General features: G+C 40.9%; 2 protein-coding genes and 3 non-coding genes across 8 annotated transcripts in view; 4 read left to right on the top strand and 1 right to left on the bottom strand.

Annotated features, from left to right (window-relative positions):
• Window positions 1-2962: 2962 nt before the first annotated feature.
• On the bottom strand, window positions 2963-15092 carry LOC131984067 (pyruvate dehydrogenase (acetyl-transferring) kinase isozyme 2, mitochondrial-like). Of its 3 annotated transcripts, XM_059348935.1 has the most exons (12): window positions 14836-15092; window positions 12634-12775; window positions 11005-11076; window positions 10644-10831; window positions 10432-10521; window positions 8471-8548; window positions 8298-8374; window positions 7131-7229; window positions 5266-5376; window positions 5048-5161; window positions 4125-4140; window positions 2963-4069 (listed from the first exon to the last, which is right to left on the bottom strand). In XM_059348935.1, exons 1-12 carry the CDS (start codon window positions 14963-14965, stop codon window positions 3696-3698), a joined length of 1491 nt encoding a protein of 496 aa, XP_059204918.1. In that variant the 5' UTR covers window positions 14966-15092; the 3' UTR covers window positions 2963-3695. The 3 variants fall into 3 exon arrangements, with proteins under 3 accessions (XP_059204918.1, XP_059204920.1, XP_059204919.1); XM_059348937.1 differs by lacking the exons at window positions 12634-12775; window positions 14836-15092 and adding an exon at window positions 11424-11802; XM_059348936.1 differs by having other exon boundaries at window positions 3857-4140.
• A 16625-nt stretch (window positions 15093-31717) lies between these two features.
• LOC131984210 (U2 spliceosomal RNA) lies at window positions 31718-31904 on the top strand. The gene has a single exon (XR_009395553.1). It is a non-coding gene; the product is annotated as a U2 spliceosomal RNA (small nuclear RNA).
• Window positions 31905-32820: 916 nt separating this feature from the next.
• LOC131984185 (U2 spliceosomal RNA) lies at window positions 32821-33009 on the top strand. The gene has a single exon (XR_009395532.1). It is a non-coding gene; the product is annotated as a U2 spliceosomal RNA (small nuclear RNA).
• A 25982-nt stretch (window positions 33010-58991) lies between these two features.
• Window positions 58992-59064, top strand: trnar-ucg (transfer RNA arginine (anticodon UCG)). Its single transcript has one exon. It is a non-coding gene; the product is annotated as a tRNA-Arg (tRNA).
• Window positions 59065-62099: 3035 nt separating this feature from the next.
• The window catches only part of zgc:112970 (uncharacterized protein LOC541543 homolog), a 4671-nt gene continuing 3122 nt past the window's right edge, over window positions 62100-63648 (top strand). The window contains exons 1-3 of one of the 2 annotated variants that reach the window (XM_059347177.1): window positions 62475-62521; window positions 62706-62738; window positions 63402-63627. In XM_059347177.1, the coding sequence (XP_059203160.1) occupies window positions 63580-63627 (48 nt within the window). In that variant the 5' untranslated portion in view covers window positions 62475-62521; window positions 62706-62738; window positions 63402-63579. Of the gene's footprint in view, window positions 62522-62705; window positions 62739-63401; window positions 63628-63648 lie in introns of both variants that reach the window. The other variant, XM_059347178.1, reaches the window with a different exon arrangement.

The following is a 63648-nucleotide window of genomic DNA, read 5'->3' as shown; positions in this document are numbered from 1 at the left end:
ATATCAGTAATCAGACAGTTATCGCGTACAGACAGTTCAGCAGCAGACCAGGGTGAGCTCGACCATGCTCTGCTCTGAAATGTAGCAGTCAGTCACTTATTATATAACTGGTCCAAGCTACTCTGCCAGGAAGCAGCCTTGGTTAAATACACTGACAAACATTTGTGTGTGTGTGTGTGCAGTCAATAATTGAATCAGTCTGACTGAGGTCATTGTCACTTTGCAGCAGACTTGTACGTTTGCTACATCATGTACATGCTTGTGTAGTTTGGGATTCTTCACTTAACCCCTTAAATAAAGCAGTTTGATTGAATTTTAAAAACCAAATCTATTATGCATGAAGAAACAAACTGTCATTCATCACAAACTTTGTGAATATCGAAGATTTCCTTCTTACAGTGCAGAAAAACTGGATTTAATCCATGGAAACAACTCATTTTTATTACATTTTTATTCATTTATTACTAAAGGTACTGCATAGGTGTCAACAGAATTGTTTAGCAAAAGTGCATGTGTACGTGCGTGCAGGCATGCATGGTTTTTATGTTTTTTGTGGGATGAAAATTATTTTATAGCTGTCTAAGACTAGATTTGTAACCCGTTGGTATACAGCTTTCATAGGAATATGAACAAAAGCAATGTTTTACTTTTTCTCATGTTGGGGTCTTTCTAGGAAAAGTTGAAAAAAGATAATTTAGTGGGTTTCCTCTGCTGTTAAACATAGTGGCGGGTCAATTCTGACCCCTAAGACAACACAAGGGTTAATATTGATATCTGGCTTTGTCTCATGAATAAATACATTTCACTAAAGTGCTTGTCTTTCATTCAAGTCCAGTTTTGAGTCTGATGGATGATTGGGATAAACTTCATTTAGAGTGAATGAATAAACTTTTTACACGGGGTACAATAAAGTTAGAAATTTGATTAGATGCTAATGTGACCTAGTGCTTTGTTTAATAAATATATTTCCAACACATTCAGAGGTGAATTCAGGCAAATTCTTACTCACTTTTTTTGGCAAACTCATTCACTTTGATGTGTCTCACAGAACCAGAGCACCAGCAGTTTGTTAATCTGCAGCTAAAAATATTATGCAACAAATGCACTCTTGACTCCTGTGTTTGAGTATGATTTGCCAAAACCTACAATTTCTAGGAAAGTACTGGTCTATTTGCCAGATGAAGTTTACAGCCAGATCTGTGAGGGTTTCCTAAGGTACAGTGGTGCATCTGACCTACGCTGAACAGAGATTTAAACACTATTGTTTTTGTTCCAGTTTTTCATGAGCTGAAATCAAAGGTCTAAGACTTTTAAAAAAGGCCTATTTATCTCAAATTTTGCTCACAAATTTGTTTAAATCTGTGTTAGTGAGCACTTCTCCTCTGCAGAGGTAATCTTCACAGGTACACCTGAAAGGTATTATGTTGACTTTTCTATGTAAGATGTTGTACTTGCCTTAAATTATATCCATATCTATATTATATCTATTTTAGTACTCGTGTTTGTTTCTTCTTATGCAAATTCCCATGTGAAAACCTACCTGGCAATAAAGAACTATTCTGATTCTGAAGAGAAGTGGACCAACATTTAAGATTGACCTTTTATTGTGACCAGACTACGGCACACCTGTGCAATAATCATGCAATCTAATCAGCATCATGATATGCCACATCTGTCAGGTGTCTGGATTATCTCTGCAAAGGAGAAGTGCTCACTCTCAAAGAATGTTTTGCAAAAATTGTGTATATCGAAAAAGTCTTAGATCTTCGATTTCAGCTCATGAAACACATACGCACTAAAGTACAGCTGAGGCTGATGGGAATGTGATGAGTTTTGCAGGTAATTGGTTACATTGTAAAAACATTTGTAGAAATGACAGTAAAACACTGTCAAATTGTATCAGAAATAGGGCGTAAAAAATTAAAAATTGAATATCACCGTAGTAGACGATTTTAATTACAGTAAATCAAGGAATAGTGCAAAACATTTTAACTGTAGAAATTAATACCATAATGTCACAAGGACACAGTTACCCTAATAATAAAGGGACTGCTCAGTCTAAATTACAGTTTTTTGCTGATATTTACACTTAAATTTACAGTAGAAAACCCACTCACTGTATTTTTTACAGTGAAGTTCTGGCAACCACAGCTGCCAGTATTTTATCGTAATAAAACTTTACAGTGTATAATACAAAGTATTGGAGATAAGATGTTGGGCTGATTATGGAGTTAGATGAAATATCAAAGGACTTTATACTATATTATAATTACAGTTCATCCTGAGGAGATAATGACTGTCAAATTTCAAGACAATACGTCCACTAGTCCAGAGATAGAGACATTTCAGTCCAACCAACACTGCTATCCTGAGAGCCATGGACAATTAAATTCAAATTCAAAATATTAGTTTATATCTGTGACCTGTTTGTGAAGATTTAGGTCTTCTGTAGAATTCAATATACAGTGAGGCTAACAAACACATTTTTGTGGCCCAAGGAATCAACCGACTTATCCTTACATTAACACTGCCAGGTTGGAAACTTTAGTTTATTATGATAGATACTACTGGTTTATGATTTCCCTTTGAGTTCTGCAAGGGCAGGTTGGTCTCCTATGTTCACATGCACCTACCTACCAACCCATACACACACACACACACAGACACACACACACAAAATGCATGATAACTGAAGTTCAAACAAATCCGCCCTGCATGGTGGCCAAAGTCTCTGCATGGAACCCTGGACTGTTGTGAGCTTTTCCAGGTCATCTACACAAAGAAACACAAACACACTGTGCATCTTGTGTTACATAACTTACATAACTCACTGTCTGATTGGTCCAGATTGTTCAGGTCTGGCCTGTTTGAGGACAGGAATTAAATTAATTTCAGGCCAATAGATTTCAAACTGTTTCTTTATTTAAATAAAATAGAAATTAACAGTTCACTTCAAATATACAATATTATAGAGACATTTCAAATGACATAATAACACACTGCCTGGGTCACAGACATTTGAAATACACACAGTGAGTCACAATATACAGTATATTTTATAATACACTCAATGCAGTTTCAGCAACAAACTGATTAAGGCACATTCGAAGCTTTTATCAAAGCTGATTAATGGATAACCATTACTGTCAACATACGTTTACATAACTCGCTGACAATGTTAAAGCACTGGCTAAACTCTAACCAAATGATCTTTAATCCTTGTGTACTATCAGTAACTGAGCAGTGATTCAACAGATTAACACGCACTTTTTGACCCTGTTTCCATTTAGCAGTAACATGTGGTCTGAGTGATCCCCGCCGGTTAAAAACAGCAACGCATTTGGTGTTTCACAAACGGAAATTATGTACGTGTTAATTTACATACAGACCGGGAAAGTGGAATCAGATCACAAGTGGTAACTAAAGACGCATGTGGAGACGCATGCTACTGCCAGGTGAGAACACACAGACTGAGAGCTGTCCACTTGTGTTTCGATCACTCTGACCACGTTACTGCTAAATGGAAACAGGGTCTTTGTCTCTAAGGAAAACATATTCCTGGCCTCTTCAAACCTTACTGGTTTAGAAGCACCATAAAAAAGGAATAAACTATGCAGATTGCTTATATCTGGGTAATATGTATTTGTAAATCCCAATCTCATTGGTCAGATATTGTCCACAATCAAGCCTGTCCATCAGTTCAATGCATCTCTCCATCTCGGTCTCTCGTTTTGGATTTCTACCACTGCATCTTTGAATATACGCCCATCATGTACAGACAGTGAAGGGAAAAACAGGGAGAAGATGCTCGCTCCAATCAAGGAAGTTCCCAGACAATCAGGATGCTGATGCTCTGCCTTCTCCGCTTTTTGGTCCCTGCAGCTTCCGTCTACCGCACGGCTAATACATCTGGTCCCACAATGCCCTGCCTTCAAGGGACATTTTATGGTCAGCTTGTAAGGGGTTTGTATCAGGTCATGTCCGGTCATGACTGAATCACTTGTTAGCACGGTACACAGCCAGGTCCAGGGGCTCCTTGGAGGGAACGCACCAATCGTCTGCCTCCAAACTCAGCTTGTAGTGACGCAAAGCAGTCTTGTTGAAAACTGGCAGCCTTTCCACTGAGTCTGTAGACAAAGCCTAGAACAGGCAGAGAATATAGTTTATACAGGTGATTTTGCATGCATGCACATACACTAGAGGTGGGGGAAAATCGATACAGCATAGTATCGCGATATTTGGCATGGCAATATTATATCGATTCATGTCCGCCAACTTTCGATATTTAGCATTCCGACTTGTAGGACTGTACTGGAGATACTGGTATCATATGAAACTAAAAGATCTAAAGAATCTTATAGGCACCTTGTGCGTCAGGATATCATACCTGGAAGTTGTTGAAATAACTGTAAAAAGTTAGGCTTGTTTCAAAAACATTCAGAGCAGTAAAGCTTAATGTTGAGGAAAGTTTGATAAAATGCTGCATTTATTGTCGTCCATACATGTTTGATATCAGTTCAGTTCAGTTTGACTGAATACTTTGTTGGTCAGTCTGTGGGTTTGTGTCATTGTGGAGAAATAAAAAGACTGAAGTGAGATGAATAGACTGAGAATTTTCTCTTATTTGACAAAACAATTTTTGATTGAATTTAATTTTGTGGACACAAAATCCAGTCAAACAGTTAAATCGCAACACATTGTATTGCAATACTCACCATATCGCAAAATGTTTAAAATCGCAATAATATCATATCATAACTCAAGTATCGGGATAAAATCATATCATGCTGATTCACACCTCTAATACATACATTTTTTCATGCTTTATTGAAAGTGATAGATAGAAAGGGGGAGACAGAGGGGAGGACATGCGGCAAAGGGCCCTCAGGCCGGATTTGAACGCCGGTCCGCCGCAGCAAGGACTCAGCCTTAATGGTACGCGCTCTACCAGTGTGAGCCACCGGGACGCCCCACATGCATGTATACTTCTATTACACTTTATATTAAGCAATATGTTGCAGGCATGTGTGTGTGACTCTTGTATTACCTTCAGGTGTATGACTGCGTCAGTGCCGTAACCCTCCATAGAGTAGAGCTGTAAGTCTCCCTGAAAGTAGCGAGTGTAGAGTCGAGAGATGGGCAGACCATAGCCAAACCCTGCCTGCATACACACACACACACACACACACACACACACACACACACATTAGCACATATTTATTGATATTATTTTTGAATGTGTGTGTGTTTGTGTGTGTTTCTTACCAGTGGGGCTCTGTGTTTGTCTCCTATGGAGGGTCTGGGAGCTGTGGAGTACATATAGCTGAAGAGTCTCTCTGTCTTCCTGAAGGGAACACCACCTCCTCTGTCACTCATCTGGAGAGGGACACATAGTGGGATTAACACAGCAGCCATGATGGAGGCAAAACAAACATGAAACAAACAACATGTTTTAACAACATGTTCTCCAACATAAACGGCAGAAGAGGTTGTGTGTCTGTACCACAAATTACGGCATGAACAGGTGCAGGTGCAATAAATTACAATATCATGAAAAATCAATTTCCAGTAGTTCAAGTCAAATAGCTCCAACCAAGTATTGAGTGCATGTAGATGGACATACTTTTCAGAGGCCAACAATTCCATATTAAAACAAACTTTTTAAAACTGGTCTTTTATAATATTCAAATTTTTTGAGACACTGAATTTTTGACATGAAAGGTTTCATTATGTGTGTAATGGATCTATATAATGTGTTGTTTCCACTTTTTGAATTGAATTACTGACATAAATAAACTTTCTATGACATTCTAATTTATTGAGATGAACCTGTAGGTATGTATCACAGCTTGCAGTACAACGGCGCGTTCTAAAAAATAGCACACGCGTACAGTTTGCGGTTATTAAAAGAAAAACCTCATGGTAAGGTGTTATAAAAGACAGTTTAAACAGTAAATAAATGTACATAAAAGCCTTTGCCGCATGTCCTCCACTCTGTCTCCCCCTTTCTATCTATCACTTTCAATAAAGCAAAAATGCCCAAAAAATAATCATAAAATAAAAAAAAAAATTTTTACTTTTGTTTTCACATGGGACACAAAGCCCGCTCTTATGGGTAAAAGTCCACCATTTGTTCGACCCGTCCACCACCACAACCTCCAAAATTTGCCTCGCCGTCAATCGCTACTACATCAGCAAGATGGTGGCGGATGCATTGCAGTGGACGCTGAAATAAGTCAAGATCGCTCGTTTTTCGCTGCCTGTACACACAACCTATATTGACGTTTTTTTAATAGAAGAATAGGCTGTTTTTTAGTCATTATGTAAACGGTGAGATCTCAGTTTTTAATTCTAGTCGTGTTAGCATAAAACAGATGTGTGTGTGTGTGTGTGTGTGTGTGTGAGTAACTCCTTCCTTAGAACAATAAGGACAGAGGTTGCAGGTATCAAAAACCTAATCTTGTCTAAATACGGATGCATGATGTGCCTGGAGCCAATGATGTCAATAAAAGGGCTTGGTCTCTGCAAGGATGATGAGTCTTTGGTGATAATGAGGGGTTTATGGGGTTTATGTAACCTAAATAAGCAGCTGAATAGAGATCAGTCGGGGTAACAAGAACAACGGGGCAAAGGGCGAAAATGAGTAATTTCAGAATGCACAGAGAGAGCATTCATTCTGCTTTTTCTCTCCACACAGCTTTTCTAACAAGCATAGCATAATCACCTTAGAGTACACAGACTCTGTGTTACACACTTTAGTACAGGGAGGATTACTGTGATATTTTTGGAGTAAAGAAGTAATTAGTTGAGCCAAAACCTTCTATTTTTAGTTGGAGAATTTGGGGCATTGTGTTGATGTTTGCTTATGCTGGGGTTTTATAGCCTCTCTGACATCATGAACGCTATTTCATACCTTGTACTCCTTTACAACATCCATACGACATCCTTTCTGGTATGTTAAATTTCACTGTGGTTTCCACTACAGTTGGACTAAACTCCATTCAATGCATCAGAAGTACAGAACATACATTTAACAACACTAAATTATACTTTACCAAATTCACCTTTTTAATGTCAACTACAGACATGAAAATATAAGAGGTGTTTCTGTATGCAGAGGAGTCACTAACCTTGATTGACAAGTCCTCTCCACCTAGGGAAACCATGACTTTGATGGGTGGGAGGGTCCTGCTGGCCTCGTGGTTCTCAATGGTTGCTCTCATGGCGTTCTACAGACAGGAAACAGGGAGGTTTATCAGCTGTTGGGACCAAAAACCCATACTGAACCAATTGCTTCTGTCAGTAAATGAATTAATGTAAGATTGATTCAGCAACTATGGTCTACCTATTGTATTTAAATTCATTTAACACTGAAATCTGTGTTAAAGCAAAAGTTGGTTGCTTGTATATATTGAAGAAATGGAGAAACAGCCAGGATAGCTCTACCTCTGTTGCTACAATTTGTTGTCTTTCTCTCCCAACTGCAATACTAAAAACCTGATGTTGGGATGTTGCTTAAACACAACCTAAACTACTTCAATTGGATTTTTTTATCTCACCTTTTTGAGTTTTAAGAGGGTAAATATTAGAGGTGGGGGAAAATAATCGATACAGAATAGTATCACGATATTTTGCATGGCAATATTATATCAATTCATGGCCGCCAAGATATTTTGCGTTCCGACAGACGGTAGTATTTTTGCCATTTTTTTACAGGCTCACTTGTATGGATATACTGGAGATACTGGTATCATATTAAACTAGAAGATCGAAGGAATCTATAGGCAGGTGTGTCAGGATATCGTGTCGGGAAGTTGTCGAAATAACGCTGCAAAGTTCTGCTTTTTTATGTTTCATTCAAAAGAATTCAGAGCAGTGAGGCTTAAAATTGAGGAAAGTTTGAGCAAATGCTACAGTTGTCGTCCATACATGTTTGATATCAGTTCAGTTCAGTTTGACTGAATACTTTGTTGGTCAGTCTGTGGGTTTGACTCTCATTGTGGAGAAATAAAAAGACTGAAGTGAGATCAACAGACTGAGAATTTTCTTTTTAGGACACAAAATGCAGTTAAACAGTTATATCGTAATATATCGTATCCCAATACTTCCCATATCGCAAAATGCTTAAAATCTCAATAATATCATATCGTGACTCAAGTATTGAGATAAAATCATATCGTGGGGGCTGATTGACACCTCTAGTAAATATATTGTCTTGTCACAACTTTTTTTGAATTGGGGTTGAAAATGATTGGAGTGGCCCTTTGTCTTCATGCAGGTGCAGTACTATATATTACCTTGAAGAGTTCGAACAGCATGTGGTACAGGTGAGATGGGATGTATGAGATGTAGATTGGCTCTTTATTGTTATTGGCTAAGGGAGAAAAAATGTGAAAACAGTCAATGCCTGATGCACACACACACACACACATGATATAAACAGCCAGAGTGCATTTTGTGTGTGTCTTACCATTCATCTGCCTTAGCTCCAGTTCTGGTGCTCCCAGGTAATACTGTTCACACAGCAACTTAGCACTCTCATAGGCATCTAGAGAGACAGAAAGCAAAAACAACTCTATTCTTTGCCCTGCACGAACATAATAAAACTTACAAAGATAAGTAGATGTGATAACTACAAGGTTATCATCACTATAAACATCACGGCTGATAAGTGTGTTACATCATAACCGGATGCTCTGACTCCTTCTATTCAAAAACTGTGCATCTGGTAAGTGCCCTATCACCTCCACATATCCACTAAGTGCACACTTCAGACTACACATAACAACATGTTTCTGTCTGTTAGTCAGCTGTGTACACAGGGTTTCAATGGGAAATTTGAGGCCACAGAGTACAAACAGAATTTGGCCAGAAATTATATTTGCGCATAACATTATGATGTCAAAGTAAAGTTGACCTTTGGCCTTTGTGTCATCACTTCATCCTATTAGAAATTAATGACCTGACCTTGACCCTTTGACAACTAGGATCTAATCAGTTCATCGAGTGTATAGCCCCTTTCTGACTGCTGTTTCAAGTTTTGCACCTCTGTAACCTTTCGCCTGCAATCTGATCGTGATGAGGGGATCAAGTGATCCCAGCTCTGTTTAGGAAGTAGTAATAGGGGCATAAAATTGGCGAGACTGTTCGAGTTATATTAAATATGTGACGTATCATCAGAACCCGCCTCTCACTTGAGTGCGACAGTAATCGAATCATGTTCAGCAAAATGCAACTGCAGTTAGGGCTGGGCGATATGGCCAAAAAATTATCCTAATATATTTTTTCATATCGTCTGATCTCGATTATTATCACTTTTTTTTATATTGTTTTTAAACTTTCAAGTTTTAAAAAAGTTTGTACTGGAAACTGAAGAAAGAGATTAGTTCCACTACTTGTGGCTGAACTGCCAATGCTACGTCTGCTGGCAGCAGTGGCAGGCTGTGCAGACTCTGCTCACATTTTAATGCTTTCCGCATAATCACTTGGGTGGTACTTCTTCAAATGACTAAACCAATTTGTTGTTGTTAGCTACCATAGCCGTTCCAACGCTATTGAATGCACCATACCTGTGTGTGAATTGCCGTGCTGTGAATGTTAGTTTTCTCTAAATACAGCAGCGGATAGATTGTAATTTCCTATGCTCCGCATTGAGCTCCACGTTCGGTCTTTCGGTTTACTTCTGCAGCGATTTACAGACAGCAGTGGAGCAGGAAAAGGTCGACTCTGATTGGCTGTTGTCAACATGTTTCAAGTAAATATGCTCACAGCTGATCACCGTAATCAAACTGATTTTTTTTGGCAATCATATAATCGCCTTGGCCTAACTGCAGTATATAAAATCTACAGTGAGAAACAGCACGACGGGCAGTTCTTCCACCATCACTGTTTTGAATTCACTGCTGCTACCGCCACTTCACATATATTGTCTACACTTATAGTAAACAAACTGACGTCGCTTACTGTACACATACTGCCGCAGCACATACATACTGTACTGTGCTACTGTGCAGCACTGCTGCTCTGTTACACCCCACTACTGTCTCCTCAGACTTCGTTCCGCAATGCTGGACTGCAATGTGATTGGACGCCAATATTACATTGTTACAGAATCAGCATGAATGTCCTAAGGCGAAAAGACAGCACAGCTCTTAACGGCAGTATAGCAGGACATTTGCAGTCTGAAAGACGCTTAAGTGGACATTTGCGCCATATTAGAAATTCCCTCCTGGCATTACTGATATATCGCACTCAAAAGAATTGGATGGATGGGCAAACAACTCAAAAACATAACGCCTCCAGTGATAGCTGTTAAGGCAAAGTTTTTGATTTAAGGTCTTTCTACAAGACGGTGAGAGTGGAGCATATTCCAACTTTGGAAAAAAGGTAAGCAATTAATTAAATAATAAACAAACTTGTCCCTCTTCTCACCTCTTGCAACCTCTGTCACGTCACACATGGAGTCGATACAGCCAATGGTGTCTGGGTGGGCGGGGTTTGTGTTGCCGTTGAAGACAAGAGCTGAAAGATTGTAAGATGTCAGAGGACATAGTTGTTAAAACAACTGCCACGAGTAGTGACAGTTATGTGTGTGTGTGTGTGTGTGTGTGTGTGTGTGTGTGTGTGTGTGTGTGGCTGCTCACTGTGCTGGTTGATGAGCATGCGGATGGAGATGCGACTGGTGTAGAAGCGGTCCAGGAAGTACTGGATGTTATGGTCAGTAACAGAGTCCTGCTGGCCCAAACTGTCTTTGTACTCAATAATTCCCTGAGCCATGGTGGGGACCACCTCGTTGTGCCGGTTCCTGATGGACTCCAAGACCTCCACAAACCTGGGATTAGTGGACGGAGGAGAGGGAAAGGACAGGGAGAAGTGCAGAGGAAGGAAAGAACAGGAAGATAGGTAAAAAGGCAAAATATTAGGTTGGTGAAAAAGATGAGAGTGAAAGCAATGCTGTTCTGTCCTGATCTGCTTCTGTTTTTCAGATAAATGTGCTATACTCACATCGCAAGGACTCTGTGGTCATCCGGGTTCTTGTCCAGAAACTCAAGGATCTCCATCAGGCTCTGGATGTACCTGAGAGAACACAAACACTTGAGGGTCACTGACTGCAGTTACAGGAGATAGTGGTAGTGAGAGCATTGTTGATACACAAGCAAAAGCTTTGTGTATCAAGGCTCGACGTAAGCCTGGTAGTATTAGCAGTACATTCCACTGTTTAGGGAGGGGAGGAGGATGTAAACAGCCCCATCCTTTGCAAAACTTGTCACGTGACTGGATTCACAGAAACATAACTCTGAGGCGACCCAGCTCCTACCAGATCAAGAGAGAGATAAGAGTTACAGCCAGTTAGTTGGTTAAAGGAGTATATGAGGTTTCTGGTAATAACTCACAAACAGTCAGTGGTAAGTGCTATTAACCACCTTTTTGAGTCTTTCCAATAGAACTTCTGAGAGATCAGAGGTCACATGTCCTTGAGAGTTTGCATCAGAAACACTACTTTCAAGTTGGTCCACCTTTTTAATCTCAAAGATTCACTCTGTCAAAGTGTCTCATGTTAGAGAACAATCTTTCAATATCTTCCACAGCTGTCGTTTTCTTATGAATGATGCTGAAAGTGTGAAGTGTTCTATTTTGTTCTAACAGTACGCATGCGGACTGAACGTGCTGTTCCCCTCAGCTGCAACAACAAGCAGGCAAGGCAAGGAAAAAGAAGAAGAAAACAGGAGGGGTTACAGGAGGAACTGGGACAAAGTTCACCCTCCCTCCTCCTCCTCCTCCGTTCCCTTCTCTGTAATGTAATATTATTATCTGGGGCCCACATGGCAGTGTCACACTTCTATTCATAGCAATCGGATCAACAACCATACAACTCTTAGAAATGAGGACCTGCTTTGCAAGCGTTTTGAAAGTGTTGCACAATTCTGAAGGGTCAGACAACTGAAAAACTAAATCTTCCGAGAGTGGACATGTGTTCTTTTTAATTATGCATTTTAAAATCATAATTTCCAGTGTTTGAGGATGTATTATACTAAGACTCTTTTGGACAAGCAAAAAGAAACACAAGGTTATGGTATTTTTTTCATGTGAGTAGGATGTTTTTTGACTTAGGTCTGAATTCTTCACAGGACAGCAGTGACCAACAAGTTCTCCAACTTATACGGCAGAAGACATCGTGTGTCAGTACCACAATTTACAACATGTAGGTACGTATCCCGGCTCGTGGTACAGTGGCGTGTTCTAAAAATAGCACACACGTAAAAGGCTGCAGTTTCATAAACAACATTTTCAATAGTAAATAAATGTTAGTTAATGCAAGTGAAGTAGTTACAAGGGTCACGTGACTACTGCAAGTTACATAAAAAATGTAAGTTACGCGTAACTCACCGTTAAACATGGTTTACTTTTGTTTTCATACGGGACCCTAGCCCTGCTCTCCTGGGTGAAAGTCTGCCATTTAATACACATGACCTATACTGATGTTTTTGACGGGAGAACAGGCTCCAGTGACATGTAAGGTCAGCCAGTAAACAAGGCAGTAGATCATTCACCAGTCAATCAGATATACCAATCAGTCATAATAAATCAGTCAATCCTTCTGTGAGTCTTCAGTAGTACAGCTCTTTGCCTCACCAACTCTGGAGCAGCTGGACGGAGGGCGTGGCCAGCAGCCGGTCCGGCAGCAGGTTGATCTCCTTCATGATGTTGGACAAACGAACAGGAAGCTCCTGACGAAGGAAGACAAACGACGTGCGTTCACAGGCATTGATCGAACCTGGACAACAGAACACAACATGATTACATTTAAATCTGAAAGTGCACAAACAAGTCATTACTGGTTTGACTAAATAATCTTCTCTTGTGGCGATTTCAACCACATCTAACGGTCAAGAACGCAAGAGGCCCAAGCAAAATCCAGTTGATAATAAAGGTTGTGATTGTGGTTGAAAGGTCAAGATTGAATGAAATAACTGCAGATCAAATAATGGAGGGGGGGTTACAATGCTTTCACTTGTAAAAACAAAGCCCTGCCCAGGATGATTTTTGTTTTTCTCTTAACCTTCCTCTTGCAGCACCCTCACACATCAACATAATACAACTCAGTTTGGTACAACAACTCAAATCTTTCAAATTGTTTAATTGTGTACTCCAATTAAAAAACTTACAGAAAAGATAAGATAAAACTTTATTATTTCCGAAGGAAATTCTGGTTCCAGATTGCTCCAAAGCCTCCAAAACAATTACAAAAAACAGTCACAATATAAGATAAATATAGGAAAACCAATGAACAAAATAGGTTACAATAACAATATATAATATGATTATAACAATATTAAATAAATAAATAAAGTGTCTAAGGAGTAAAGTTCAAATGACATGGTAGGATGTCATATACAGATATACTGCACATGACAATGAACATAATATAGAATATAATATAGAAACTTCTAATCAGTGGCACTAATAACAGACATTAAAACAACCCTGATACAGAGACGGAGCTGTCTTGTGATTATGTTTTGATGTATTTATTAATTACTTATGTTGAACCAATAATCATAAAGCAAAGAACAGCTGAAATATAATGTAATTCTTTTTACAAAAAAAATTAAAGACACTCCCCTGCTCCTCTGAAATACTCACACTGCCCTAGCTTTAATCAAAGGAAAAATAACAGAAGCCCATTTCCAGACCCCTCTCCCAATAATAGTTTGTGTACAGTCCCTTTCACAAGACATCAGGTGCTGTAACTTCATCACCCGCATTAACAGCAGTTACACTGGCTGAGGTCAGAGCAGGCTGACAGCATGATTAACAGCTTGTTTTCCTCCAGTGATGAGGTGAGATGGTGAAATCAAGCCATGACACAAGTGAGAAAAAACATTCTTTCCTTGTCTCAGCGCTCTACCTGACAGCACAATGCAAAGATTTGAGCAAAAAACAACTTCACTTTTGATTTTATAGATGCAAGACTTATAAGTCTGCTTCAGTTTTATTCCTGTGAGAAAATGTAGACTACAGACATATAAACTATATATTTCAACTTAAATTCAAAATATATACAGTAAATAAAATAATCGCAAAATAGCTTAAAAATAAAAAATAATAAATCCAGATCAAACCTTGGTGCAGATGTCACACAAAAAACAAGGCACTTTGTAATACAAGACAATAATAATTTATAATTGTTATTAGTTGAGTATTTCCTTTTTATGTAACCTTATACTTCTACTTCACTACATTTTGAGGCAAATATTGTACTTTTTACTCCACTAAAGTTATCTGCCAGCTTTAGTTGCTTTTCAAGTTGAAATTTAACATAAAAACATGATAAATTAAATTCAAGTGATTACATACAGTATACATTTAAAGTGTTTCCACTTTTTTTTAATTAAACCTCGTAACAGTATATTAAGTAGATACAATAACTCCTATCTTTACAAAATTAAAACACTGCTTACATAAATGCATCAATACAAATAATATAACAATATATTTAGGATATATTTAACAATCTGAGTGGCTCCACTACATTTATCTGCCAGCTTTAGTTACTTTTCATATAGAAAATTGTTTCAATATATGAAACAATCTGAGTGGGCCCATTCTGCAAAACGAGTACTTTTACTTTTGATACTTCAAATACATTTTGATGCTGATACTTTTGTACTTTTTTTCAGTAAGTTTTGAATGCAGGACTTTTTCTTGTAGTGGAGTAATTTCACAGTTTGGTATTAATACTTTTACTGATGTAAGATATCTGAATACTTCTTCCACCACTGATTGTTATAAGACACAAAACACTATAACTGATAATAGATACGGCGCACTCACCGAAATCCAAGAACTGCTTCATAGACAGAGGAGAGGGGGAGAACTTTGAGAAATGATCGACGTGTTTTGGCACATTGGCCAGCGCTACAGTCTTCACCAGGGACCGAACAAACTTCATTTTACTCGTCATCTCAAAAAGACTATTTTGCGAAATTCACAACTAGGACGCAAACGTGTGATGTAAAATCCTCGGGCGTGAAAAATAAACGAGTGACAGTTAGTAGTTAATGTTAAGGCGAGTAGTCCAAGTGACGGTGGCAGTCAGTGTGATCTGCAGACCCTCACATGGCAGTCTTATTTAATAGACGAGCCCAGCCAATGGGAGAGCGAGGTGGGCGGCACCCAGCCAATGAGATTCCAGGAATCCAACCTACTTGGACTGTTGGAAGATAGTAAACAAGGAGGCGTGTGTGGATGTGGGTGCGTGACGGGGTCACAGCGTGTTTTACATAACGTTTTCTTAGTCTGATAAACAACATGAATGGAAAAGTGTCCAGTTCAACTTGTACACTTCTGGATACCAGTGGTGGAATGTAACTAAGTACATTTAACTCAAGTACTGTACTTAAGTATAATTTTAAGGTGCTTGTAATTGAGTATTTCCATTTTATGTAACTTTATACTTCTCCTCCACTAGATTTTGAGGCACTTATTGTACTTTTTACTCCAATACATTTAGCTGACAGCTTTAGTTACTTTTTTTCAATTAAACCTCATAACAGTGTATTAAGTAGTTAAAATGAGCCCTACCTTTACACAATTAAAAGGCTGCTTACATAAATGCATCAAAAAATAAAAATACAATAATATATTTTGAATATATAAAGTCTCAGTCTCAGTGGGTCTACTAACCTAATACTAAACTAACGCTCCTTCTTGATATAGGAAGGTAATATCAACGTAATGTGTTATACACCAAAAAAAAACAACTAAAAACACACCGTAAGCATTAAGACCAAGATAAGAAGAGAAACTTAAGGAAAGCTTTAGGAGAAGATTTAAAGACATTTTATTTTTAGGAAACCTTAATTCTGATTTAAAGGAAAATCTTAATTTAAGGTGCTTGTTGTAACAGTTCCAGAAGAACATTAAACCAGCTTCAGAGCCAAAAATCCAGACTGGATGTGAATTGTCAAAAAATGCAGGCTTTTTTTTTGACAGTTAGCCGGATCATGACCCAGATTGTTTACTGTGAAAATAAATGCTGAAGTTTTTTACAAAGTACAAATGACTCCTTCCTTGAGAGTCAGAATGAAATATTATTAATATATATTATCATAATATTAAGGATTTTTTTGTACTAAAATACTTCACCTTTAAAGCTCTAACTTACTCAGACTTCAAAGTCTTATATTAACTTTAGATTAACATCTGAATCATTTTTGCATCAAATAAGGATGAGAAGAAACAAAACGTTCATACTTGCCTACCACTCAGAAAAATCTGAATGAATCTTGGACCTCAAACATGGTAACGAGGCAGAGGGGAAAGTACAGCAGGATTGAATTCTGTATAAAACAATAGAAGTTGCTCTCAGTCTGAACTGTTTATGGATAGCAGTGATTTCTTGATTAGGGTAATATCTGAAATGATTCCAATATATTTGAAGTTGTTGACCTGTTCAAATACCTCTGTGCCTCTGTTTTGAGAGCCCCCAGTGTAACCGTAAGTTGATTAATAACCCAGTCAATATGGGTTATCGTATCACACATACACAGGACACTACACTGAGGTATGCAGTGACATAATCACTGTGGTGACTGTGTTGCTGTTTCTCTCTCCTACACTTGACCTTGTTATTGGTCAAAAGTATGTTCTCTCTTTCCCTGTTGTAACATCATGACTATAAATACAGTATGTGTTTGTGTGCATGCATGCATGCATGCGTCTTTGTATGTGATGTTATGCTCAGTGTTGCCTTAGATATGCTGGTACACTGGAAGTCATGATGAAACAAACACATCAACAATGTTGCATAGATGTCAACAGTTTTATCAAGTGGAAATAAAGAAATTGATTGGAATAATGAAATTGTTCAATAGTCTGAGCATTCTGCCCTTTTGCTATTCATAAACCATCAGTAAGTTTGAATGTAAAGTCCTTCTTAAGTACCATACTTAACGTATAGAAATATTTTAAGTTTAAACGGATCACAAAATTCCTGCCTATATTGGGCTTAATGGGCATTTTGATCACTGTTTTCATGAAATCGCAGCTTAAGTTTTATGATTTTTTCAAAGAGTTTCGGTTTATAATGTGTGTGTATAGCACGGAATGTTCAGACCTAGAGTGGATGATGTGGAGTGGAGATAGGCTGGGAAAATATCAGATTTTTTTTCAAACAACCTATCCTCCTTTCCACAACTTTCACTCTAAATACATACTTTCTAGGCCAGATTGTAGAGAAATTCCTGCTGGTTGCACACATCCTATTCTGAAATCAGTCGGACTGACTGACAGATTTGGTTAAGTGTGCCTCGATGTGACAGCAACACCGTCTAACTGTCCCATAGAGTCTAATGTTAACTGGGACCAGACATTTCTAGAAGAAACAGAAAAGGCCAGTTTTCTAACCTATGATGTTGCTCACATTTTTTTAACTACAGACATGAAACCTACTGTACATCAACGTGTTCGGGAGAGCCTTGTCTTTCTGATGATGATAATATTTTGTGACGTGCTCCATCGAAATGAGTCACATTGACCCCGAAACACATTTTGAGATTTTGATATGTCTGTAAAGAGGAGACTCTTAGCTTCATGTCAATACCAACATTATGTTTCTACGCCAAATATTCCATGAGATATGCTCATCCAAAGTTCAACTGTTATCAAACGTTAGTTTCGAGAAAAAAACTGCCCACCTCTGGCTGCTTTCACTGTGCCAGAAGATTCCACAGCTGTTAATTCTGTTGATTGCTCTGCTCTGATTGGTCGACCCCAACGCCTTTGATGCTTTGATGTGATTACAGTTACAGTTAAAGATACACGCATGCACACACACACACACACACACACACAGGTCATTTAGTGTAATAACAGTTAAAGATACACGCACGCACACACACACTGGTCATTTAATGTAATAACAGTTAAAGATACACGCACGCACACACACACACTGGTCATTTCATGTAATAACAGTTAAAGATACACGCACGCACACACACACTGGTCATTTAATGTAATAACAGTTAAAGATACACGCACGCACACACACACACGCACACACACATGCGCGCGTAAGCGCGCACACTCCTCCAGATACAAATGTTTCACACACACACACACATTAAGAGGTTAAAGGGCATAGGTTGCTGTATAAACAAATACTTGAAGAGGAATGCTTGTTGTAGGTGTGCTCCTTGTATATTATATAGTATCATAACATTACTAGTATTAACTGTTTGAAATTTCTGAAGAATCTCATCATAGTGTACACACACTGGCAGTAGCCCCCGTGGCCCTTTCAGAATTTCCCCAGAGGAAATTTTCTAGTTTAAATATAGTATTTTGAAGAATAGATAATATATACATAAATATTAAATTTTGCAAATAAAATTAAAATATTGCGCTATATGCTCACAGGTAAAAACTTTCAAGTCTATATCTATACAATAAAAACTATACAGAAAATGGGTAGAATCTGAACAAATATTAAGTATATATACAAAAGTACTCTATATTATTATAACAATAGAAAGATAGATATAATACAAAGACTATGCTGACAGTTGTATATATTTGTATACATATCGCCATTTGCACAAAATTTAGCCTAATTATGTTCATATCTAATAAAATCCTAAATATAGTGTAATTTATTGTAATAATACAGAATATATATAATATTAATGTATTGTTTTATATTTACACTCTGCAGCCTGCAGATCGGGGCGGAGCTCAACGGACGTTGAGGTGGGTGGAGTCAAACGTTGAGCTGGGTGGAGTCAAAAGCAGTGGAATTTCAGTCGTTTAGCTCCGGTGGATTAATGTGAGGAGAACATTGCAAAACTTTTCAATTTAATCAGAGATAGAGGTGCTACATGTGATGATAACTGGACAGAGTTAATTATGGACTATTTCACCGCACCGGTAGGTGAGGGGACGAGAGGAGAGAGAGACAGCGGGACCTCCGACTAGGATGCGGACGGTCCGGCTAACGTTAGCCAAGATAATGACGGAGAGAGTGAGTTGGGGGAAGATGAGGAGGAAGATATTGTGCTCATGGATGAGCCAATGGTAGCATACAATGTCTCTGACTGTAGTTATCTAAACGAGGACAATGTTAAAGAGACTGCGATAGCTCGGGAGTACAAGTGGAGCCGCAAACTTCACAACAGCGGCGCCTGCTAGCTGCTGTTTACCGGAGGAGACGTGAGAAGACGTGACCTAGTTAAAGAGATGACTGATGGTACGTGCTTATACTTTATCTACACGATCCTCTTTTTCTCTGTTAGTAAGGGCTAATAAAATCACTAGAGCAGGCTAAGAAAGCAGCTAATAATGCTGTGTGATAACTATAGTGTGTGTAACATTAGCCCAGGTGTGTGTACTCAGGTGTCTACTGTCTCCTATAAATTACAGTTTCATTCACTCAAAAAAGTGTTGTTTCTGAACATAATCCAGGCAGTGATGACCTTATCACCACACAACTGAGGCTAATTATTAAACAGTAATATACAAACATAATTTGTAGGAGACAGGTTTGCTGTGAGACACAAAGATGAGGAGATATTTAGGCTATAACAAAATAAACAGCCTAAAGTATGGTAAAAGTATAGTAAAAGTATTGTTTAAAAGATCTGATATGGTGAATCATAACCTGTATGGTGAATATGTTATGTTTCTGAATATGGGGCTGTATTAAATCCTGTGCAGTCTGTCTATCAGTGAATGATCATATTGAAGCAATAATACAGAAATGATCAGGCCTCATTCAACAATGATTCAATGTGATTTAGCCAGCCCAAAAGGTTTGTGATGACTGGATTTTTCATTTATGCTATCTTATTTTGTAGATGAAAACATTTGGTCCATGTTGTGAAGCTCCATACGACTCTATGAGAGGATGCAGTGTGAGAAGCAGCAACACCAGAGGACTGCCTGCTTCCTTGATGCATGTGACAGTTTAATTATGAAATAATAATAAACAAATATGAAATAATATAAAATATATTCTGTATTATTATATTAAAAGGGCCATTGTCTGTATATATATTTTTAATTGTATGGATATGCACTTGTAAGTAACTGTAAGTAAATGTGTGCATGTGGCTCAATATTTAATATTTTATAAATATTATTTATATTAATATTTTTTAAGTATTATATTTAAATACCCATTATATATTCTGTATTACATCATATGTACAGTATATTTTTTCATACTTTGTCATTATTGTATTCCATATGTTTTGGATACTTATCTACATGGGCTTCTAGGCCTGTACTGTGTTGTGTATTGCTTTGATTTTTGAATTTATTGGTTTATGTTGTTTAATAGAGGGGTTTTTCTGTGATTTTTAATTCAGTTATTTATGTTATTCTTTAAATATGTTATCTTTGATTTTTAATTGTGTTCAGTTCAATAAAGATGATGTTAAAGTCACCTCAGTCTTTGATCTCTTACGTAAGTGGTATAACCTTATGTACAAAGCACATTCACCTTGTCAGTGTGTCTGACAGAATTTTTCTAGTACAAGTAAAATGTTACAAATGACACATCATAATAGCATTATAAATTAGGATAGATAAAGTTTTAACATTTATCAAAATAAACAATGACCCATATTTTACTAGAATTCACTAAAGGCAAAAAAAACCTCGACATTAGACTTCAAAAGGATGCAAACTATTTTAGCATGATGAAAATGGGAATGACAACAGCTTTTTAAAGTTTTAATGGCGCTTCAAACTCCCTTATTTGTCATTTGGTGCATTTCTCACATCAATATTAACATTTGCACAACAGTTAGTTCAACCTCCTCAAACTTTAGTCATTTGTGCTCATCATATTAGCAGTTTCTCCTTACAACAAATTATAAATGCTTTTGGACATGCATTAATTGCTTTCATACAACTCTCTGCTGTTTTATAACATTATCATTGCTTATGTCATGTCAGTCAAAATTAACTATACTTGTGAATGCTGAATAGTCATTCCATATAAAACTAATAGTCCTCATTTCTTTACTTGAGTCATTACAAACAAAAATATAAATATATATATGCTCCTTATTTGTTTATATGCGGCCAGTAATAACCAAACGGTGCTTCGCGCTGTCATTAATAAGTGGTGCGGTTGAGTAAATCTAACATACTCCTCCAGCTCTACATTTGACTCCACCCAGCTCAACGTTTTACTCCACCCACCTCAACGTCCGTTGAGCTCCGACCCGATCTGCAGGCTGCAGCCAGGGGCTTCTCGAATCACGAGCTATTTGCTTGTGGATCTGTGTGGATCTGCGACAAGAACGTCTCAAAAATACGCAAGTGAGGAAAGAGATGCGTGTGTGTGATTGGTGATCCACAAATGCTGAGTCACACTTCACAAGCAGAATTTTTCAGTTTTACAAATGGCTTTTTTTTACGAATAGACATTTATTTGTAAAAACCAACACACAAGTTACAAATCCTAAATTTGTGTTTGTGGAAGGAATATTTGTATGCATACAACAACACTGCCACCTACTGGTGAGGAGGGCAGGTAATTTGTGAATCACGAGCTATTTGCTTGTGGATCTGTGTGGATCTGCGACAGGAACGTCTCAAAAATGCATAAGTGAGGAAAGAGATGCGTGTGCGTGATTAATGATCCACAAATGCTGAGTCACACTTCACAAGCAGAATTTTCAGTTTTACAAATGGCTTTTTTGTTTTTACAAATGGAAAATTGTGTATTTACAAAAACACAATATATTTACAAGTACACTCGTATTTGTAAAAACCAAAATACAAGTTACAAATTAGAAATTTGTATTTGTGGATAGCAAAACATGTGTGCAAATCAAAAATATTTGTAGATCACCCCCTGTGTGTTTACAAGTATTAATGAGACAAATTTAAGCCCATACTAGAAGACAAAATAAGGCAGCTTGAACAGCAACACAAAAGGAACTCAACTTCAAGCTTGTTGAATAATCTAAAACAGCTTAATAAATGAAAAATTGAGAGCAATTTAAGGTTCACTAACCAAAAATACTACGAAAATGGTAATAGAGCGAGCAGGTTACTAGCATTAAGACTTAAAAAACAACAGTCATCAAACATAGTACAGAAATTAATGGAGAATAATTCAACTCTCACAAAACCGAACGAAATATCACAGTCCTTCGCAGAATTTTACAAGTGTCTATACAAAAATACAGACACTTGCACAAATGATGAGGAATTGGCACAATTTTTAGAAGTTATAAAATTAAAAGAATTACCTGAATCTATAGCAAGAGAACTGGATGAGCCAATCAAAGATCTGGAAATACGTCAGATAATCTCCACACTGAAAAATAATAAAAGCCCTGGCCCAGACGGGTTTATTAACAAATTTTATAAAGCTTTTATAGAGATTATATCACCTTTATTACTAGATGCTTACCATCATGCATTAAAATCTGGCTTTATGGCCCCCTCTTGGAGAGAGGCTACTATAGTAGTGATACATAAAGATGGCAAAGACCCCACTAAAGGCCAATCGTACAGACCGATCTCATTATTGAATACAGATCTCCGAATCTTAACAGCTATTCTGGCAAGACGTGTCAATAAAGTTACCACAGAAATTGTCCATCCCGATCAGACGGGGTTTATAAAGGGAAGATACTACGGGGACAACATTAGAAGGTTCTTAAATTTAATGACACACCCAAAAGTTAAAGAAGAGGAATCAATGATATTATCCTTAGATGCCATGAAAGCGTTCGATAGAGTTTCCTGGCAATACCTTATTCAAACTCTGAAACGATTCAAATTTGGCCCAAACTTCATTAAATGGATACAAACCTTATACTCAGATCCGCAATCCGCAGGTAAGGTTAACGGATTTCTCTCAGAGCGCTTTACTCTGGAACGCGGGTGTAGACAAGGTTGTTCACTATCTCCTTTGCTTTTTGATATCAGTATCGAACCATTAGCACAGATGATTAGGGACAATGATAATATAAGAGGGGTTACTATAAATGGGGAACAGCATAAAATTTCAACGTATGCTGACGATGTATTGTTGTATCTTACAAAACCTGCAACAACAATATCATATCTAAAGGACATCATTTTCACTTATGGACACTTCTCGGGATACAAATTAAACGTGGACAAAACAATGGCCATGGATATAGGTGGCAACATCTCAGATACAACTAAATTGCAGAGTGGGTTTAAATGGCCAGTAGATGGCGTCAAATATTTAGATATTCATATACCATCTTCATTAGAAAAACTATACGATTTCAATTACAAAAGCTTAATTCATAACATTAGTAAGGACTTAGATAGATGGTCAATATTGCCCCTTTCGCTGCTGGGCCGCATTGAGAGTGTCCGTATGAATGTGCTGCCCAAATGATTATATTTATTTCAAATGATACCGATTAACATCCCCAAAACTAAATTTCACAAGTTGGACAAACTAATTTCAATATTTATCTGGCAGAGAAAGCGACCAAGAATCAGACTAAAAGCGCTACAGTTATCTAAAGCAAAGGGAGGGCTCAAACTACCTAATCTGAGATACTACTTTTGGGCTGCGCAATTAAAACCATTAGTAATATGGATTCAGGACCTATCACATACACGCTGGCTCAATATTGAAAAGAGTTTATGTGAAAGACCTTTACATGCCTTGCCATTCTTAGATGTCCATCCAAGCAAAATAAATATGGGTGATTGGACCAAAATCACATTAAAAATTTGGGAGACAATAAAATTTACTTTTGGGTTGCCTAAAACAATTTCAGCACTTACAAACATTGGATGTATGAATGGTTTTTTGCCCTCTAAATTAGATACAGGTTTCAGGAATTGGTCGAGGTATGGACTCACCAATTTACATCAACTCCACAATGCTGGCAATTTTAAATCACTTACACAGCTGTCGGAGGAATTTAAACTACCTAGCACAGATTTCTTCAGATACTTGCAGTTACGGGATTTCTTATTAAAACATAAAGATTGGGACAAAGTTGCCAAACCGGCACTAATTGAAGAGCTATTGATTAAAGTACAAACAAAAAAATGGGATAAGAAATTAATAAGTTGTTGTTACCAAATATTCCTGAGCATGAATTTGAATAATACTGCACAGGTGAAGGAGAGATGGGAAATTGAAATTAATGCCAACATATCACATGATGTGTGGGAGGAAATTTGTACTGAAGTACATTCGGTAACTAATTCAAATGTATGGAGATAATTTAAATGGAAGGTGGTCATGAGGTTCTTCCGGACACCTGAAATTACAGCTAAATTTAGCACTACGCATTCAAATAAGTGTTGGAGAAACTGTGGCCCACACATTGGCAATCAGACCCACATACTATGGCTATGCCCAAAACTGAAAGCATTCTGGAAGGAAGTGTTTGAAACAGTTAATAAAATATTTGGTGGAAATATAACTATGGATCCAATGGTGGCCCTACTAGGTCTATTACCAAAAGGCATTGAAGGAAGAGCCAAAAAATATCTTTTACAGATATTACTAGCAACAGCAATTAAATGCATTACAGTAAGGTGGTTGAAGCCTGACCTCCTTCCTACAAGCCTGTAAGAAGGAGCAGGCTGCCACAAGGACTGAAAGAGAGGAGGCGCAAGTATCCAGATGCTAAAGTGGCTAAGCAGCTGAAGGACAAGGCGGAAAAGGGGGCTGCTATGCTCAAGTCTATTTCTGCTCACAGAGAGAAAAAGATGAAAGTGAAAGAGCAGAAGGAGAAAGCAGAGCAGCAGAGCCAGCGGGAATGGCTTCAGGCCGAGAAAGTGTCTGAGAGGCTTTTTCAAGAAGAAAAAAAACGAATGGCTAAGACAATCAGTGACAATGGAATCAAATGTCATAACAGTAATGTCAACCTGGTGGCTAAAAAACAAGCCCGCCTTGAATAGCTGAAAAAGGAGGAAGTTGTTGCTGCAAAGAAAAATGCAGACCAAATTGCTGAGTGATAGACAATATCAGCAATATGTTCAGCAGGAACTTCACAAGGCAGCAGACAGTCAGCGAAATGTTAAGCCTCTTTTGGCTGTAAGCACAGGACGGCCTGAATTGTATTGTGATTACACTGACAAACCGATGCCCCGTCATGCTACTGACCAGACCCGCTTTGTGAAACGGTACATGGAACAGTGGAATATGCTAGATTAGGTCATTTTAAAAAAACAACATTTAAGCACCTAGAATCATACATGAAGACATTTTCATTAGGATCCAGATTCTGACATCAGATTTATGTTATGACATCATTGTCACACAGAAATCCAAGATGGCCTCTGTCAGGCCTTTAGATTTAGTGAATTAGGCCTAGCTCCTTTTTGGAACTTTATTTTGACACTGTTTTGACTTTACAACAATGTTGATTTAATTACCATTTAATGTCCGACTTCTGTTGACCCTGGGAGGTCCTCTTAAACTAAAAGGCTGTAACCAATAAAGGGGTAACTGAAACTTCAACACTTAAACAAGATCACTATGAGATATCTGCCTCACTACATTCTGAACCATCAGATTCAGATTCCTTCCCCTCATTCAGATTCCTCCTACTCTCTAAAGTCATCTCCTTTTTCATCATCAACCTCACTCCCGTCTCCTTTGCTCTCTTTAGGTGGTGCAGGTGCAGGCAGGTGTATTAGGAGAGCAGGTCGCTTGTGTCTGACAGGATGACAGCCACCGCCCACCAGCACCCAGTGGTGAAGGAGATGAGAGTGAGGTTGATGATCAAGAAGGAGATGATCTAGATCAGCTATTCTCAACCTTGGGGTCCCGACCCCAATTGGGGTCGCGAGATGATTCCTGGGGTTTGCCAAATCATTTGGAAGTGTTTTAGTCTTTTTGGTAATTTAATGTCTTTTTTTGCCCATTTTGTCTTTTTTGGTCATTTTGTGTCTTTTTTGGTCATTTTGTTTTCTTTTTTTGGTAATTTTGTGTCTTTTCTGGTCATTTTGTGTCATTTTTTAGTCATTTTGTTTCTTTTTTAGCCATTTTGTTTCTTTCTTGGGCCATTTTGTGTCCCTTACTTGGTCAATTTGTGTCTTTTTTTGGTCATTTTGTGTCTTTTTGTTGAATTTGTGTCTTTTTGTGGTCATGTTTTGTCATTTTGTGGTCAATTTGAGTCCTTTTTTGCTTAATTTTATGTATTTTTTTGGTCAATTTGAGTCCTTTTTTGCTTAATTTTATGTATTTTTTTTGGTCAATTTGATTCTTTTTGGGTAATTGTGTGTCTTTCCTGACAAATCCCAAAGTATCAAGTTATTACTTTCCAAGGAGTCTCTGGCTTGAAGCTGACTGTTACACACTCAGGAGGTCAGAATGGCCCTTTAAACTTATAGCAAAGGACTTAAATTAATTAGTAACAATATAAAAACAATATAATAACTGTGCGGTGAGATTCTGTTCAGTGAGCGGGGGTCACAGACAATATGCATGTTAAATTGGGGGTCGCGACTCAAAAAGGTTGAGAACTACTGATCTAGATAGTAGGAAGAATCTGAATGAGGGGAAGGAATCTGAATCTGACGGTTCACAGTGTAGTGAGGCAGAATTCTCACAGTGATCGGGTTTTAGGTGTTGAAGTTTCAGTTGCCCCTTTATTGGTTACATCCTGAAAAACTGAAAGTCTTATACTTACTTGCTTTGTTCCTTCACACTTTTAGTTTAAGAAGACCTTTCAGGGTCACCAGAAGTCAGACATTCAATGGGAATTAAATCAACATTGTCGTAAAGTCAAAACAGTGTCAAAATAAGTGTCAATGGGTTTTCTCTGGGTGCTCCGGTTTAGATTATGCTGGGTTTACACCAAACGATTTTCACAGTCCCAGACTAAAAACTGAAAGTCTTTAGTAAATCTAGGAGTCTTACTGGAGTCACAGTGCGCTCCCGTCATCCCGATCGTTAAGTGTAAGGTAGTAATCGGCGCTGTTTCTTATCAGTCTTTTCCTAATCTTGGGTTTGCGATCATATCAAACGTGTTTGATATTATCGCAAGTCGCAGTGACGTAACACAATCAACAACCAATAGATGAGCGGGTCCAGACCGGCAGAAAAACCACTTCGACAGGAAAAAGTAACATCACAATAATGTCAGAAAACTCAATCCTAAATACAAATATAGAGATGTATTATATTTATGGCCACAAGCGGGATTTTGGGGGCGCTGTTTCTTAGTAAAAAGAACAGTAAGCAGACCCAGTTAAAATGTATAAATAAATGTATACATAAATAAGTAATAAATAATTGATGATGAATGTGTGATTAACTAAATGAAAGTTGATAGAGCTGATAAGTATAATTATTCAATTAAACAAATAATTAAATAGGACATAAATGTATATCATGAATTCTTTTCTACAGTTTCCTTTCCTTTATTCTTCCTTATATCTATTTTACTTTTTTAATTTTAACTTTTCATGTCAGAAAAACAGAAACCCCTTTTCAGCTTTGTGAGGGGCATTTTGTGGCGTCTTCTTTTCTTTTTCTTTTTTCAACACAAACCACTGCACACACAAATATTGCATGGTAAAAAAAAAAAAAAGCTAAAGAAAATCTAGTTGTAGTCTTGTAAATAGTGATCCTGCAAGATTCACAGTCTTTGTAGAATCTCAGTCTGAGACTAGGCTGGGACTAAAAACTCTAAACACTTGTCTTTAGATGTGAGCAGGTGTGAGCTGATAGTCTTGCAGGAGTCTTTCCAAATCTTTTCAAAGTCTTCTGGTGTATAGGTAGCATTAGATTATATCTTATTGATCCCACAACGATGAAATTCACTTGTCATGGCAGGAAAAAGCACATGTCTAATCCCTGGATGTTCACCGGTGTCTGACTTCGGATCAGAAGATTGAGGGTTCGAGTCCCTTTGTGGTTGAAAGCTGGAGTTTAGTTCAAAGAGACTTGAGGATGTGCCTTGGTAGCAATCTGTGGAGAAATAATAGAAAGCTTTATTCTGCTCTACAGAAACAATCCATTCATCCATCTGCTGACTGTCTACATTTTTTATAATCTTTTTATTTTATTTTTGTTTTAATTGTTAATACTTTATATTTTTTACTTGTTTATTTGCTAATATTTCTAGTTAGGGCCTCTGGGCAATCGCACCGAGCACTGGTCCCATACAGCAATAGCTGTAGGGACCAGTGCATTTGTGTAATAGAAAATTTGTCTTCTCACTCACAATCCTCAGGTAAAGCTGTCAGAGTTATAGTTTGGGCGTACGACGCACAGATTCGCCACCAAAACCACCAACAGCCTCATTGGCTCCCATATTAAAAACGCAGGGAGATTTCGGAAAAAGGGAAGATGGAACAGTTTTTTTAGATCGCTCTAACAAAGCTATTTTTTTATTTTTATTTAAAAAAAATCACATGTAGACGTTCAGGAAGAACTTGGGACGCTCAAAGTGAAGTCAGATCAATGATGCGTATTATGGTTTTGCCAAAAATGCTTTCTGTTCGAGGCCAGAAATTTCAGTCCACCTCTGGCTGCTGTCACTCTTTCATTAACAGGTGGTGTCAGTTAATTCTGTTGATTGCTTTGATCTGATTGCCTTTGATCTTTGATGTGATTACAGTTACAGATACACGCACACACACATGCGCGTAAGCACGCACACTCCTCACACATGCATACACATGCTTCAAACACACGCACGCACACACGCAGTAACTTTATGTGATTTTAATTACACACACACACACACACCGGCAGTAGCCCCCGTGGCCCTTTCAAAATTTCCCCAGAGGAAATTTTCTAGTTTATACTTCTGTATCCTTTTTATTAGGGCCACAGGGCAATTGCACCGAGCACTGGTCCCACAGCAATAGCTGTAGGAACCAGTGCTCGGGGCGAAGCATTGAAATGAATGGGACAGCGGGAAAAAAATGAGCGAAAAAGAACAATAATTGGAGATTTTTAAACCTCTACTTCTCCGGCATAATTTTACCTAGAGACTCCATTTAAACTGTAAACAGTAGACACAAGTCTTGTGTATTGGTGTATTAATCCACGTTTCGATAGGTCATATAGTTTTTTGTCAATCCCTGTTCAATGACCATGATCATTTTTGGGGAAATTCTGAAATTATAATGGGTGTGTATTGCACGGAATGTTCATGCCACAGTGTGTGACATCATCGCCAGAGTGTAGAGGGAGAGAAAAAAATGTCAAAAAATAAATTTGAAAACTGCGCTCCAGGCCGCAAATTCCACTCTACAGAAATAATTTATACATAGAAACGTAGGAAAATTTGTCTTCTCCCTCACAATCCTCTGGTAAAGCTGTCAGAGTTATAGTTTGGGTGTAGGACGCACTGATGTGCCACCAACGCGCACCAACAGCCTCATTGGCTCCCATATTAAAAACGAAGATTTCTGAAAAAGGGAGATGTAACAGTTTTTTTAGATCGCCATATTAAAAACGCAGGAAGATTCCGGAAAAGGGAAAAAAAATATGTTTTTTTAGATCGCTCTAACAAAGCTATTTTTTTAATTTTCTTTAAAAAAACATATGTAGACGTTCAGGAAGAACTCAGGACGCTCAAAGTGAAGTCAGATCAATGATAGGTATTATGGTTTTGCCAAAAATGCTTTCTGTTCGAGACCAGAAATTTCAGTCTGTCCACCTATGCTGTCAGTATGGCGGAACAGGTGCCAGTTAATTCTGTTGATTGCTTTGATCTGATTGCCTTTGATCTTTGATGTGATTACAGTTACAGATACACACACACACACACACATGCGCGAAAGCATGCACACTCCTCACACATGCATACACATGCTTCAAACGCACGCACGCACGCATACACACACACACACAGTAACTTTATGTGATTTTAATTACACGCACACACACATTTACATTTAGCAGACGCTTTTTTCCAAAGCGACTTACAGGAAGAGTAAAAACAAACAAACACACACACACACACTTTGAGGGCATAGTTTTAAATCTCTGAAGAATCTCATCATAGTGTACACACACCGGCAGTAGCCCCTGTTTCTAGTTGTTCTTTGCTATCCACTTTGCTGCTGTAATTCTTGAAATGTTCCTATTGTGGGACTAATAAAGGAAATCTTAATCTCAGCCCTATGGCTTATAATAATTTTTTTTGCCTATTAATAACTTCTACTCATAGGTATGATTATCGCAAACGTATTACATTTGAAAATCTGCGGGTTTCTCAGTGCAGATGTGTCAGTGCGTATAATCCCCCACAGCGCTGCTGTACAGTATGCATTTACCGTTACAATGTGACACTGACAGGCTGTCTGGGATTATTATCTGGAATATCAATTAAAAAAGAAAGGCCATTTTATATTTATATTTTCTTTCTTTCAGTACAGTTGTCAATAAATTTAACTTCCAGTCTTGGTTACTTGACTTTAGAAAGTTGACATGATGATCACATCATCTGTCTTCAAAGGACAACAAAATAAATTAATTTGAATAATGTTTTATATTATTCATATTTTTTTATTTTTGAGGTGTGGGTCCCTTCTTCCATTTTATCCTACATATGTCACACACTAGTATTTTCAATGTTATTTAGGCACTCTTCGTAAGTTTTTTGTTGTAGCTGAGCTATAGTGAGCTGCTGGTGTGGCTGGTTGGACTGTGGTGGAAAGCATAGACATATATACATAGACTCCGCATTGAGTGCTGAAGCGTACGTCAACGTCGCCGCCATCTTGGATGTGGCAAAGTGCAGAAGCGGAGACAGCGAGAAGATGCCTCATTCATGTGCTGCATGGAAATGTACCAACAGATTTACAGTACAAACCCGATCGCATGGCCTTACCTTTCACAGGTAAGAATCAAAAAATACTTTTGATTGTATCTCGCTATTATAACGTCATTTTACGAACAGAATTTGCTGATTTTGGCTAATACTATGAAGTCCCGCGCATAATACTAATAAGATTTATTCATCCCCGAAGGGAAATTCGGTTGTCACAGCAGTCCGGTATTCAAGTACAATAAAATACAATAGAATAAAATAAAATACTGAGGTAGCATAAATAAAAAAAAACAATAGAAAAAACACTGGATAGAACAAGGACACTTAAGAAGTTAAAAAAGCAGATCAGTTGGTAGGTTGGCAAGATGATGGTAATTATAACTAGAAAATGTCTAAAGAAATTTTGATTGTGTGCTTGCCTCTGGCCCTTGATTCTCATTGATTAAATCAGCAGTTAAACAGGGACTCTGGCCTGAGTTCACAGAAACCTCATACAAGTTTCTAGGACAAATGGTTCATTAGTTAGTAAAAGGGGGCGTGGCTAATCAAAAGGGCGGGAATTTATTAAATATTGTTATGTAGAACTGGTCAGTGATGAACCATCATCATGCATGACAAGTTTGAGGCAGATTGGACAATGTATGGTCAAGTTATAAGGTATCATGCTTTATGAAAAAACGCCATGTCCTTTAAATTAGTATGGCTGTGTCCCAATGTCAAGGATCCTTCCTTGGTAGGATCCTTCCTTCAGAGTCGGGTCCTCCGAAGGCAAGGCAAGAGTCCTTCCTTTGACTGGTGTAATGCACAAATGGGACAGCCTTCGGAGTGTGCAGCTGTGCGTCATTGCGTAATTGGACGTCCTGCTTAACTTCAGCGCCGCTCTCGGCCCTTTTGCTAAGATCAAGTGTAGTATCTGTTCTCATCAGTTTAATAAAAAATAAATAAATAAATTCAGCGCCGCTCTCGGCCCTTTGGCTAAGATCGAGTGTAGTATCTGTTCTTATCAGTTTAATAAAAAATAAATAAATAAATTCAGCGCCGCAATTTCAAAATCAGTTCACGACATGAATGTGTCTCCGGCATCAGCACTCTGACACATATTTGTGAAAATGGAAGAAGATGCTTTAAGGTTGAATCTCCACGATTTATCAAGTAAAAACCATAAAGTGGATTAAACCTGAATATTTAAGTGATCCTGGCTGAATTCAGCCGCTACTTAGTGCCATGAATGCAGCGGCGCATAATTCATCATGGAAATATGTTCTGTGATTTTTTATTTTTTATTTTACAGTACAGTACAATAACAGTTATTTATAAATAACAATAACGGATAATGGCAGACTTTCGGTCCCTGTAAACATAATAAAGAAATGTATAATTTTCTGAATGGCACAGTTGCACATAGTACATCATCATCGGACGCATATAAATTAATTAACAATAACTTTAGCGACTGAGACGGCATTAATTAACTTAACCGGCAATGTATCAAGATGACGTTTATTATCTTTAAGCTTAATATTCTGGCATTTGTTTATGTTTATGTTTTTGCTTGACTTTGAACACACGTTTTGTAAGTTATGTGATAACATTCAGTGTAAACTGAAAATATCTACATATTTAAATGCATATTGCGCCGCCGGCGTCGCTGTTTCTACGCTCGCCATTTTTAAATCTCCCGGTAGACCGGTGTGCGCAATGCTTTATGGGTAGTCGGAGCGCACGGAGGATACACAAATGCATCCTCGGAATTTGGGCAAAAGAAGGACTCTGTCCTCCGGAGTATCCTCGACATTGGGACAGTCCTTCGGCGGATGTCGATGACGTGGTGTCCTTCAAATCCGGCCGTTTGAGCATCCTTCCTTGACTTTGGGACACAGCCACAAGCTGTGTCCCAATGTCAAGGATCCTTCCTTGGTAGGATCCTTCCTTCAGAGTCGGGTCCTCCGAAGGCAAGGCAAGAGTCCTTCCTTTGACTGGTGTAATGCACAAATGGGACAGCCTTCGGAGTGTGCAGCTGTGCGTCATTGCGTAATTGGACGTCCTGCTTAACTTCAGCGCCGCTCTCGGACCTTTGGCTAAGATCAAGTGTAGTATCTGTTCTTATCAGTTTAATAAAAAATAAATAAATAAATTCAGCGCCGCAATTTCAAAATCAGTTCACGACATGAATGTGTCTCTGGCATCAGCACTCTGACACATATTTGTGAAAATGGAAGAAGATGCTTTAAGGTTGAAACTCCACGATTTATCAAGTAAAAACCATAAAGTGGATTAAACCTGAATATTTAACTGATCCTGGCTGAATTCGGCCGCTACTTAGTGTCATGAATGCAGCGGCGCATAATTCACCATGGAAATATATTCTGTGATTTTTTATTTTTTATTTTACAGTACAGTACAATAACAGTTATTTATAAATAACAATAACGGATAATAGCGGACTTTCGGTCCCTGTAAACACAATAAAGAAATGTATAACTTTCTGAATGGCACAGTTGCACATAGTACATCATCATCGGACACATATAAATTAATAAACAATAACTTTAGCGACTGAGACGGCATTAATTAACTTAACCGGCAATGTATCAAGATGACGTTTATTATCTTTAGACAAATATTCTGGCATTTGTTTATGTATATGTTTTTGCTTGACTTTGAACACACGTTTTGTAAGTTATGTGACAACATTCAGTGTAAACTGTAAATAGCCTACTTATTTAAATGCATATTGCGCCGCTAGCGTCGCTGTTTCTACGCTCGCCATTTTAAAATCTCCCGGTAGACCGGTGTGCGCAATGCTTTATGGGTAATGGGAGCGCACGGACGATACACACATGCATCCTTGGAATTTGGGCAGAAGAAGGACTCTGTCCTCCGGAGCATCCTCGACATTGGGACAGTCCTTCGGCGGATGTCGATGACGTGGCATCCTTCAAATCCAGCCGTTTGAGCATCCTTCCTTGACATTGGGACACAGCCATTGTCTGTCTTGGAGAAGGGAGGGGGGGTCGGGGGGAGGCTTTGGTAGCTAAGCACAGCAGTCAACTGCAATCAACTGAAATTAACTGCTGGTGGAGACAGTTCCGCCACAGTGAGCAGGCAGAGGTGGACTATAGCGTCATATTTGAGTCATTGTTTGATCTTTGCGCACATATTCAGCAACTGAGTGAAGCAGACTCTCCCCCGTGCTCGCTCTCGATGGAGCTCTGCTCCCGCGGAGCGAGGACTCTTTACACATTGGGGGCGGGGCCAAGGCTGACCCCAGGCCTCTTATGATTGGTCATTTTCCAGCCCTCCACGTGGGTGCCTTTTCAGTTTACTGCTGACAGCTGGTAGCGGCGGCATCAATTAAACAACAACAACGGTTGTTTCATGACGTTCACGACCACAACTCTACGCTTCATCACTGACAATGAAAAGGTTAAAAAAATGCTGTTTCTTGTTTCTAAATGATCATACAGTAGTTCAAGTGTTAGATCCATGGGTTTGCCGTGACACCGAGCAGAGACCTGCAGTCCAGCGGTGCAGGCTGTCTCTCTGAAGCAGAGGATGGCGGTCGTCTTGATTTATGTCAGTCTTCTCAGACAGCCCACAAACATTGGAAGACTTTCTGATCAGAGACTGGAGCGGTGGTCCGGAGAGAGGAGGATGTGGAGCCGGAGCTCGTCTGGGGGGCGGAGCTCGGCAGCACCTGGTGTCGTTGTGTCCTGAGTCTGAATCTGCTGTCAGGAGGCTGACGTGGACCATACCATGCGTGGTGAAGCATGTGTAACAAATGTTCGCACATTTGGAGTACTGTGCCGGGAAGAGGACGTGCTGTCCCTGAAGGATGTCCGAGCTGAAGGATGTCCGAGCTGAAGGATGTCCGAGCTGAAAGATGTCCGAGCGGAGACACCGGAGCGTCCTGTCAACAGCAGGTAACTAGGTCAAGCTAACTACCGTCAGTAATCGCCGGTGGTTTAACGTAAAATATAATAAATAAACGCTAAACGTGAGACAGAAATATGATGGAGAAGATGCGAACAATGTTTCCATTTTCAATAGTTATCAGACGAAAACGTTTTAGTTTATGTCGCTCCATGCTAACGGTAATAGCTAATTACTAGCTAACATTAGCGTTAGCTAACAATGACATCAAATGGCCGGTTAGGTTGAAAGAACACGTTTTCTTGTGGACGAAAGAGTGTGATGCAAAACATGTCTGAGAAGTCTGGGTGACAACATGATTTTTTTTTTAGCTAGCTACTGTCAATACTTCTGTTGAGCAGAAGCTGCTTTTTTTATTTTAAAAATCTGCCACTACACATGGAGACGCATTTGAAACAGTTAGGCCAAGTAAAGGAATAGCGCATGCTAAACTGCACACATCACAAGAATATAGCCTGCAAGATGTGGTGAGGGAGGTCGCGGAATTTAGGATAACCCGACTGACTGACGTGGAGAACGTGGAGTCACGGTAAGAAATAATAAGTAAAAATAATCATTTCTTTAGAGGTTTGCATCAGCTGTGATGAGCTCCTCTGGCCGAGAATTAAATGATGTTGATGTGGAATTATTTGGGTTTTAAGACAGGTGTTTTTTTTATATTATTGTGGTTACTTTTTCATTTTTGACAGTCATTTCAGACCAATCCTGAGCTGCAGATATGTTCATGTTTAGGCTCAGAGTGGTGAGGGTATTTATGAGGGCTGCTGTTTGAGGTGAAAGGTGTGTTTAATAAGAGGCTCACAGAGGGACAGAGTCGGACAGCTGCGTTTCAATTATTGTGTTTGTGTATACGGTTTGTTTTGGAGTATGGACATAGTTGATGACTTAATACCTGCTGACTTCACTTGACCTGTCTCACTGCCTGTCTGTCACTGTGGTGGATTGATGCCGCTGTACTGTAGCCTACTGAGTGTTGTGCTCTCAGTAGAGCTCCGGTTATAACGGCGGTGAAATTAAAAACACTCCAGCGTCTGTAGTTAGCATTTTCTGGAGGAAGTCCAGAGTCATTAATGAGATGTTGATTCTCTTCCGGTTATATCACTTGATTACGCGTGAATTCGCGAGATTCACTGATACACTGCACTCTGTTGGAAGAGCATTTAATTGTTCTGCCTCTCACTTCACGCCGCTCACTTAGAGATTGGATAATCTTCCACGGCACACCTGATGATTTCTTACGGCACAGTTGTGTGCCGCGGAACAGCTGTTGGGAATCACATGATTGGAGCACAGTTATGGGGCGAATCTGATTGGCTTCTTGTGTTTTGGCTTTGATGTAAATCCGACAGGATTTACATCAAAGCTGGTGGGACTCGGCGAGGTAAGAAGACATACTACTAGCATACTACCGTTACAATTGTGCCTTATAATGTTAGCATTTTCATATTTGAACTTTTAAACTACTGTCGAAAATTTTGTGAAATGTAATTGCAAGTTATTTGAGTTTCATTTGGACGATGTTTGTCATTTTATTTTGCTAATTTATTCGCGGCTACTGGTCTTAGGTCTGAGCTAGCGCTCTCTAGCGAGCTAGCTTTAGCATCATGTAGAAGCAAATGGTCCGTCGAGGCAGAATATCTTCACAGTTACTCCATGTTACAGTTACCATGATGCTAACAGTTGTTAGAACAGTAGATGTGTCTGGTGTTAGCAAACACTATTGATTCTAAGAGTGCATTGCATGGTTTGACTGATTTGATGCTACTGACAGACAGCCGATAATGCATTGTGAGTTGATAATCTAGGCCACAACAGTTTATGATTGCTGTGTTTTGTCTTGTGTCTATCTGGGAAGGTGTCATTATGCTAATAATAATATAATAATGCTAAAAAAAAATGCCAGCTCATGCTATTTTCCTTGATTAATGTTGTCTAAATGCCATTTTTAATGTAGGGTTTGTGTACAATGTTGGCCTGACAAATTTTTTTTAAACTGTGATATGTAGCTAATTGTATGTGGATTTTGATGGTAGCTTCTTGATAATAGTCCTGTTTTTTGTGAGGATGTTTTGGTATTCTTATGTAATAAGGTGTGATAGTAATACCAATGTCATACTCATCAATGGCTAAATTTGAACATTCGGTGTATTTGGATAATATTAAACTGAAACTCATGTCACTTGGTAATGAGAGGTTAAAAAGAAAAGATAATCATGGGGATATACATTTAACCATGGAGTCAGGGCTGTAGAAATTTACTGTAATGATGAACTGGTAGTTTACTTCACCATTTAAGATTTACATTGTGTCAATGTCAATGTTACTCACTACTGTTAGCAGACTATTACCCAAACTATTACCATTTCTTTTTTTCCAATTTGTCATGTCAACTGGTACCTGAAGTATGTGCTCCTGTGACTAATATTAATGTACTCTCTCTCTCTCTCTGTGTGTGTGTATGTGTGTATGTGTGTGTGTGTGTGTGTGTGTGTGTGTGTGTGTGAGTGAGTGAGTGAGTGAGATTGGAAGTTGAAAATGTAGGCTTAAACAGCTTTGGATTAATTTGTTTGTGTGTGTGTGTGTGTGTGTGTCCTCAAGTGGTGCTGTGAAGCATTTTCATTGTAGGCTTTAATCCTGTTTTCTTCTGATATTAATACTGCAGTACTATTTTGATAATAGAGGTTATTATGTAATAAAGTGTATTTGTAATACCAGAGTCATAGCCATTAATGTCTTAAATTAGGCCTCATTTCAAGAGAGAAAAAAGTAAAAAAAAAACCCCTGTATACTTTTTTCAATAGTAATGGAAAAAAATAATTCTTGATTGGAATGCACAGAGTAGGTCATGTCAACTTTTAGTGAAGCTTATGTTTTGATATTTGTATATTTGAATAAAATTGACCAATATTAATGAAAAAAATATGAAAATGAAATATAAATTTTTTTGGTCATGAGTTACCTTAAAAGGTGAGAAAAAAGTTGGTAAATTTTTTTTCTACATTTCCTAAAACCAGTCTTATGTCATGAGGTCCTTTTTGACCCCTGAGGACCATGGGTGCTATAAAAATGTATAAAACACGTAAAAATGTATGAAGAAAGTTAAAATTTATATTATCTATAAAGGATGCAGAGGGGCACATATGCTGAAAATTTTGCTGTGTTTCTAGAGGTGCTATGTGTGTATTTAATTCTAATGATTATATTCAGCTTTATACTGATTTTTATGAATAAGTGATGCATTAATTCAGTTATTTAAAGCATTAATTACACATTATTATTACATTGCTGCAATGCTCACGGTTGTCATCCTGTTCTAGATAAACACTACTTCACCTAAGAGACTTGAGTATCCAGTTCTTCATTGACCTTCAGCATTCAGTTGTTTGTCTTCACCTTTTCAGGTAAGCAATTAAAAAAAAATGCTTTTGTAATGTTGAGAAACACTGAAATTATTATTCATAAAAAACTTTCAACCACTGTTCTGTGATGTCACGTATAGTGATATACAAATATATCTGAAGGAAAGGTGTATTTGGGATAATCAATATTATTAGTATTATTCATGTATTTATTCATTTTTAAATCAGAGAATGGGGGAAAATAGATTATTAGTACAAAAACTAGTAACTAGTAAAAAAAAAAATTGGTAACAATAATGTTCATTCATTAATTGAGGCTTGGTCAAACTCTCATCTAATTAAGTATTGCTGTCTCATTAATGTATTTATTTATTTTGTCGGCTAAAACCTGAGGAGAAGAAGAAGATGACTTTATTAATCCCACAATGGGGAAATTCAACCTCTGCATTTAACCCATCCTTTTTTACACACAAGTGAACACACCATGCAAGGAGCAGTGGGCAGCACATTACTGCGCCCGAAGCCATCACCATGTTGTTTTTTCACATCAGAATAAGTATTTCACATGATGCAGATCTTTCAGCATGTGGTCCTCAATATATAGTATAGAAGTCACTGTATTTTCTGACTTTTCCAGGTTTCCTGTGTCCAGCATCTTCAAGACAGACTAAGCTAACTTTTCATATTTTTTGCACATTTATATTTAGGTTAGGTTTATAGTAGAGTATTTAGTTTGTATAGTTTAGCTTTTTATGCTGGTCTAGGGACAGTTAAGTTAGCAAATTAATTTAGTTCAGATCACTTACAGTTGCATATTATTGTTACAATTGTGTTATTTTGTGAGTTATTGTTGTACAGGCTATTGTATATTGCAGGACCAAGTGAGACGAGGAAGACCACTGCTTCCAAGATGCCGCGCTCAGAAAGTGCGTTGGACAAGTCTCGACCTTGCAGATCCTGCCCCACTGAGCCCAACCACTTCCGACCATGGGGTACCTCAAAGACCTCCGTCAACCAGCCGGCTGTGGATGATGGATAACGCACCCACAACTCCTTCTCCAGTCTACAAGGTATGGGTTTGTTTTTTTCCCCATCACAGTGGACACAGACGTGGCCTGATAATACAATCTGCTGTCTTAACTACTTCCTTTGAATAATAAAATATTAATTCACAATTGAGTATTTATAATGTATGAATAAATTTGGTATTGTGTGTCATCTGGTTCTGAAAATACAGACACCCCCACAGTCCAAGAACAGCTGGATGACCTCTGGACCCACTTGCCCCCGTTCACCAGTTGAAAAGATAGGCTTTTTAAAAAATTCTTCAATTGTTAATTCTGCACAAAGTGATACACAAAACATTGTATGTCTTCCATTTCAACAAACACAAACATGAAATGTATATTTCAATACATAACTTAATGCAAATCAATCATACTAAACATCATCTTTTTTTTTAAACCAACCATTGCACGCACTTCCATCCAAGGAGAGGTTGCATCTTGATGGTAACTTTTTAGATTAACAAAACTTTTGTGAGATTTGTAATTGTTGTTTCTGGGGAGGGGGCGGAGAGGGTAAGTCTAAACATTGCATGCAAGAGACCAACACCGGTGTCTCAGGGGAAAGCTATCTGTATACACAAGTATCAATCTACTTGGTTGCTTCAAAATTTTACGATAGTTTTGCAATTCCTGACCCAGAGAGAAGCACATCAAACAAACAAAAAAAGCAGATTAGATTAGATTAGATTAGATGGTAGATTTTCAAGGCCTTTCAATGACATTAACATTATTTTCAATGACATTCATTTTGCAATTAACATTAGTTTTATCTTCTAAAACATAACTATAATGACATTCAAATGTACCGGCAGTCGCCGGTTCGCATGGTCTTAGCGGGAGAGTTACTGGTTTGCATGGTCTCAGAGGCAGAGTTACTGGTTCACATGGTCTCAGCGACAAAGTTACTGCTTCACATGGTCTCAGCGGCAGAGTTACTGGTTCATATGGTCTCAGCGACAGAGTCACCGGTTCACATGGTCTCTCAGCGACACAGTCGCCGGTTCGCATGGTCTCGGTGGCAGTCGCCGGTTCACATGGTCTCAGTAGCAGTCGCCGGTTCGCGTGGTGTCAGTGGCAGTCGCCGGTTCGCATGGTCTTAGCGGGAGAATTACTGGTTTCCATGGTCTTAGAGGCAGAGTTACTGGTTCACATGGTCTCAGCGACAAAGTTACTGCTTCACATGGTCTCAGCGGCAGAGTTACTGGTTCACATGGTCTCAGCGACAGAGTCACCGGTTCACATGGTCTCTCAGCGACACAGTCGCCGGTTCGCATGGTCTCGGTGGCAGTCGCCGGTTCGCATGGTCTCAGTAGCAGTCGGCGGTTCGCATGGTCTCAGTGGCAGTCGCCGGTTCGCATGGTCTTAGCGGGAGAGTTACTGGTTTGCATGGTCTCGGAGGCAGAGTTACTGGTTCACATGGTCTCAGCGACAAAGTTACTGGTTCACATGGTCTCAGCGACAGAGTTACTGGTTCACATGGTCTCAGCGACAGAGTCACCGGTTCACATGGTCTCTCAGCGACACAGTCGCCGGTTCGCATGGTCTCGGTGGCAGTCGCCGGTTCACATGGTCTCAGTAGCAGTCGCCGGTTCGCATGGTCTCAGTGGCAGTCGCCGGTTCGCATGGTCTTAGCGGGAGAGTTACTGGTTTGCATGGTCTGAGGCAGAGTTACTAGTTCACATGGTCTCAGCGACAAAGTTACTGCTTCACATGGTCTCAGCGGCAGAGTTACTGGTTCATATGGTCTATGCGACACGGTCGCCGGTTCGCATGGTCTCGGTGGCAGTCGACGGTTCACATGGTCTCAGTAGCAGTCGCCGGTTCGCATGGTCTCAGTGGCAGTCGCCGGTTCGCATGGTCTTAGCGGGAGAGTTACTGGTTTGCATGGTCTCAGAGGCAGAGTTACTGGTTCACATGGTCTCAGCGACAGAGTTACTGGTTCCCATGGTCTCAGCGACAGAGTCACCGGTTCACATGGTCTCTCAGCGACACAGTCGCCGGTTCGCATGGTCTCGGTGGCAGTCGACGGTTCACATGGTCTCAGTAGCAGTCGCCGGTTCGCATGGTCTCAGTGGCAGTCGCCGGTTCGCATGGTCTTAGCGGGAGAGTTACTGGTTTGCATGTTTTCAGAGGCAGAGTTACTGGTTCACATGGTCTTAGCGGGAGAGTTACTGGTTTGCATGGTTTCAGAGGCAGAGTTACTGGTTCACATGGTCTCAGCGACAAAGTTACTGCTTCACATGGTCTCAGCGACAGAGTCACCGGTTCACATGGTCTCTCAGCGACACAGTCGCCGGTTCGCATGGTCTCGGTGGCAGTCGCCGGTTCACATGGTCTCAGTAGCAGTCGCTGGTTCGCATGGTCTCAGTGGCAGTCACCGGTTCGCATGGTCTTAGCGGGAGAGTTACTGGTTTGCATGGTCTCGGAGGCAGAGTTACTGGTTCACATGATCTCAGCGACAAAGTTACTGGTTCACATGGTCTCAGCGACAGAGTTACTGGTTCACATGGTCTCAGCGACAGAGTCACCGGTTCACATGGTCTCTCAGCGACACAGTCGCCGGTTCGCATGGTCTCGGTGGCAGTCGCCGGTTCACATGGTCTCAGTAGCAGTCGCCGGTTCACATGGTCTCAGTGGCAGTCGCCGGTTCGCATGGTCTTAGCGGGAGAGTTACTGGTTTGCATGTTTTCAGAGGCAGAGTTACTGGTTCACATGGTCTTAACGGGAGAGTTACTGGTTTGCATGGTTTCAGAGGCAGAGTTACTGGTTCACATGGTCTCAGCGACAAAGTTACTGCTTCACATGGTCTCAGCGACAGAGTCACCGGTTCACATGGTCTCTCAGCGACACAGTCGCCGGTTCGCATGGTCTCGGTGGCAGTCGCCGGTTCACATGGTCTCAGTAGCAGTCGCTGGTTCGCATGGTCTCAGTGGCAGTCACCGGTTCGCATGGTCTTAGCGGGAGAGTTACTGATTTGCATGTTTTCAGAGGCAGAGTTACTGGTTCACATGGTCTTAGCTGGAGAGTTACTGGTTTGCATGGTTTCAGAGGCAGAGTTACTGGTTCACATGGTCTCAGCGACAAAGTTACTGCTTCATATGGTCTCAGCGGCAGAGTTACTGGTTCACATGGTCTCAGCGACAGAGTCACCGGTTCACATGGTCTCTCAGCGACACAGTCGCCGGTTCGCATGGTCTCGGTGGCAGTCGCCGGTTCACATGGTCTCAGTAGCAGTCGCCGGTTCGCATGGTCTCAGTGGCAGTCGCCGGTTCGCATGGTCTTAGCGGGAGAGTTACTGGTTTGCATGTTTTCAGAGGCAGAGTTACTGGTTCACATCGTCTCAGCGACAAAGTTACTGCTTCACATGGTCTCAGCGGCAGAGTTACTGGTTCACATGGTCTCAGCGACAGAGTCACCGGTTCACATGGTCTCTCAGCGACACAGTCGCCGGTTCGCATGGTCTCGGTGGCAGTCGCCGGTTCACATGGTCTCAGTAGCAGTCGCCGGTTCGCATGGTCTCAGTGGCAGTCGCCGGTTCGCATGGTCGTAGCAGGAGAGTTACTGGTTTGCATGGTCTCAGAGGCAGAGTTACTGGTTCACATGGTCTCAGCGACAAAGTTACTGGTTCACATGGTCTCAGCGACAGAGTTACTGGTTCCCATGGTCTCAGCGACAGAGTCACCGGTTCACATGGTCTCTCAGCGACACAGTCGCCGGTTCGCATGGTCTCGGTGGCAGTCGACGGTTCACATGGTCTCAGTAGCAGTCGCCGGTTCGCATGGTCTCAGTGGCAGTCGCCGGTTCGCATGGTCTTAGCGGGAGAGTTACTGGTTTGCATGTTTTCAGAGGCAGAGTTACTGGTTCACATGGTCTTAGCGGGAGAGTTACTGGTTTGCATGGTTTCAGAGGCAGAGTTACTGGTTCACATGGTCTCAGCGACAAAGTTACTGCTTCACATGGTCTCAGCGACAGAGTCACCGGTTCACATGGTCTCTCAGCGACACAGTCGCCGGTTCGCATGGTCTCGGTGGCAGTCGCCGGTTCACATGGTCTCAGTAGCAGTCGCTGGTTCGCATGGTCTCAGTGGCAGTCACCGGTTCGCATGGTCTTAGCGGGAGAGTTACTGATTTGCATGTTTTCAGAGGCAGAGTTACTGGTTCACATGGTCTTAGCGGGAGAGTTACTGGTTTGCATGGTTTCAGAGGCAGAGTTACTGGTTCACATGGTCTCAGCGACAAAGTTACTGCTTCATATGGTCTCAGCGGCAGAGTTACTGGTTCACATGGTCTCAGCGACAGAGTCACCGGTTCACATGGTCTCTCAGCGACACAGTCGCCGGTTCGCATGGTCTCGGTAGCAGTCGCCGGTTCGCATGGTCTCAGTAGCAGTCGCCGGTTCGCATGGTCTCAGTGGCAGTCGCCGGTTCGCATGGTCTTAGCGGGAGAGTTACTGGTTTGCATGGTCTCGGAGGCAGAGTTACTGGTTCACATGGTCTCAGCGACAAAGTTACTGGTTCACATGGTCTCAGCGACAGAGTTACTGGTTCACATGGTCTCAGCGACAGAGTCACCGGTTCACATGGTCTCTCAGCGACACAGTCGCCGGTTCGCATGGTCTCGGTGGCAGTCGCCGGTTCACATGGTCTCAGTAGCAGTCGCCGGTTCGCATGGTCTCAGTGGCAGTCGCCGGTTCGCATGGTCTTAGCGGGAGAGTTACTGGTTTGCATGGTCTGATGCAGAGTTACTAGTTCACATGGTCTCAGCGACAAAGTTACTGCTTCACATGGTCTCAGCGGCAGAGTTACTGGTTCATATGGTCTCAGCGACAGAGTCACCGGTTCACATGGTCTCTCAGCGACACGGTCGCCGGTTCGCATGGTCTCGGTGGCAGTCGACGGTTCACATGGTCTCAGTAGCAGTCGCCGGTTCGCATGGTCTCAGTGGCAGTCACCGGTTCGCATGGTCTTAGCGTGAGAGTTACTGGTTTGCATGGTCTCAGAGGCAGAGTTACTGGTTCACATGGTCTCAGCGACAAAGTTACTGGTTCACATGGTCTCAGCGACAGAGTTACTGGTTCCCATGGTCTCAGCGACAGAGTCACCGGTTCACATGGTCTCTCAGCGACACAGTCGCCGGTTCGCATGGTCTCGGTGGCAGTCGCCGGTTCACATGGTCTCAGTAGCAGTCACCGGTTCGCATGGTCTCAGTGGCAGTCGCCGGTTCGCATGGTCTTAGCGGGAGAGTTACTGGTTTGCATGTTTTCAGAGGCAGAGTTACTGGTTCACATGGTCTTAGCGGGAGAGTTACTGGTTTGCATGGTTTCAGAGGCAGAGTTACTGGTTCACATGGTCTCAGCGACAAAGTTACTGCTTCACATGGTCTCAGCGACAGAGTCACCGGTTCACATGGTCTCTCAGCGACACAGTCGCCGGTTCGCATGGTCTCGGTGGCAGTCGCCGGTTCACATGGTCTCAGTAGAAGTCGCTGGTTCGCATGGTCTCAGTGGCAGTCACCGGTTCGCATGGTCTTAGCGGGAGAGTTACTGATTTGCATGTTTTCAGAGGCAGAGTTACTGGTTCACATGGTCTTAGCGGGAGAGTTACTGGTTTGCATGGTTTCAGAGGCAGAGTTACTGGTTCACATGGTCTCAGCGACAAAGTTACTGCTTCATATGGTCTCAGCGGCAGAGTTACTGGTTCACATGGTCTCAGCGACAGAGTCACCGGTTCACATGGTCTCTCAGCGACACAGTCGCCGGTTCGCATGGTCTCGGTGGCAGTCGCCGGTTCGCATGGTCTCAGTAGCAGTCGCCGGTTCGCATGGTCTCAGTGGCAGTCGCCGGTTCGCATGGTCTTAGCGGGAGAGTTACTGGTTTGCATGGTCTCGGAGGCAGAGTTACTGGTTCACATGGTCTCAGCGACAAAGTTACTGGTTCACATGGTCTCAGCGACAGAGTTACTGGTTCACATGGTCTCAGCGACAGAGTCACCGTTTCACATGGTCTCTCAGCGACACAGTCGCCGGTTCGCATGGTCTCGGTGGCAGTCGCCGGTTCACATGGTCTCAGTAGCAGTCGCCGGTTCGCATGGTCTCAGTGGCAGTCGCCGGTTCGCATGGTCTTAGCGGGAGAGTTACTGGTTTGCATGTTTTCAGAGGCAGAGTTACTGGTTCACATGGTCTTCGCGGGAGAGTTACTGGTTTGCATGGTTTCAGAGGCAGAGTTACTGGTTCACATGGTCTCAGCGACAAAGTTACTGCTTCACATGGTCTCAGCGACAGAGTCACCGGTTCACATGGTCTCTCAGCGACACAGTCGCCGGTTCGCATGGTCTCGGTGGCAGTCGCCGGTTCACATGGTCTCAGTAGCAGTCGCTGGTTCGCATGGTCTCAGTGGCAGTCACCGGTTCGCATGGTCTTAGCGGGAGAGTTACTGGTTTGCATGGTCTCGGAGGCAGAGTTACTGGTTCACATGGTCTCAGCGACAAAGTTACTGGTTCACATGGTCTCAGCGACAGAGTTACTGGTTCACATGGTCTCAGCGACAGAGTCACCGGTTCACATGGTCTCTCAGCGACACAGTCTCCGGTTCGCATGGTCTCGGTGGCAGTCGCCGGTTCACATGGTCTCAGTAGCAGTCACCGGTTCGCATGGTCTCAGTGGCAGTCGCCAGTTCGCATGGTCTTAGCGGGAGAGTTACTGGTTTGCATGTTTTCAGAGGCAGAGTTACTGGTTCACATGGTCTTAGCGGGAGAGTTACTGGTTTGCATGGTTTCAGAGGCAGAGTTACTGGTTCACATGGTCTCAGCGACAAAGTTACTGCTTCACATGGTCTCAGCGGCAGAGTTACTGCTTCACATGGTCTCAGCGGCAGAGTTACTGGTTCACATGGTCTCTCAGCGACACAGTCGCCGGTTCGCATGGTCTCGGTGGCAGTCGCCGGTTCACATGGTCTCAGTAGCAGTCGCCGGTTCGCGTGGTGTCAGTGGCAGTCGCCGGTTCGCATGGTCTTAGCGGGAGAGTTACTGGTTTGCATGTTTTCAGCGACAAAGTTACTGCTTCACATGGTCTCAGCGGCAGAGTTACTGGTTCACATGGTCTCAGCGACAGAGTCACCGGTTCACATGGTCTCTCAGCGACACAGTCGCCGGTTCGCATGGTCTCGGTGGCAGTCGCCGGTTCACATGGTCTCAGTAGCAGTCGCTGGTTCGCATGGTCTCAGTGGCAGTCACCGGTTCGCATGGTCTTAGCGGGAGAGTTACTGATTTGCATGTTTTCAGAGGCAGAGTTACTGGTTCACATGGTCTTAGCGGGAGAGTTACTGGTTTGCATGGTTTCAGAGGCAGAGTTACTGGTTCACATGGTCTCAGCGACAAAGTTACTGGTTCACATGGTCTCAGCGGCAGAGTTACTGGTTCACATGGTCTCAGCGACAGAGTCACCGGTTCACATGGTCTCTCAGCGACACAGTCGCCGGTTCGCATGGTCTCGGTGGCAGTCGCCGGTTCGCATGGTCTCAGTAGCAGTCGCCGGTTCGCATGGTCTCAGTGGCAGTCGCCAGTTCGCATGGTCTTAGCGGGAGAGTTACTGGTTTGCATGGTCTCGGAGGCAGAGTTACTGGTTCACATGGTCTCAGCGACAAAGTTACTGGTTCACATGGTCTCAGCGACAGAGTTACTGGTTTACATGGTCTCAGCGACAGAGTCACCGGTTCACATGGTCTCTCAGCGACACAGTCGCCGGTTCGCATGGTCTCGGTGGCAGTCACCGGTTCACATGGTCTCAGTAGCAGTCGCCGGTTCGCGTGGTGTCAGTGGCAGTCGCCGGTTCGCATGGTCTTAGCAGGAGAATTACTGGTTTGCATGGTCTTAGAGGCAGAGTTACTGGTTCACATGGTCTCAGCGACAGAGTCACCGGTTCACATGGTCTCTCAGCGACACAGTCGTCGGTTCGCATGGTCTCGGTGGCAGTCGCCGGTTCACATGGTCTCAGTAGCAGTCGCCGGTTCGCATGGTCTCAGTGGCAGTCACCGGTTCGCATGGTCTTAGCGGGAGAGTTACTGGTTTGCATGTTTTCAGAGGCAGAGTTACTGGTTCACATGGTCTTAGCGGGAGAGTTACTGGTTTGCATGGTTTCAGAGGCAGAGTTACTGGTTCACATGGTCTCAGCGACAAAGTTACTGCTTCACATGGTCTCAGCGGCAGAGTTACTGGTATTTAGTAGAAGAGGGAACCGCTGAGTTAGAGTAAAGATGTCTGTGTTGGGGGGGGCTTTGGTAGCTAAGCAACCACGTGGCCAGGTGGAGTCGACCAATCAGAGCAGAGCAATCAACTGAAATTAACTGACGATGGAGACAGTTCCGTCAAAGTGAGCAGACAGAGGTCGACAAACTTGAAATTCTGGCTTCGAACAGAAAGCATTTTCGGCAAAACCATAATACCTATCATTGATCTGACTTTACTTTGAGCGTCCTGAGTTCTTCCTGAACATCTACATATGTTTTTTTTAAGAAAAATGAAAAAATAGCTTTGTTAGAGCGATTTTAAAAAACTGTTAAATTTTTTTTTTGAGAAATCTTCCTTCATTTTTAATATGGGAGCCGATGCGGCAGTTGGTGCATTTTGTTTGAGCATCTGTGCGTCCTGCGCCCAAACTATAACTCTGACAGCTTTACCAGAGGATTGTGAGTGAGAGGACAAATTTTCCTACGTTTCTATGTATAAATTATTTCTGTAGAGTGAAATTTGCGGCCTGGAGCGCAGTTTTCAAATTTATTTTTTGACAATTCTTTCTCTCCCTCTACACTCTGTTTGATGACATCACCACTCTAGACTCTCCATAGGGTTACATTGGGGGGATTTTTTGACGTGTTTTTGCCCAATAATTTGAACCGTTAATAAACCGTTTGTCGGAACCCTTATAAAAGTCATAGCACACTTGTCATGGGCGAGCCGGTCGATTTGATACCTTTTTTGTGTATGTGCGACCAAAACTCTGGGAGGAGTAGTCGGCCGAAAAAACACCACGGAAGAAACGGAAGAAAAAGAAATATAAAAATAAGCCCGGTGAATAGTAGTTAGTGTGCTTTTGCAAGCAAGCACACAAAATAAGAATAAGCCCGGTGAATAGTAGTTAGTGTGCTTTTGCAAGCAAGCACACAAAATTATACTGATATGATGGCAGCAATGCTATAGTGACTAGACGGTATATAATTATAATAATAGTACAGTATATAGTATAAAATATATGTAATAATAAATAGTAAAAATATAAAATAAAATAATTATAAATAAAATAGTATGATATATAATATATAGTATGATATATAATATATAAATATATAATAATAGTAATAGTAATAATAATAAATAAGGCCGGTATAATAATAATAGTAGTATATTACAGTATATAGTAATAATAATAATAATAATAGTAATGTCAGCAACAGTACATATAATAATAATAATAATAATAAATAAAAAAAAATAATAATAATAGTAACTTAATAGTAACTTGCATACACACACACACAGACTGCAATTGTATAGCTGTATAGATATGTATTCTCATCAATGCCCCCTGTGTAGATATACTGTATGTTCATCAATGTGAATATAAAAACGATTAATCAAATCAGTTAAATGTAAACGTTAGTGCTCTTTATTCAGAAAACCCTCATGTCACATCTACATTTCAGGATCTGGTTATTATAGACACAGATTAAATGTTAGATTTCAATATGTAATGTTGCTCCGCTGTTCGATCTGCTCTCTGTCTGCTCTGCTCTCTCTCTGTGTGTGTGTGTGCGGCGCTGACTCGCCCACTAGGCAGCCTCTTGGTAATTACGTCTCGCAAAGTTGTGTGCAAAGCGCCGGTCAATTTACGTGCACGTGTACTGGTCCTATGAAAAACATTGAACACCGGACATTCTCGTGAATTTATAAAAAAGCCCCGGACAGGACGTAAAAAGTGGATATGTCCGGGCAAAAGAGGACGCTTGGTCACCCTAACTATAAGGAGTAAACATTTATAATCATCACTTTAAAAGTTACATACTTTGTTTTTGGTGCCTATTTGTTTCCCAGATATATTAGTGTGTGTGTGAATGGGTGAATAAGAGGCATTAACTTAAAGCACTTTGTAGAAAGGCGCTTTATGAAGTTCAGTCCGTTTACTTTCATTAGTTTACAGGCAGATCTGCCACATCCAATATGGCGGCCGCGCTGATGTATTGCAGCAACGGACCAACCGGCTCAATGCGGAGTCTATGTATATATGTCTATGGTGGAAAGACCGTCTTTGAGGAAGAGCTGCCAAGATATCTTCTTCTTCCACTGACGGCAGCAGCAGCATGGGGGAGGTCAGCAGGTCAAGCTGCTCACCATCATGGAGAACTTGTCTTTACATTTTCTAGTCTTAAATATTGCCCACCTTTTTGTGTATTATGCATTTCAATAAATTATATTTACATTTGCGCTAAATTGTCTTCATTACTGAGTGCAAATATTAGATTTATACTATATGATATAATACTATAACACAGATAAAACATTAAGCATTTATGCTCAACTCTTTTTCCAAAGGATAGATGTCTAATTTAAAAATGTGAGATTACAATCAGGAAGCTGATGAATGGGTGCTTTTAATAATATGATTTAATGCAAACACTTATAAACACTATAGCAGCAAAAGATTTAAGTCAAATTAGACATTCATAAAAACAGCAATATGTAACCTCAGATATTGATAAGTTCTTTGTTTTTGTTTTTGTAGTTCTGTCTTCTGATGTTGAGCATCAGAGGTCCACCCTGCCTGCATCACCTGCAGAAGAAAACTTTAGACAGACAAATAGAAATGTAAGTAATGTGTTGCAATGGACAGGCTTCATTTTCATTTGTTTTCATATAATTATTTTTGTTTAGGATAACCGAACACATCCAACAGTTTTAACTACTCTCAATATAGCCGGTTTGTACCTGTTATCATGCTTTGCACAGTTCCTCCTGAAATGCAGGCTTAACGTTATGTGTCAACTAAAGTCGATCACAATCAGTCGGTTTCTGGAGTGTTTTAATATCAAAATGCCTACTTTGATTATGATATTAAATAACAAAGATAAAGGCCGCAGTCGTGCGCCTTCAAAGTTTACGTTACTGAATATTTCACAGTCTGAGTCTTAATAACAAACCCCGTTATTTCTGAACCATGCTGAAATATATATTTTTAGTTACACAGACATTATTGTAATTACACACAGTTCAACACTTTAAATTGGGCCGAGTATAGCGTTAACTTGGTGTAATGGTAAGTTTAGTCATCATAACATTGCATAATGTTACCATACTAACATGGTGAAGCTTTATTTTCCAAACCAGAGCCGGCCTGTGGCATAGGCCATATAGGCAAATGCTAAGGGCACCGTCCATCGGATTATTAGTACATGCCCTCCATGATTCTCAAAAAATCAACACCTGATGTCAAAACAGCCAAAACTGTCCGGTGCCCAGGGAAGGATAAAAAAGAAAAGAAGAGGAGGAGAAACGAGACAAAGACAGAGGTAACGTTACATTAAATAATTTGTCTGTTACAGAATGTGATAGTAACCTGGCTTTTTAACATTAAGCTACATGATTCACTAATTGCTAATCAATAAATAGCTACCGTTAACTGCAGGTGGCAATCTCCGTGTCTGAGCATGGAGGCAAACCAGGAAGTGCCTTAAGCTGCATTCTACCGAAAGTTCCAGTAGGGGGTGCTACATTTGGCTGCAAAAATAATCTGTCCTTTCATTTCAGTGCAAAATGAGAAAACTTCTCACTTGATTTATTACCTCAGAATTTTTTTTAGGACAACACTATAGTCTTAATAGCTAGTAAAAAATCTTCTTCAAGACAATTTGATGTTAATAGTTCTAATAATGGCCCAATTTAGAAGAAAATAGAAGATAAAGAATCATATGATGTAACAGGGGATTTCCACCGCGCGCGTTACCCCAGGATTCCACTGGATGCTTAACGACTCCGAAAGGGCGCAACGGCTGCGTATCTCCGCAGTCCGTCAACACACACCGGATCCGTCTGTCTCGGAGCTGTTGCGTACAGCAGAGTCCCGAGGACGCACGAGATCTCGCAAATTCATGCTTAATCAATTGATATAACTGGAAGAGAATCAACATCTCCTCATTAATGACTGCAGACAAATTCAGTGACTCCCTCCTAGAGCGCTAACGAGGTCGGCTGGCTTGTTAACGAGCCGGCCGACTTCGTTAGCGAACCCGAGGTATTTTATTTTAAAAATATATCGGTGTTTTATTTTGTTTGTGCAAGACTTCCTGTCCCGAACGATCTGCTCTGTGCTGAATTTATGCGCAGTGCTCCGTCGTCCGACAAAAATAGAAGCTCTGCGCAAGTGTTGCAAGGGCTGTCGGATGGCCATGCGTCGTCGGACTCATTACGCAGCGGATCTGCAGTCGGTGGAATCTCACAAATTGATTATAATGGGTGCGTAACGGCTCCGACGACGGATCTGCAGCCGTTACGCATCCAGTGGAATCCAGGGGTTACAGCAGCGGCACGGCTCCACCGCGGTTTTGCTGCGTCTTCTGCCCGGCGTCAATTCACACTGGGCGAGATCACGCGATAATCCTGACCATACGGGAGACTGCGAGATCCCGTGATAAGCTCTAAACTCTATTTATACAGTCTATGGATAAACTGTGTGTATAAAGTAAACAACAACAACCAACAGCTTACTTTGCTTCTCTGACGTGACAGATCTGTTGATCTGACCATCTATCCTTATAAAAACAATATCTTATGTCATAAATGATTGTATGATGTTCCACTTCAATCAGTCTCTTGTCGTCCGTGTCGCCGATCCTCTGATACCCTTTGATTGATTGATTGCTGATCTGGTGCCTCGGTCATAACATAATGTTGATCTGAAGTAGTTTTAGGCTGCATGAACTGTGTATTGTGTTTTATTTTGAAAGGGGGCGGAAGTGTTTTACGTTGATTCTGAGTCGGACTTCCTGTCTGGTGCGATCTGCTCTGTTGTGATTTACGGGTTTGGCAGCGTCTCGCGGAGAAATAGAAGTCCTACCTAATGCTTGCGTAGAGACGCTGCTGAGACATTGCTGTAACGTTACGCAGCGCGCCCGGTGGAAATGCTCTCATTGATTAGAGTGTCACCTATTTGCAACGGCGAACGCATCGCTGACGTGACGCTGCTGTAACGCGCCCGGTGGAAATCAGGCTTTAGACAAAGCTATTCGGTTTTTTGTGAGTATATACACTACACTGGCGATGCAAGGTGGGCGCCACCTAAAATCTTGCCTAGGGCGCAAGATTGGTTAGGGCCGGGCCTGTTCCAAACACACAGACGCCTTTTGATTCCAAGTGTTATAACAATAAATGATAACACTTCTGTATTACTTATGACTTCAATTACCATACGTATAATAATATTTTCTTGAATTCACTCCCGTTAGCATCGAAGGTCGCATTAGCAGGCTAACAAACTACTATGAAGGCTAATAATTTATAAATTATAAATAACATAAAACGAGGATTGTACTCACCAAACAAACTGGAGCATGGGCTTCTTGTTGAGCAGTGGTACAGCTCACCACACAGCAGGTGGTGTTATTGTTATCAGTCAAATTTTTGCCTGTAAAACTCTCTGACAGCCGACAGGTAAAGTTTACAGTGAATTAGCTGCAGTGCTAGTAGCTAGAGGCAGTTAGCGGCTAATGCCATCAGCTATGTCATCTGTCACTCAAAGCGGGGACCTGCTTCATTATGCATAATTTTCTAAACATAAACAAGTGAAATATAAAATAATTCACTCCCCTCAAAAGGAAATCAGCTTTTGAGAGTAAACATTACATTACATGTCATTTAGCAGACGCTTTTGTCCAAAGCGACTTACAATAAGTGCATTCAACCTGATGGTACTAGACATAGACCACAGGAATCAAGTAAGTACATAACTTTAAGAGCTAACTGTCATCGCTAAAGGAGTGCTATATGTTAAAGAAGAAAAGAAGAGAAAGAAATAGGGAGCGGAGGAGGGGTGTTGTGTGTGAAAATTTGGGAAGATTGAAGACCAATCGAGCAGCTGCATTCTGGATGAGTTGCAGAGGTCGGATGGCTTTGGCAGGCAGACCTGCCATGAGGGAGTTGCAGTAGTCCAGGCGTGAGATGACCAGCGCCTGGACCAGGACCTGAGCTGCCTTCTGGGTGAGAAACGGGCGGATTCTCCTGATGTTATGCAGCAAGAATCTGCAAGATCTGGTAGTGGCGGTGATGTTTGTTGAGAGGGACAGTTGGTTGTCAAGAGTTACGCCAAGGTTTTTGGCGGTTTCTGTGGAGACAACCACTGTGTCCTGGACAGTGATGTGGAAGTCAGTGGTGGGAGAGCCCTTCCCTGGGAGGTAAAGTAGCTCAGTCTTTCCCAGGTTGAGTTTGAGGTGGTGCGAGGACATCCACTGGGAGATGAGTAAAGGCATCATTTGAACCAGGCTGTAAACACGTTTATTTCTACTGTGAAATCGGACATTTCAACATGAGGGTCAATCTAATTTGCTACCTTGAGGGTCAATCTAAGAGGATGCGTGTGTGTGTGTGTGTGTGTGTGTGGGGTGGAGGATGAGGAGGGGTGTGTGTGTATGGGGGGTGGAGGATGAGGAGGGGTGTGTGTGTGTGTATGCGGGGTGGAGGATGAGGAGGGGTGTGTGTGTATGGGGGGTGGAGGATGAGGAGGCGTGTGTGTGGTGACATCACAATGCTCCACTATGGAACATAAAGAATGATGATGATGTCACTGGCTGGATGACGCTCCACTCTGGAATGATGATGTCACTGGCTGGATGACGCTACACTCTGGAATGATTATGATGTCACTGGCTATAATCTAGTGTCACTAGATTTGATCTTTCCTCCTACCGATGATGTCACGGAGTATGTCACAGCTGTTTTGATCCCTCATCTATAGTTACTGGCCAGTTCTGGATAGATTCATTCAATCTGTGTTGGATTTAGGTACTGGGTGCTTTTCGTAAAACAGAGTCTATTGAATACAGATTAACTGAATTGTTACAGGACCAATTGGAATTCTAAGGCCAGAAGACAAATCAAACAAGCACTACCTTGTCTCTTATCAAAATGTCTTCTTCAGAACAAGTCCACCGTCCCGTTCCCCCCCGCTACCAAGCAGGCCGGCAATGCGCACGTGTGGCTTGCACGACAAGACAACGTAAGGCAGGACATCACATAACTGGCTTGGAGAAACAACTAAAACCTCAAAAGCCCTCAACAGAAGAGGTTGTTTTGTCCAGGGCTGACTGGGAAAGAATGCAGTCTTCATTAAACCAGCCTGAAGTTAAAACACATACAAGGCAGGAATTGGTAGATATGAATATTTACAAGCAGTGCATTGAACCACACATTAAACGAGTTCAACGCAGTCAAGCCCAACTGGATGATCAACTGAAACGTAAGCAGGAAAGGGAGGATGATTTGAAGAAGATTGATGCAGAGAATGCGAAAATCAAGGCACAGATCAGGCAACAAGTGATTCAGGAGACGAATGCCACGAGGTTCCGCCAGAGTTACTATGCCAGGAAATTTGACAGTGCAATCCAGACAACACTCGTGCAGACGGAGAATGAGGCACTGATTGAATTCAACCGAAAAAAACAGAGGGTCGCTCAAGAACGTCAAAGACTGTATGAAGAGGAGCTGAGACTTAAACAGTTAGAAGACCAAAGAGAAAAGCACGAGGAGGCTTTGCAGATACAGCTTAAAAGCCAAGCTCTGGCAGACTTTCACATTGAGCAAATGAAGGAGAAGAAATGGCTGCGAAAGCAAGAGAGACAACAAGAGAAGAAAGAGAGAGATAGATTCAGAGATCTTGATGAATTGCACGCACAGGAGATGAGGCATCAGGAAGAGAAAAAGGAGGAAGACAAATATAGCAATTTGAGATGTCGTCAAAGTGAAATTGACAGTAGAAACCGCAGAAGGGAAAAGGAGGAACAAAAACTGAACATGGAGGAGGAAAAAATTAAACGTGTTCAGTTTGATTCTGACAGAAAGCTGCTGGAAAGAAAAAATGACCATGCAGAAAAGTTAAGAAAGCGCCAGATACAGCTCGGAACTGGGAAAGACAGGTTGGCAGCCAGTAAGAAGGAGCAGGCTGCCACAAGGACTGAAAGAGAGGAGGCGCAAGTATCCAGAGCTGTGGCTGAGCAAGATGCTAAAGTGGCTAAGCAGCTGAAGGACAAGGCGGAAAAGGGGGCTGCTATGCTCAAGTCTATTTCTGCTCACAGAGAGAAAAAGATGCAAGTGAAAGAGCAGAAGGAGAAAGCAGAGCAGCAGAGCCAGCGGGAATGGCTTCAGGCCGAGAAAGTGTCTGAGAGGCTTTTTCAAGAAGAAAAAAAACGAATGGCTAAGACAATCAGTGACAATGGAATCAAATGTCATAACAGTAATGTCAACCTGGTGGCTAAAAAACAAGCCCGCCTTGAACAGCTGAAAAAGGAGGAAGTTGTTGCTGCAAAGAAAAATGCAGACCAAATTGCTGAGAGTGATAGACAATATCAGCAATATGTTCAGCAGGAACTTCACAAGGCAGCAGACAGTCAGCGAAATGTTAAGCCTCTTTTGGCTGTAAGCACAGGACGGCCTGAATTGTATTGTGATTACACTGACAAACCGATGCCCCGTCATGCCACTGACCAGACCCGCTTTATGAAACGGTACATGGAACGCAACAGCCTGCAGCTCAGCATGGTTGATATGAAGCCTTCACGTCTGCCACCACTTGCCAAAACAGCTAGGCTTGAATCAAATGTTGCTGAAGGGTCCACTGAAAACAGTGAGTTTGATGTGACGACCACTCAACGTCCCATCTACAAAAAACAAGCCCCTAAGCCCCTACCTGCTGGGGAAGAGGCATCCCACTACCGTGCTGTAGGTTTAGAAGAACCACTGCCCAGATACGGTACTGGTCAATCCAAGGCCATGAAGCAGTACTTGGAACGCAACAAACTGCAGCTAACTTACCAGGAGAACCATGTGGTCGATCTCCTGCCAACCTGCCTCCCACCCATTGCCACAAAAGAAGCATGTGCAGAACGTGGCAGTTCCCCTGGGTGTGATAAAGGACCCCAATACCTTTATAAGGAAACAGGAGAATCGTTGCCCAGATACGGTACTGCTCAAACCAAGGCCATGAAGCAGTACACAGAACGCAACAAACTGCAGCTAACTCACCAGGAGAACATCAAGGTAGATCTTCGGCCAACCTGCCTCCCACCCATTGCCACAAAAGAAGAAAGACATTTTCCAGAGACAGGTGAGTCATTGCCCAGATATGGCACCGTGAAAAGTAGGTCCATTAAAAAACGCCAAGAGCACAACAAAGTGCTGCTCGGGAGGTTTTAAATGGCACATCTACAACATTCCTGTTTCAACATCAGGATATTCCCTCTCTATTTCTCTCTTTTTCTCTCTCCTTTAATTTAAATGTTTTCTCGTTCTTCACCTGTTTCCCTCTTTTTTTAAGGTTCATTTTTTAGGTTTCCTCCGGGTACTCCGGATTCCTCCAGTGAAAACCTTTTAGGTTAGGTTCATTTAAAAAAAAAAATTATACGTATCTTAAAATGTTAATCTCACCCCTCTACATTCCCTCTGTATTTCTCTTTTTTTCTCTGTCCTTTAATTTAAATGTTTTCTCGTTCTTCACCTGTTTCCCTCTTTTTTTTAAGGTACATTTTTTCCGTGCAGGTTTCCTCCGGGTGCTCCAGATTCCTCCAGTGAAAACCTATTAGATTAGGTTCATTTATTTAAAAAAAAAAAAAAAAAGCATCTTTATATGGTAATATCACTCCTCTACATTCCCTCTCTATCTCCCTCTCCCTTCATTTAAGTCTTCCCATTCTTCTTCTGTAATCCCTCTTTCAGGAATAGGGATTCTGACTCAGGCCAGAAGTTTTCATTAGGAGCTCAGGTTATTTCCATGTGTGAGTTTCCTCCAGGTGCTCTGGTTTCCTCCCACAGTGGAATATGCTAGATTAGGTAATTTTAAAAAAACAACATTTAAGCACCTAGAATCACACATGAAGACATTTTCATTAGGATCCAGATTCTGACATCAGATTTATGTTATGACATCATTGTCACACAGAAATCCAAGATGGCCTCTGTCAGGCCTTTAGATTTAGTGAATTAGGCCTAGCTCCTTTTTGGAACTTTATTTTGACACTGTTTTGACAACAATGTTGATTTAATTACCATTTAATATCCGACTTCTGTTGACCCTGGGAGGTCCTCTTAAACTAAAAGTATGATGGAAGAAAAGACTATAGTTGACTTCAAGGCTGTAACCAATAAAGGGGTAACTGAAACTTCAACACTTAAACAAGATCACTATGAGATATCTGCCTCACTACATTCTGAACCATCAGATTCAGATTCCTTCCCCTCATTCAGATTCCTCCTACTCTCTAAAGTCATCTCCTTTTTCATCATCAACCTCACTCCCGTCTCCTTTGCTCTCTTTAGGTGGTACAGGTGCAGGCAGGTGTATTAGGAGAGCAGGTCGCTTGTGTCTGACAGGACGACAGCCACCGCCCACCAGCACCCAGTGGTGAAGGAGATGAGAGTGAGGTTGATGATCAAGAAGGAGATTATCTAGATCAGCTATTCTCAACCTTGGGGTCCCGACCCCAATTGGGGTCGCGAGATGATTCCTGGGGTTTGCCAAATCATTTGGAAGTGTTTTAGTCTTTTTGGTCATTTAATGTCTTTTTTTGCCCATTTTGTGTCTTTTTTGGTCATTTTGTGTCTTTTCTGGTCATTTTGTGTCATCTTTTAGTCATTTTGTGTCTTTTTTAGTCATTTTGTTTCTTTCTTGGGCCATTTTGTTTCTTTCTTGGTCCATTTTGTGTCCCTTATTTGGTCAATTTGTGTCTTTTTTTGGTCATTTTGTGTCTTTTTGTTCAATTTGTGGTCATGTTTTGTCATTTTGTGGTCAATTTAAGTCCTTTTTTGCTTAATTTTGTGTAATTTTTTGGGCAATTTGAGTCCTTTTTTGCTTAATTTTATGTATTTTTTTGGTCAATTTGATTCTTTTTGGGTAATTTTGTGTCTTTCCTGACGAATCCCAAAGTATCAAGTTATTACTTTCCAAGGAGTCTCTGGCTTGAAGCTGACTGTTACACACTCAGGAGGTCAGAATGGACCTTTAAACTTATAGCAAAGGACTTAAATTAATTAGTAACAATATAAAAACAATATAATAACTGTGCGGTGAGATTCTGTTCAGTGAGCGGGGGTCACAGACAACATGCATGTTAAATTGGGGGTCGCGACTCAAAAAGGTTGAGAACTACTGATCTAGATAGTAGGAAGAATCTGAATGAGGGGAAGGAATCTGAATCTGACGGTTCACAATGTAGTGAGGCAGAATTCTCACAGTGATCGGGTTTTAGGTGTTGAAGTTTCAGTTGTCCCTTTATTGGTTACAGTCTGAAAAACTAAAAGTCTTATACTTACTTGCTTTGTTCCTTCACACTTTTAGTTTAAGAAGACCTTTCAGGGTCACCAGAAGTCAGACATTCAATGGGAATTAAATCAACATTGTCGTAAAGTCAAAACAGTGTCAAAATAAGTGTCAATGGGTTTTCTCTGGGTGCTCCGGTTTAGATTAGATTATATCTTATTGATCCCACAACGGTGAAATTCACTTGTCATGGCAGGAAAAAGCACATGTCTAATCCCTGGATGTTCACCGGTGTGAAGTGGGGTGCATTCCTCCTGAAGTTTATGATCTTTGCCCCTTCTGCATTGTAGAACTTGACCCATATGTGACCACGTGGCCTAATGGACAAGGCGTCTGACTTCGGATCAGAAGATTGAGGGTTCGAGTCCCTTCGTGGTTGAAAGCTGGAGTTTAGTTCAAAGAGACTTGAGGATGTGCCTTGGCAGCAATGTGTGGAGAAATAATAGAAAGCTTTATTCTGCTCTACAGAAACAATCCATTCAACCATCTGCTGACTGTCTACATTGTTTATAAGCTTTTTATTTTATTTTTGTTTTAATTGTTAATACTTTTTATAATTATATTTCTACTTGTTTCTGCTGTAAATTGTTAATACTTTATATTTTTTACTTGTTTATTTGCTAATACCTCTTATATTTCTAGTTAGGGCCTCGGGGCAATCGCACCGAGCACTGGTCCCATACAGCAATAGCTGTAGGGACCAGTGCATTTGTGTAATAATTTGCGTTTCGATAGGTCATATAGTTTTTTATCAATCCCTGTTCAATGACCATGATCATTTTTGGAGAAATTCTGAGATTATAATGGGTGTGTATTGCACGGAATGTTCGTGTCACAGTGTGTGACATCATCGCCAGAGTGTAGAGGGAGAGAAAAAATTGTCAAAAAATAAATTTGAAAACTGCACTCCAGGCCGCAAATTCCACTTTACAGAAATAATTTATACATAGAAATGTAGGGAAATTTGTCTTCTCACTCACAATCCTCTGGTAAAGCTGTCAGAGTTATAGTTTGGGCGTACGACGCACAGATTCGCCACCAAAACCACCAACAGCCTCATTGGCTCCCATATTAAAAACGCAGGGAGATTTCGGAAAAAGGGAAGATGGAACAGTTTTTTTAGATCGCTCTAACAAAGCTATTTTTTCATTTTTCTTTAAAAAAAATCACATGTAGACATTCAGGAAGAACTCGGGACGCTCAAAGTGAAGTCGGATCAATGATACGTATTATGGTTTTGCCAAAAATGCTTTCTGTTCGAGGCCAGAAATTCCAGCCTGTCAATGTTCCGGGACATTGGCAGGTGTCAGTTAATTCTGTTGATTGCCTTTGATCTTTGATGTGATTACAGTTACAGATACACACACACACATGCGCGTAAGCACGCACACTCCTTACACATGCATACACATGCTTCACACACACACACACACACACACACACACACACACAGGTAACTTTATGTGATTTTAATTACACACACACAGACACACACATTTTGAGGTTAAAGGGCATAGTTTGAAATCTCTGAAGAATCTCATCATAGTGTACACACACCGGCAGTAGCCCCCGTGGCCCTTTCAAAATTTCCCCAGAGGAAATTTTCGAGTTGTTTTTTTTGCTATCCACTTTGCTGCTGTAATTCTAGATTTCCCCGTTGTGGGACTAATAAAGGAAATCTTAATCCTAATGTTCACATGTGAATGCAACAGTCTGACTATTCAGATTGTGTAACTTCATTCTGACGCTGCTCATTTTAAGAACCATGTGGCCTAATGGACAAGTTGTCTGACTTTGGATCAGAAGACTGAGAATTTGAGTCCCTTCGTGGTTTAAAGCTAGAGTTTAGTTCTAAGAAACATGGAGAATTTGCCTTTTTACAACCTTGGCAACAAGGACCGCTCCAGTTTTTTAAGTCTGTAGCAGTAATACAAAGCTTGAGACAAAAGAGTTACTTGGGAGGCAAATCCAAACAATCTGAAGATGGACAGTCTGGTACCAGACGTGTCCATTTACCTGCTGAATTGTTTGTTAGAAAGTCTAAAAAAACTGGTCAGGTAATTTATAATAGGATGCAAGGCAAGGATGCAGGACTGCTAAACTAACAGGTCTGTATACACTTGTTACTCCGTGACATCGCTACCCAATTCATAAGTGAATCCTGTGTGTGTGAGCCTGCCTCCAGAGTCAGGTGACCTGCTGCTGCAGGAGAGAGTGAGCTCAGGTGTGCTGCAGGGGAGGGGTGATTAGGAGGTAACAAAGGCAAGGCCAGGTGAGCAGAACGAGGGGAGAACACAGTGAGAACCCAGAAATCCTGACAGACTCAGCACACTGGCACACTCATCTTTCAGGTCTCTACTGTCAACCAGTAACTGACACAAGGTAGGATAATCACAAAGTGTTCGGAAGAGTTCGGATAAGCAGTTAAGGATAATGAATAAATTAATGAAAAAGTATTGTGTATAATAACGATAAATAACAACACCTCTAAATGTCTCCCTTTCTTTTAGTACAAAATGTGAACTCTGTAAACATTTACAATGAATGCAAGATCCATTTACAAATCAAATGATTAACAGTCTGAGATGTCATAAGCAAAAGTAGTATGATATTAACAACATGTCTGTACATAGCCACTCAGTCTACTCATTGTTATGACAATGGTGAATCTACAAAAAAAAATTCAACATTGGGTCAGTCTACAACTCACTGTCATAGCATAACAATTTAAAGATCACTGAACTGAACAACAATACAGAATTTCACTTTTTTATGATTTAAACAATTTAATTTTCCATATGTCCATGGGCTACACAGTGCCTCACAGCAAGAGGGTCGCCGGTTCGACTCCAACTCTGCAGCTCTTCTGTATGGAGTTTGCATGTTCTCCCTGTGTCAGCGTGGGTTCTCTGCGAGTACTCCGGCTTCCTTATACAGTCCAAAAACATGCACTTAAGTTTAATTGGTAGCTCTAAATTGTCCATAGGAGTGAATGAGAGCGTGACTGGTTGTCTGCCTCTATGTGTCAGCTCTGTGATAGTCTGGAGACCTGTCCAGGGTGTACCCCGCCTCTCACCCAATGTCAGCTGGGATCGGCTCCAGCCCCCTGTGACCCATGTGCGGATAAGCAGTTAAGGATAATGAATGAATATATTTCCATTCATGTGTAGTAATGCTCACACCACACCTACTGAAGTGGAAGTTATTGAGGAAGTAGGTTAAGTCATCCCAGCCTTCACAGCTGCATCACTGATCACTCAGCTAAGACTAAAAACGCACTGCTGTTTCCTCAAACCTGCCCACAATTAATTTATCTTCTCTGTAGTGTAGCCAGTATGGCCTGTTACTCCATTTAGGAGAGGATGCCCCCCAGTGGATAAGTGGAAATATATGGAGTTATATTTGTGCCAGAATCCTGAGCGAGCAAAGATATATTCTGAGCACACAAGGAGAGATTTTGAGCACAGAAAAACATATTTTGCAAGCACATCAATTATATTTCAAAAAGAAATTACACTTGAGCAAACAAAAACATATTCTGTGTGCACAAACAGGCCGCTGCGCTCGCTCGCTCCCCCCATCCTGCTCTCGCTCAACATCTCTCGCTCTGCGCGTACAGGTTTGGTCTCTCCGCTCGCTCAGCTTGGCACACACGTTATAAATGTGCCACAAAATCAACCAATCAGAGACCTGGCGGAAGTACGTCCTGATTGGCTGTTTGCTCTCCAATTGGATCGCTGGTTACTGTAACCCGGAAAAAACAAAGGAGGTCGCATCAGATGGGCTCGGACCATGGCTCGGACTGGATGAAGAGGACGTTTTTAAAACAATTTTCGGTCAGTATTTATTATTATTATTATGATTATTGTCTGATGTTACAGAACTACCTTGTTAGTTTTTGTACTATAGTGTTGTAACGTTAGGGTCGCGTTGTCTGGGCTTACGTTATCCTCTAATTTTGAGACATTAGCTGTTGTGTGACTGACGAAGACTTTTCCTTTCTGTCCTGGGCACCCTTAGATAATGTCAGGTGAACAACAACAACAACCACATGTAAGTTTGTGTTGCCTTTGTTATAAACACAGTGTGTCATAAAACATTTGTAAAGTTCTGTTTTCACGTTAGTTTTAACCATTGTAAGTTTGCCAACTAGCGGTTAGCTATTTTGGTCTGTGCTTTGATGATGAGGCCTACACCTATTATCCGACCGTTTCAGATGAAACATAGCCAGCTAAACTGGCGGCTAACAACCATTTTAAAGCCAGCTGCCACTCTCATGTCTAATTACTTTGAACAGACAACATGTTAACGTTACATCATGAATTGATTTAGGGTCATGGTACAGTTGAGTCAGCAGCCAGAAACCTGGTGTCTATGCTACTCGGCACTTTGGCCACAAACGACTCAACAAGGCCCACAAGGCAGGAGACAGAGCAGCCCGCCCCAGCCAATAGAAATGTAACTGTGCAGCAAGAAATGACAAGGTTTGTTATTGAAGCCACACAACGTCATTCTCATTTTTACTGGGAACAAAATGTTTTGTTGTTAGGTCCACGTCATTACTGCCAAGATGTGTAAATTCAAATGTGCATTTTGAATCACACTCAGACAGGAGTTTGGTTTGTGATTACATTAGAAAATATACAGTATATATACCTTTTAGTTAGAATTTGAATACAACACTTATTAAACTCACATTTATATTTTAATCCACAGATCTTTTCCAGGATATTTCAAGTCAAACTTCAACCGTGGTAAAAAGAGGTGTTTGACTGCCACCAAGCATCATCTTAAGATAACTAGTAAGACAACTGCTCTCAATTTTTATCTGCTGCCAAAAAATACAACCCACACACCATTGCCAGTAGAGGAGCTTGAACTCCTTCAAGCGGGCATGGGGAGACAAATGGTGAGCCTCCCTGAAGATGGTGACCACACAGAGGTACAGCTGTCAGTCCAGTTG

The sequence above is a fragment of the Centropristis striata genome, chromosome 13 (assembly GCF_030273125.1).
Source record: "Centropristis striata isolate RG_2023a ecotype Rhode Island chromosome 13, C.striata_1.0, whole genome shotgun sequence".
Taxonomy (NCBI): Eukaryota; Metazoa; Chordata; class Actinopteri; order Perciformes; family Serranidae; genus Centropristis; species Centropristis striata.
This window is presented reverse-complemented; position numbering and strand designations above follow the sequence as displayed.

Excerpts from the sequence above, each read along its gene's own strand:
- LOC131984067 (XM_059348935.1), bottom strand. The coding sequence starts at position 14,965 with ATGACGAGTAAAATGAAGTTTGTTCGGTCCCTGGTGAAGACTGTAGCG. Across the intron at positions 10,522-10,643 it reads CATGCTCATCAACCAGCACA|CTCTTGTCTTCAACGGCAAC; the intron begins GTGAGCAGCCAC and ends ACAATCTTTCAG. Across the intron at positions 7,230-8,297 it reads TGCTGTTCGAACTCTTCAAG|AACGCCATGAGAGCAACCAT; the intron begins GTAATATATAGT and ends TCCTGTCTGTAG.